This window comes from Neomonachus schauinslandi, chromosome 14, assembly GCF_002201575.2.
Source record: "Neomonachus schauinslandi chromosome 14, ASM220157v2, whole genome shotgun sequence".
Lineage (NCBI taxonomy): Eukaryota > Metazoa > Chordata > Mammalia > Carnivora > Phocidae > Neomonachus > Neomonachus schauinslandi.
In genome coordinates this window covers 3,058,827-3,130,915 of record NC_058416.1, presented here as the reverse complement: position 1 = coordinate 3,130,915, position 72,089 = coordinate 3,058,827, and positions in this window count along the sequence as shown.

The following is a 72,089-nucleotide window of genomic DNA, read 5'->3' as shown; positions in this document are numbered from 1 at the left end:
ATTGCCCTCATGGTCTGCAAGGATTACCAGCGCCCTTACTAAATACACTGCCGGGGTAGAGGGAGAGAAACTTTGGCATGATAAGAAGTAGGTCCAAAATGGAAGCACAGGAAAGAACAGTTACATAGGCAAGGTTTTGCAGGACTCATACAGGTAGTGATCTTGGGAGTAGGTCACCTGTCACCTGGACTAAGTTCCCACTCTGCTTAACAGGTGTATGGTATCATGTAGCTGAGCATTGGAATAATCAAACCTTATTCTGACTGCCCATTCCCCAGGCTCTCTTCTGATCGTTTGACTTCCCAAGTAGCCTGCCTGTAGGGACAGAATGTGTCGGTCAGGACCAAGTGAACATCTGGTCTACCTGACAGTTATATTACTCACTGTAAATTAATGAACTGGCACTCTGGTTTCCTATGTCAGTCTCCTGTGAGATGTGTTAACATGAGTCAGCGTTCTTGAACTCCGGGACCCTGAAAAATCAGCGCATGCACATTGCGCGGCCTGACCCGAGCCACATTGGAGGACCACTCTGTAAAGTTTCTGAAGGTCTCAGTTAAATTAAAATGTCATCCCCAAAGATTAACACCTAAATAATCACTTCTTCAATCAAAAATTGACCCTAAAATTTTGACACAGTGTGATGTAATCCAGAGACACTGGGTCAGGAGTTGGGCTAAGTTAGAGACCTGGCAGCAATTAATGGTTGACACCCTGGACAGGGGGATGGGACAGGTGACCACTCAGACCCCGGGGACCTGCCATGTCAAGGCAGGATGTGGCTGGAGCATTTTTAATAATGAGAGATAATCGGGCGCCTGGGTGGCTCAGTTGGTTAAGCGACTGCCTTCGGCTCGGGTCATGATCCTGGAGTCCCGGGATCGAGTCCCACATCGGGCTCCCTGCTCGGCGGGGAGTCTGCTTCTCCCTCTGACCCTCCCCCCTCTCATGCTCTCTGTCTCTCATTCTCTCTGTCTCAAATAAATAAATAAATCTTTAAAAAAAAAAATAAAAAAAATAATGAGAGATAATCTTGTAAATCTTGAGGGATTAAGAATCAATGTAAGGGAGACCTCTTGAAAGGAGTTCTGAAATAGCTACAGAGCTTGTCCCCAATTGACATTTCCTTATACAATAACACTGACAGTGTGACAATAATGTCCACAGGAGAACAACACAGACCTCAGACTGCGTCTCTCCAATAAAGCCTCTGTTTACAAAAGAAGACTCTAGAGGAAAGAAAGGTGAAAGCAGAGCAGTGTTATGTGGAGTCCTCGGTAGGCCCTTGGCAGGAGTCCCTTGTAGGTCATCACAATTCACAGCCCAAAGCATGCGTGCAAGTGGGTACGCATGTACATACAGCCAAGTCATGTAAAAAGTGCAGACCAAAAATCGAACCAGAGCAGACTTTTCCGGACCTCTAATGATTCTTTGATTCAGAGTGGATTTGCGGCAGGGCTGTTGCCATGCTGCCGTGCGGGGTGACCTCCCCAGGGGGCGCGATTCCAGGGCACCGCGATGCAAAAGGCAACCCTTGGAATTGTGCAAAGTGGTGGCCCCGGACCAAAGACTGGTCCGAACAGCACCTTCCCCATGAACGTCTGCTTGAATTACAGAGTGAAACCCACAGGCAGGGAAATAAAGGAAACCACACAGCCTCGCATTTGCACAGCTATGCTTCCCGTTTGCACATCCATTGCCTTCCCTGGAGGGAGTCATTCCCATTCGGACAAATCTCAGAAAAATTGCAAATGTGCTTCTCCCTGACCACTGGGTGGAGAGTTCGCGGTGCTGGTTAGTCCACCACCATCAGGTTACAGGGTCCGAACTGCATACATCGTCTTCGTCAGGAGGAACGTGGTGAGTGATGACCGCCCTGTGTTTCAGGGAAGTGGGGGGCGTTAGAGTGCTGGCTGCATCCTCACATCCTTCAGACACTTGTCCATTTGGGAGAGCCGAAGTAAATCACATAGCAGATAATAGCAGAGTAGGGACAGTGCCCGGGGGAGGAGGAGAGAATAATACCTGAGCCACTTCATGCACTATTTTCAGGAATAGAATATTTGGAAATTTCAAAGACATTTGATAATTCTAAACAGCTCATTCAATTACCCTGCTCTCTCCAATAGAGAAAGAGCTTCCAAATCTGCATTCATATTGCTAAGGGGGAAAAAGCATTAGGAATAACTCCGGCACAGATTTTTGGCGAGCATCAGGGCACTTTTTTTCTAAAGACATTCCCTCCATCGCCTGCTGCTTGCTGCTTCATAACACTTGACAAATTCACAGTTCTTAAAAGCCCCCATAAATGTTTTGTAAATTGTTCCATTTTATCAGGGAGTTCTCAGAGCCTTGTCCCTGATATTCACCATGTTTTCATTCCCCGTTCCCTGTTTATCTTTATTTTTATGCATTTTCCAACATAAAAGGCTGTCATTATTCGTACCAGCGTTCTCGTTATTATTATCATGACGTTAGCCACGGAAAAGATTTACCATCTGCAAACAGGAAATTCTCACCGTCTTAAGATTCTTGCTACTCCTGACAAACTAATAAAAATAAATAAATAAGGCCATCTTAAGGGGAAAAAAAAAAGAGAGACCTTAAATTGTTATGTGGCGTCAGATAGGAGATGCGTGCCCATCTCCACTTCTTATGGGAATGTTTAAGCTAACTGAGAGCCAGAAGAGACTCCGCTTAGACCCTGAGACATCCTTCACAGGGCTCCGCTCCGACGGGAGGAGGGATTGCAGTGGTGTGGCCCTCAGAGCTGCCCGAAGGAGACAGGAGGGCCGGTGATGGAATGTGGCGGAGAGGAGAGCCGGGAGAAAGGGCAGAGTGAGGAAGTTAGTAAAATTGCACCAGAGACCTAAAATTATAGACCTGTTTGGAATATGAATCCCCATAGCTGCTTTTCCGGAGCCAGGCGATTGAAGCTTGTTTGGAACCCTTCCCTGGACAAGTTCCATTAAAAATGAGATAGTGTACTGTAAATATAGGATCATGTGTTCAAGCATTTTGTCAGCACTGCGGAGCCTGGTTCACTCCCAATAGCACAATCTCCTGGATATTATACCGGGACTGTAAGAAATAGCCAGCACATGTTTCCATCACTCAGAACTGCTACCTTTTTAAACACGAGCATGTAAATGAAATATCGTCCCCGGCCAAGCAGAGGCCGGGCCGGGCACCCAGCGGGCGCTCCTGCGGCTGGGTGGGAGTGCTTGCTAACGGTGCGCGACCGTCCCTCCCGGACGGGCATTCATACGAGAGTCTCATCCTGAGAAGAAGCCGGGTCAGCCACATTAAAAGAAAAAAAAAATCCAACTAGAAACCAATTTTCCTTGAACAGCTGTTGGCGGATGTTTACTTTCTGCCCTAGAAGGCCCGCTTGGCCAAGGCTACCTAATCATGGGGGGGAGGGGGCATCGGTTCAGCTGTAATGCAGAGATGGTGCCCCCCTTCTCTGATGGTGCAGCTCGCAGTCCCGGCGATCACTAAAATATTTCACTATGCTTTTGAGAGCACCTAGACTTTTAGGGGTTCGTGAAGAGTGCCAGAAGATATTCTTCCCCAAATGACACAAAGCGGGGCCCTCGGTTTTCCAGCCAATCCACTCACCTTGGCTCCACCCAGGGAAATCTCGGAGCTGTTCTCCGAATCCCTCATTCATTTCCAGGATGGCCCCATCTGACGTTAGTGGAATTAGCATTAAATCACAGCCTGAGAGGGAGGAAAACCCTCGTGTCTGGGGCGGGAGAGGTTCCTGGGCTCAGAGGTTCCCATCGCTGCCGAAGTGCCCAGCTACGGGCTAGGGGTGGAAACTGACCAAAACGGGTGACCCCAGCCTTGCTAACGGCCGGCCCGAGCCAGCAGGTGCACGAGTGAGAAAAGGAGTATGTTCGCATCCAAGGCTCCTGAAGGATGCTCATGACCAAAGTCACTTCGCCCTGCACCCAATTCTGCCTTCAATGAACGGAAGGACAGAGGCGACCCTGACATAAACTCGGAGGCTGCTTTTCGACCGGCCCACCGTCTCCCCACTTCTGGGAGAAGTGAAGGGGGTCCGAAGGAAGGGACTGGGGGAGGGGCGATTGTAACAAGCCCAAGCCAGGATAAAGGGAAGCATCCAGCATTGCGAGGGGGAGGGGGCACTTGACGGCCCTGACCTGAGGAGACAAGGACTTGGGATGGTTCTAGAGAATCGGATGTAGCAAAAGAAACTACAAGGAGAATCTAGAAGGTGGGATGAATGGAAACTGAAGTCATAGCCTGTGTACTTCACAGATTGCCTCAGTATTGACCTTGGGCTCACGGCACACAGGACAGTCACCTCCCACAAGAGAGCACATGCGTGCATGCATGTGATTTCCCCCGGGGAGGACTTCACCTTGCAGGCCGTCTCCCCTGGGAGTTGCTCCTCTTCCTGAAAACCCCGGGACCCCTGCCCTCTGGCTGTCAGAGGGCTTTCACAGGAGAGGTGACATCAGAGCAGACCCCCAGCGATGGTAACAAGGCGTCTGCTGTCACTGGACTCAGTTCATATCCTGTGTAGGTCCCTTGGACTCCACAGAGTTATTACCAGGTTGTAAATCCAGGAGTTTACATTTAGAGAGCATGGGGAACTGCTACAACCCAAATGTGGTTTCAGAAAAAAAGACACCGATGAACCATTTGGAAACATATTTCCTGATTCGTCCTCTGAGGGTGGGTTTTCCCACAGTTGGGGAGGGGAGAGTCAGCCCCTGGGCAGTTTCCCCCCTGAGGGGGGCTGTCGGGCTCTGAGGTCCAAGGAGGCCCAGGTGGAAGGACAGACATGTTTTGAGGTGTAATTGCCACCTGCAGCAGGCTGAAGAGTGGCCCCTGATGAGACATGCTATGTCCTAATGCCCAGAACCAGAGAATGTGGAAAAGAGTGCTTATCTGGATAAAGGAGTTACTGCCCAATCCCTCCTCCCCTGAGTCCCCAGAAACCACTAATCTATTAATCTACCACTAATCTGTATGGATTTACCCCTTCCATATATTTCATATAAATGGATTTATACAATATGTAACCTTTTGTTTCCGGCTTCTTTCACTTGGAACAATGTTTCAAGGGTCAAGGTTCACCCTTTGTAGCAGGTGTTAGCAGTTCATTCCTTTCTAGGGCTGAGTAATATTCCACTGTATAGATAGAGGACATTTTGTTCAGCCATCATCTGTGGTTGAAGGATATTTGGGTCCTTGTTCCCACTTTTTGGCCTTTGTGCTATATCTGGAATACTGCCCCCATGAACACTCATGTGGGCTTACCTGTTTGAGTCCCCTTTTTCAACTCTCTGGGGCATATGCCTGTGGGTGGAATCGCTGGGTCATGTGGTAACTTGCAGAGGGAGGGGCTGTCAGGTGGATCCCACCACAGCTGCTGAATTTTTCATTCACGCCAGCAATGGCTAAGCCAGGAATATTCTCCACGGAAAAATTGCCCTCCCCCTGATGACAAGCTCCCAGCCTACTTGGCAGGTCTTCCTTCCACATCCCCAGCAAGGACTGACCACCCACCGTGGCCGAGGTGGATTAACCACCAGCTCCGATCAGCGCCGACCAGCAGCCTGTGGCAGAGTCAGGGCCTGCTTCGAGGAGGAGGTGGGACAAGGACTAGCCTTGACAGGTAGGAAAGGCACGTAGAAGAGAGGAAAAGTCATCCAGGTCAGAAAATCTAACATGTGTTAGCTATGCTGAAAGTAAGTGCATAGATTATCTGGCTACAGGGAAGGGAGCCTGGGAGCAGAAATCAGCAAGGTCATTTAACCCGTGCATCCCAGACTCCTGCCCTCTCCAGCATTTATGTCTCCCTTTATCATAAATAACAATAATTAGGCACGGTACCTAACGCTGATGTAAGCTCAGCCTTTCCCGGCTGGCTCTGCCGCACCTCTGGGAACACACAAGCCATGTTTCCGCATTCCGTGAACTGTGCTCGCCAGCCACTCTGGCCACCCCTCTGGACCTTCGGGACGTTTCTGCAAGTCACCTCTGACTTCAGAAGAACTGGTGCGGCCTCTAGGATAACAACCAGCAGAAACAAACTCTGTGTCCAATGAAAACAACATAATACAGCGACTGTATCAAGTAGTGTAGATCCTTAATTTTTTCCAACTCCTTTATTTAAAAAGAAGAAGCTTCAGGTAATCAAAGACTCACTAGATTATTTTTACCAAAACAAAGATGTAGAAATAGGAACACTACGAGCAGCATTAAATTAGCCAGCTCTTCTTACTATTAGACGTCAGGGCTTACAAATTGTCAGAACTCAGTGTTAATTCTGGTATATTAGGCTGAAGTTAATATAAGTCAATATGTGACCCCTGAATTCTAAGCAGAAAGCTTTGAATACTATCTCACAAGTGAGAGAGGGCCTTTGAAAACTTTTAGTAAGGGAATGATATGGTGAAAGCATTAAGTGAAGATTAATTTGGATGCAGTACATAGAACGTACTAGAAGGAAAGTTGTACCTGTGGGCCTGGTTGTGGGTGGTGACAGTGGACTTGATGTTAGTGACGTTGGTAAGAGAATTCATATGGCCTGAAGTCATTTACCTGTTGGGAGAGAGAAGAGAATACTACGGTAAATTCATGGCTCTGAACTCGGGCAGCGCGTAAGAAGGAGTGGGCAGCACACATGAGGAAGAAGCACCAGGACCAGCCGGGAGGAAGAAGGATGCGAGGACTCAGCCTTTTCTCAGGCTGAATTTTTCAGTGACTCCAGAAGATCTCTGTGAAAGTGTCCAATGAGGAGTTATAGGGAGGTTGTCAACACATCCACTTCGATATAATCATGGATGCGGTGACATATTCCAAACCTTGCTCATGATGGACATGCAATACATGTTTTGAGGTGAAAGATTGACAGAATCAATGAATTACCTCTGGTGGAAAGACAGGAAGGTAAAGAAGTACATGGAACATCACAGGTGACAAGTCTCAATGTTCGCTGCTCTTCATATAGCCTCATCTCGGCTCAGGCCGCAGTGAAACCCAGCAACCTCAGGAGTTTGATTGTTAACATTAGTGGTCCACAAACTGGGAAGTATATATAACAAGCCTCCTTCTTTTAGCACAAGTTCGAAAGGTATAGTTAAAAGGCACAAATGAACTAAGAATATAGGGGGGGGGAAATGTCCAAGTAAAAGTGCTTAAAATAGGAAAGCTAAATTCAGACACGTCCCCAAAATATTGATTCTTACCTGAAGCTTACATGATCGTCTGAAGGCTTAAATACCCATGTTCTCAGTTTCTCTTCTGATTCCACCTGCTGAGCTAGGGGCCTTCGGAAATACCACATGAGTGGAAATGTCCTTGAAGGAGAAAGAATTCAGACTTGAATGAACAGGTAGGTAAGACCCAAAATAGTGTTGATTTGTAGGTAGAATTTCAAGGTGTTAAAATGAGTTAAATACCCACTTAGCTGTTTGAAATCGACCTTTGGGTCACACAGCAAGTTTCATGTTCTGCACAGGCTTCTGTCCCAGCCTGCTGTCAGGTTTGGATGCCGTAGGGTGCATGGAGTGGAGGCCAGGGTCTCCATGAAGCTGTGCACCCCACGAAGCTGTGCACCCCCCACGTGGTGAGCCAGGACTCAACTTTCACCCATGTGCTCACCGCCATCGGGCATTCATCCAGGGGCAGGAGAGGAGGTGGAGAGTGGTCAACATCTTTCTAACACCGACTTCACGGGACAGAGATAATGCACCAATAAGAACACAAATACAGTGTAAAGAGGAGAGAAAATAATTAAGTGTCATTGGTAGATCTGAGTAAACACCAGAGAGAAGCTGGAACAAGAGGGATTTGTCAAGTCAGAAACTTGGGTCCCAGGCCCTACTTACTGTCACTGTGACTTGGGATAAGTCACTCAACCTCTCTGGTCCAAAGACGCTTGCATCTTCTAAAGCAGAATTATTAAGCCTACCTACAATGCTTCTGTGGCTGTTGTGAGAAATACATTCATTAACGCAGGTGTCTTCGGATTTGGGCCACGAGGAATTTAAAAAAAAAAGAAAGAAAGGAAGAAAAGCCCCAAGAAAATGGGATTACACAATAAGAAAAATGTGTTTACTAGAAAACAACTAGTCACTAGTCCCGGGACTAGGACATTCGGTGGCTCAACTTCCTAAGGCCAACTTCCTGCCACCCCACTAATGCCATCCAGCCTGTCACTTGCTCCCAGCCACGGGCTCAGCGTGGAGACTGGCCTCCAGGTCACTTCATCACTCATGGACAGAAGAAGGCACTGTGTCATCCTCTGCGCTCCTGTGATTTCCTTGACTGAGGGATAAATTACATACAATACAGACCCACTGTATCCAGTTTGGTGACTTTTGACAAACGTAATACACCTTGTGATCCCCTCCACAACAAGGTGTAGAATGTTTACATCACCCTAAAATTTCCCCACACCCCTTTTGGTGGGTCCCTTCCCCAGCCAGGCCCCAGAGAGCCACTGGTACCCTTTTGTCGCCGCCCATGCTTCCCTGGCAACGGAGGGACAGTGTGGGCTCTCTTGGTCTGGTGCCCTCACTTGGCTTGAGCGCTGAGGTTGCTGGCCCACTCTCAGTCCCCTCCTTTTGTGCGTGCAGTACTCTATTGCTTGGCTACCCTGTGATGTGTGTGTCCCTTCGTCTGCTGAGGGATATCTGGGTTGGTTCCCACGTGGGGCAATTGTGAGAGAAGCTGCCTTGGGTGTTCGTGTGCAAACACACAGGTCCTCATGTGGGCACGTGTTTGCATTACTCCTGCGTAAATTCCTAGGAATGGGGTCTCGCTGGATCGTGGGTAAGTGCATGTGGAACTTCACGTGTAAGGGTCACACACATCATCAGAGAGGCCGCGCCCTGTCACGCCGCCAGCTGTGCCTGCGAGCAGTCGTCCCACGTCCTCACGAGCACTTGGCGTTCTCCATCTTCTTTACATCACGCGTGGTTTTCTTTGTAAATGCTAAAACCCCTGTCCCAGATGCCCCACCTGAAGACACCCCCATGTCTCAGGAGAGGACTGTGTCCTTCCACTGCACAGGACGAGGGAGAGGGGACTTAGCATGATTGCTTCACACTAATTAAAATGTATACCCTAGGGGTAGGAGTGGATTTTAGGTTCTGCGTGGATCAGTAAACCTAAGCCGCTTCTCTCAGGAAGGAGCAGGGCGGTGGCTCTCGGAGGGGGAGCTGACTGTGTCTTCCACGATAAAAGAAAAGGCCCTTTTAAGTGAAAAGTATTATGCACATGAAATCTGTCTATACTTATATACTTAAAATTTACAGTAAAAATGCATATATTTAGAAAGGCTGAATCCAAGGCCATGAGAACTTACTTTCCTCACATGAGCATTTATTCACTCAGCCCTTCATTCATTCGACCTGGCAGCAGTTATCAAACAACTACATTATGAAGGGAAGGCCTGGCATGTGGCCCCCAGGAGACGTGAGCCAGCATCATCTTCATGGCTAAGGTTCACTCACTTTCTTCATGGAAATAGAAGCACATGACAGTCTCTTTAAAATTATTCTATCAAAACGCCAATTCTAACATAGTTGGATTAAGGTACTGGGAAACACTGTACTGAAGTGTAATTGATGCAAAGAATGTTATATCTACAATTATACTCAGATCCTATAAGTTGGAGAGTAAAACAGAGAGGGTATCTTGGAGAAACATATACAGAGAAGCCAACAATATTCTAGAAGTAGTATGTTCGAAGAGCCATTATGTCTGCATTTTTAAACAAGAAGGAAAGAAAAATAAATCCATCCCAGCAACAATCCCAGGAGTTGGAGCATCCGTAGAGGCTGCCTCAACCCCAGCAAGGCTCCGGCTACCCCCCATGTGTGCTCCATCATGGGGGGCCCTGGGTAGAAGATGAGGAGCCATGACTTCCGGCACCGGGGCTGGTGGCTCCTGGGAGCACAAATTCTGTCCATGTCATCTGGTCACTATGGATGTCAATGAGTCGTGATGATCTATACATAATCAGGTGCTGGTCTTAACTACATATCATTCTATACCTATTGATCAAATAAATCTCAATGTCTTAAGGCAAGGAGACACCACAGCAGTAACGTTGACCGAGGACCTGGCTATTAAGCTGTCGCAAGCTCCAGAATCAGTGAAATGTTTGACAGCACAGGGATGAATACGTACTAGCAACACTGCTTAGTCCATGTTTCAAGGGCAGAATTTGAAACCATGCTTTTCACCAGGCAGGCTGGGATCACTAAAAGGATAGTGTCATAAAGAAACGCTCGAGCCCACGCCATGGTGCGCATGCCCTGCCCTTCATTGGTTCACTAAGGTCCTTGCAGCAAAGCATATCTCATGAGACAGAAGGTACACAGCTCTGAAATGAGGAAAATTTAAAAAATAAATAAAACTTTTTTTTCAAAAAAATGATCAGATTAACCCCCATCGTTCTGGGGACCTCTTGTCCTTCATTCCTGGTAGAGCACCATTATTGGAGAAAACTGAATGATCTCAAACTATAGAATGTCTTGTTTATTACTGAAAGTCCAAGCGGTCAGAAAGGAGGGTCCTCACCCCCTGCAGATGTATGATTTGTGCACACGGACTCTCACTTCCGTGCGCACAGAGGCTGCAACGCTCCTGGACCGAAAGTAGAAAGAAAGAAAGACTCCAATGCAGCCATCGTCCCACCTGAACTCAAATGAGTCTTGGTAAAGGTGTAAAGTATCAGGGACGCTACACGTTTCCATGACCAACAGCATATAATGGCTTCCTTTAAATTACTTCTTTTCCCTTCCCAAGCCAACGTTTGACAGCATTGGCTTTCTTCAAGTTTCTGTCTGGCACAGAGGGTAACTGAGTCACCCATGCACGTGTCCGATGGGTCTGGCCGGGGCGCTCCTGTTGGTGACATAGACCACATTTCTCCATCTCCCCAGATGTTTTCTGCTCCCAGATTTGGACAAACCATCCTGAAGACAATTATGCAATTGAGTTTTTAAATGTCTTCATGCAGGATGAGCAGCAGCAGGGACCTCGTGCTGAAGAACCCTGGGCTGATGTGTCGCTCTCTGCGAGACCCGATATGGCCACATGGTGAGGTATTTCTGGGCATCAGTGAGAAGTTTCACTTTCTCATCCCCTACTCTTTTGGCAAACAGGCAACCTGACACATTCGTAATGAACTGTTTTTCAAAGTCAAAGTTCAAACGTGTATTGAGAAGATTCTGTCTGAAAAGCTAGATGGAAATGTGGCAAGCATGTTACTACACTGACGTCACACTGTGTGACAAAGGGCTTCATACAGAGTAAGGATCAGGGGCCGGGGGCGTCCTGGCCTCGAGCGTGTCTGGATGTGTGCACAATGTTTAAATATTCTACCATAGCTGCAATTTCACTTTGCTTTAGTTCAAAACATTCATCAAGCTCCTCCTAAACCCTGGGCTTAGAAGCACCACGGAGAAGCTGGGAAGACCAAGAAGACATGGTCCCTGCCTGGGGACAAAAGGGTAAAAAACGTGGGTTAGGTGTTCTGAGGCAATGAGCTTGCAAAAGAAGACCCCTGTTGAATCCGATGTCTGGACGTACAGCCGGCTTAGGTGCAGTGGACATAGGAGATTCATGAATTCTAAAGGCCCATCCTCCTGCAACCTCCTAGCACGTGGGGAAGAAGGAGCGTGCACCCACCACCTCTTCTTGCTGTCCCCTCTGCTGCAAGAGTGGTGCCTTTGGGGAATGCTTTCTTGGAATTTGTCCCCAAAGCATGCAGTTCTGGGTCTTTAGACATACAAAATTTGCTTGGTCAAAATGACTTAGCAACATAAGAAAAGTGAAAATCCTCCTCCCTCTCTCCCCCTTCTTCCCTCCCTCCTTCTTTCCCTCCCTCTCTCCTCCCTCCTATGCCCTCCTCCTTCCTCCCTCCCTCTTCCTCCCTTTCTCTGTCTCTCCCTCTGGCTCCCTCTCCCTACTTACCTCCCCTCTCTGTCTCTCCCTTTTTCCCTCTCCCCCTCCTCTCCTCCCTCCATCCTTCCCTCCCTCCCACTTTCCCTCCCCCCTCCCTTCCTTTCTGCTGTAACACATACAGGTTGCTGAGTGTCAGTAACATCCTGTCTTGCCTTGGCTGAATCATGTTCAGCAGGGATCCAACCATGTGACCCACCAGATGAACAATGCCACCAAGAGACAGTGGCTTGACAGACCATTTGGTGTGATGCCACATCCCTGCCAAGTCCGAAGACATCCTGTCCTGCCTTGTTGTCACATAGCAGTCAGACCCTGTGGTTCAGGGCTTGTCACGACTTGTTCTACCCCAGCATCCCATGGAAGAAGCACCCTACGGAGATGAGCGCCCCATAGAGATGAGTTCCATTTTCCCAAAACACAAAATCATCCCATTCCGGTGACTTAGCGTCCATTCAAGCACCTCAAGAATCACTTGAGTGTGTGTTCAGCCCTTGCCTTACCCAAGGGCAGCCAGGAATTCTGGCGGTACTTCAGATTTGGTGTGGTGAAGGGTCAGCGTCCTGCTGTAGCCCGTGGCGGGGAGGAGACACAGAAGCCTACTTGACCTCTCCACTTTTCAAATAATGAATATCTTCTGGTTTAAGTAGACATCTTCAGTCTCAAAATAAAGTCAAGTATATCAGTGTTTGTATTTGCTAAAAATATTAACAAGTTTTTCTCTTTCCTGAGATTCCTATCCCATTAAACTAGAAAAATGGTTTTTATAACAAATCCTAAAATATAAACCAAAAAGTGCTTCTTGATATGCTTTAAGGGGCAGAATATTGACCCCTGGCTGTTTCAAGCAGGTTTTTGGAGTGACCTGCATAGCTCCCAAGGGTGCTAAGTGGGAGCCTCCAAATGGGACCCCGTTCCCACTCAACCACCAGGTAGGCTGCTGATCTACAGGTGGGCTGAGGATCTCCCAGGGAAGTCAGGGGCAGCCTCTCTTGGCTGGGGTGCTGCCAGCCATCCAATGCGGCCTCACTGCCAAGCACATGCAGGCCCGGCCAGCCCCAGCCCAGGGACCCAGCAGCTCTGAGAGCCTGCTGCCCAGCCCTGGGCAGCCCGCAGCTGATAATGGTGAATAATGGTGGTGGAGGAGCCCAGGATCACACAGCCTTGCAGGAAACCCACGCTAACCGGACACTGACCACTTCTGATTCTGCAGCTGGATCCAGGCGCCTGGACCCAGGGCGGGCCTGGCACAGCCTCCCACCAGCCCCTCCTCCACTGGGGCCCAGCACGGCTTCCTGGCGGCCAAGCCCAGTTGCAAAAGCAGAGAAAGTCAAAGGAGGAGCTGCCCCTCACTCCGCTGCCCTTGGGAGAGGCCTGAACAAGCAAAGCAATAGGGTACGTTCCATAAAGACTTTTTTCCCTCTCCCTGGCTCACGATCATCCTCGGGAAGAGTCAGTGAAGAAGAAGCTATTGATCTGTGAAACAACTTAATTTCAAAAGAAAACCTCTAGATGCCATCTTCATTCTCGGGGGGACTAGAGCCACCCCTTGGTCAGCAGCTGCCAGCTAGCCCCCAGGATGTCCGCCGTCTTCAGGACACTGAAGCTGGCCTCCCTCCCAGAGGGGCAGAGAGAGGACACAGAGGGACGCAGTGGCCAGGAGCCGTGGGGGTGCTTGTGAACGTCGCCCACCAGCAGACGCGGGCCCTTCCTCGGAGCCTCCTTTTCCTCTGCTGTGTTTAGGGCTTTTTAAGGGGGGTCCACGGAGCAATGACCACGGCGTCAGGGTCAGGTCGTGCATCTCGGGCTGCTGCTGGGGACCCACTTCCCTCCCCATTTGTCCTGGCTGTTTCACTGGTCTCATTGCCCCCCACCCGACCCCCGGCAGTGATGCCTTTACCTCTGGAAGACCCCGCACACCCCTCTCTGTAGCCAGAGTAAGTCACCGCAATAACAGCACAGAGGAGAAGGGGTTAGAGCGCTAGGGGGCATATCAGTGAGGTCATCTGATACTTGTCTTTCTCTGATTGACTTATTTCACTCAGCATAATACCCTCTAGTTCCATCCACTTCGTTGCAAAAAAAAAGAAAAAAAAGAAAAGAAAAGAAGGCTAGGGGGCAGAGAGTGGCCCGTGGGTGCCCAGCTGTGGTTTCTGGCCCACGCGAAGGAGGAAAGTCTGTCAGGTGGCGTGCTCCTGGCCCCAGCCTCCCCCGCACACTGGGCAACTACTCTTCAGAAAACTCTGGCTAGACAGCTGGGTGTGTTTGGAGGGTTAGATCGAGCTTGTTTAGGAGCCAGGGGGTGAAGAAAATAACCCCTACAGGGTCCTTCCAGTGTGTGTTTCTAGAAGAAGTGAATGCAATTTTTCCTTTCGGTGTTTGTTAAAGATTGCAAACAAGTATCTCTTGAGATACAATTTAATTAATACAAACTGAGCTCACTGTACTTCATTCCCAAGGATCCTTGATTCCATGAAGAGCGTTTAAACCCTGGAAATTGAAAGGGTCTATTCAGTAGCCCCTCTCTTGATCTCACAAAGCTAAAACTTAGAGAGACTCTACATCAGTAATCAAAATAGAATCATATCCTTAAAGATGACCAGTGGCTCCTGTGACCGAGGGTTAGCACTGATATTTTTCCTCACGGGCAGTACGTTTTCACGAATCCAAGTAGAAACATCGCTGCCTTAGAGCCGGTAAGCATGACTGTGGAGTATGTCATTTCTTCCAGATCCAAAATGAGGAACTATTCACATAAAATGAAACATCAAAGGGAAGGAAAGGATCAACACGTTTCGTTAGAGATGATTCAAGGCGAACAGCCCCCCGGACCTTTGTGGGCTCATCTGAACACACTCAAGAGGACGGTCGTGAAAGCAACACAGGTTGGCCGCTGTCGACATCACATCTATGGTCTGGGGTCAGCCCGTTAACAAATTTGTTTGTTTGTTTGTTTGTTTGTTTTGGAAGAATGGACAAGATTTCCTCCAGCAAATTCCTCTTCACAGAAAATCATGTTCTGCCCCATTTTTGTCATGCAGGTGATGCACATATACTATTAACAGAAATTACAAACTCATTAAAATCATATTTCCTTCATAACCCTGCTGACTCTCTTATTGATGATCAAGTTAGAAATGTTTTATAATCAACGCAGTAACTCTCGACAAGACCACGAGTATCCTTTCCTTCTGCTCCCAGCTGGTCTGTAGCAAAGTGCTTGGCAAACTGGAAGAATAAAGTGTGCGTCCCTCATTGGACTCACTATCCCCATCAGCATCCTGCTGAGCCTGGCTTGATAATAAACCACCCAAGAAGAGGGAAGGAACAGAGAGGAAACTGGGCTTAAGGGGCATAGAATAAGAAAGGAGTCATGGTACTTTCTCGGACTACACAAGTTTAATTATATTAATGAACTGTAATTTGGCAAATCCACAAAGGGGCTGTTTCCTTCATGGCAAGAGAGCCAGTATTTCCATGGCATCTTAACTCCACAATTTTCACCAATTCCCTGCATCCAACCATCAATACGCTTTTACCTAAGGCTACAAAATCCCCTCCCACGCTGGCTTGTCCAGGCTTGTGTGGGCCTCCTGGCTGCCAGACCAGACCACTGCCCTGCTGTCACCCTCCGTCCTGCACCCAGCAGCTTGGTGATCTCATGCAGTCAGGTGGGCATGAAATATTAGACTTTGATTTTGTTTCTATCCCAGCTCAGATTCTTTTCTTCCCCAGGACCAACACTCTTGGACACGCTGCTCGATTGTGATTCTGTGAATAATACCCATTACGTGTGTGTCTTCCCACACCGGATGAAACTGAAGCCTTTCTTCTAAAAACCTCACAAGTTAGTGAAGGATGAAGATATATAAATAAAAGTTCATCCAAGGTAGATTGTGGTAGTGATATTATAGAGGGAGAAACAGAATCCTACAAAATATATTCAAGAAAGAGAAAAAACTCAGACAGGAATTTATCATCTAATATGTTGTCACCATGTAACTTTTATCTCTGGGTCAGCATGTAATCAATGTGAATTCAAGTCTTGATTCAGATCAATGACAAAACATAAGGGAACAGTGGCAGAGATGCTCCTGTCAAAAATTCATTAATCAGCCTTCTTCAGGTAAAATACCTTAATCAACTAGAGTTTTCAAAAATACTGGCAAGTGCTTATGATAGTTCAGGGTGGATATCAAAGCGTCTTATGTAGGTTGACATGACATGACAATGACAACAATCCTAGAGTGAGATATGATCATACTTTTTTCGCACCCAGGGAGGCAGGCTCAAGCCGGTCAAATAATGCCTAAGTGTCAGTGCTGGGATTTGAACTCAAGAATTCTAACTCCATGATCACATCTTCAACCACGGTGCTTTAAAAGCTTACCTCGAGATTTATCTTGGGAAAGATACAAAAGAACTGAGACCCAAGGTATGTGAGATGAGAGTATAAAAAACACCCACTTATTTAATGAGATGCCTTCCAATCCTTTTTGACCTTTCCCCAACGCCACTTCCAAAGATCTGAAGCCCCAGGGCTTTCCTAATTGTAAGTGGCCCCTATAATTAAAAAGCCATATGTACATAACTAGACCATTCCCAAACTCTAAATTACCCACAGGGAGAAAAAAAACAAAAACCTCAGTGCACTATCCTGCACTCCACTGAAAGTCTCTGTGGTGAACAAGCAAGTCCAAGAAAAACTCTATGAAAGAGAAAGGCGGGGGAGCTGGCCGTGGGCCAAAGATGGGTCCAAAATCACCACAAGACAGAGAAAATCCATTATGCGTCCAAGATAAAAGCAGTTCTGAAAGACCCGACACTACAGAAAGGGACCTATAAATGCAATCCAGTCAAGATGTCAGTCTTTGAAAGGCATCACTTCTGTGGGAAGAAGGCATACAAAGCCTGGCGAGGCGCACTTTGGATCATGGGTATAAAAGGAAAATAAAATGGGTAAATGTATGGCTCCATGAGAATACCTCAGCTGATGAAAATTCTCCTGAAGGAGAAACCACGGTGCAGAAGAAAACCATAGCACAACACTCCAAACCGACTAATATCCTACATACGTATTTGGGGATAAGAAAGACCACCTTGAATCAGAACATCACCATTAGGCAACCATCATAGTAAGGATCCAACCATTAATGATGTGCATCCAATGCATGCTGAAACCTGTGGTTGGAACTTTAATGAGTAACAGGATAATTACATGGTCTCTAAGTATCTCCCCATAAGACACTTACTAATTACAAAGGTAAAAACAGTACCTTTAAAGTAATTTTGCGATAAAAAATACGGTAACTTCACAATGGAGAAAGTGCATCAAACCACATGAACCAGGCAGTCAAAGTCAACACCACCAGAAGTGGGATGATCAGCATTGTCATGCCTCCCGATCGGATGAACTATGAGAAACACATCATTTTTGTGCTATTCCAAAAAACACGTATTTGGAATCTGATCATGAGAAACACTGAACAAATCCAAATTGGGGTTCATTCTATAAATAAATGACTTGTGCTCATTAAAAATATCAAGGTCATGACAGATGAGGACAAACTAATGAACACTCCAGGCCAGAAGAAGCAAAGAACTATGATAACCCAATACAACTTTTGGTCCCAGATATTTTTCTTACAAGGGGCATTATTGGGAAAATTAGTGTTTGAGTAAGATCTGCACGTTAGCATTATAATACCAATGTTAAATTTCTTGATTTTTATATTTGTACCACGGTTTTGTAAAATGTCTTTGCTTTTAGTACATGACCACTGAAGTATTTAAGAGTAAAAGGGAATAATTTCTGCAATTTATTCTCAAGTGGTTCAGAAAAAGAGAGAGAGAGAGAGAATGATAAAACAAATGTGACATTTAAGGAATCTGGGTGGAGGGTATATAGGCATTCTTTGAATCATTTGTACAGCTTCTCTGTAAGTCTAAAATTATGTCAAAATAAAAAGTAAAAAAAAATTTACATTAGAACTTGTCATTTCCATGATAAAACAGTCCAGTCCAGAGATTTCCCATTGACTTTCCTTTAAAATAAATTTCCTGTTAAAATAAAATCTGTGAGATTATTTGAAAAGTATGCACAAAACACACTCTAAAGCGTACCATTTTTACATAAAATCACACGTATTAAAACCTCATTCCATTACCATGGTGTTTTAGACTAATACCAAATTCCTTGCTGTTGGTTTTTCTGTATTTCCACTTCTAAAATGGCTTCAGTCAATTTCCCTAACAAACAATAGTTTGAGTTTTGTCTGGGATTTTTTTTTACTATTTTTTATAATTATTCCCAATGTTTTTAAAGCCAGTTGAATGCTAACCAGTCTTTACTCAGATTGGTAATATCTCTTAATTAAGTACCATCTGTAAACTTCATGAATTTGTTGCTTTATCTCCTTCTATTTGATCACTACTTAAAAGATAAATTAAAGCTAATCAAGACAGAAAATGCAGAGGTAGGCCAGGAGCCTTCCTTCCTACAATGTAAGATCATTTATGGTGGTCCCATGTTTATAGTCTCTCTGGGCTTTTGTTCTAATTACTCATGCAAGACCATTTGGGTCAATATGGAAAGTGCAAGACCATTTGAGTCAATATGGAATGTGTTCATGTCTTCCATAAGAAAGTATTTCGTGCTTCCCCAAAGTACTGCATGTAGAATCACTCCAAATCCCTTAATATCCTTGTTTTATCATCTGACACAAAACAAAATGAAACAAAACATCCTATTGGTACCTCAGAATTAACTTTTAAACCAAACTGCTCATCAGTTCTGTTTTTCTGGAAATGTGATTACAAGTTCTAGCTCCACAACATCTGCTCCAACTATTTAATCTTTCACACATACTTATGAAGTACCTACCATGGTCAAGACATCTTGCTTGGTATGAGTACTGAAAAAAAAAATGTTTAAGACATTATTTCTATTCTCATGGAACATTCATTGGCTCCATGTGCTGTATGTATCTCAGGCAGGCGGCATTTATCACATTCCTTTGTAAGAGTTTATTTCCGTTCCAGACTTTCCCATTGGATAGAGATGTACAGATGGGTGTTTTTTATCTCTAGATAAAAGCAGTCTTTTATCTCCGGTCAGTGCCTAACCCTGGCTATAAATGCTTAGAAAAATTAAGTGAAAACTCAATGAAATAAATGTGCCAGGGTTCTTCTTGGCTAGATGGAAAGTAAGAGATTAATACAGGGCTAGGACAAAGAGTTTGTCGGGATGAGCAGGGAGAATGAGGAGGTCCCAGACCTGGCACTTTCAGGTCTAGCACCAGGAGGGTTCCAGGTGATCATCTGGTGATGAGGAGCACCTACCACTAAGGGGAGTCTGGGAAGGGAGTATAACCATAACTTGGGGGACTTAGGAGAAAGTCTTCAGATGAGGCAAGATATGAGCTACACTGATCCTTAAAGAATTATTTATGGCAAAATCGTATTAGAACACTTTTGAGACATATTGTTTTGGTTTGGTTTTAGAGTTTGGGGTTTTGGGTTTTTCACATTGAGCCTTTCTGCACAACGGGCCCTAAGCATACAGCAAGGCATTTGAACCCCAAATTACATGCAAGCTCCAGATCATAGATGCCCAGCTGTTGGTCCATGCACAGTGGGGTATCTTTAATTACGGGAGGCATGCAGGTGAGGGGGGCCCTATCACACAATTTCCAGCCCAGAGAAGCTGGGATGAGGAGTGAGGGGAGGCTGACAGTCATCATATTCAACTGTCTTCCTATCCTTGGTGGAAAAAATGTGATATTGCCCAGAAGTTATGTGAATTCATAAGCAAGAGTTACTAGAAAATATTTCTCAAGAGCTTACTTCACTCATAGTTTTGGGGAGAAAAGACTGAATCCTAATCATCATCAAGCAACTCTCATCGGGCCACTCTAGTCTCCATTGTGACAAACTCTGAAATCAAGTTTCTACTTACATCTGGGTAAAAATATAATTAAATTTCACAATCAATATACCTCTTTTTCCATTAAGACATTTCAACACAACATTTGATTTTTAAAATAAGCAAACCACACAGAGTGGTTATAGCTTGTGTTTCATGGGAACTCCTCTGGACTTATGGTTATGTATGAGCCAAATCTATAATACATTTTAAATATATTGATTGATTTATGCAAAAAATATCTATTAAGTACTCCTTGTATATAAGATACTCTGTTTACAACTAGGAACACAAAATGAATAAGAGTATAAAATTGAATTTAAATGTCTTGTATATTCTTACATTTGAGTGGGGAGGAAAAGAAGGGCACTAATTAGCACTGAATTTTTTTGAGTTAAAGACTCTCGCTAAACCAACGTATACTCTATTGTACATATAGTATGTGACAACATTAAACTGGTAGAGGAAAAACTAGAAAGAAAAGACAGGAAAATCTAAATCAAAATAACAACAACAAATCCAGGAAAGAAAAAGTAAAAAAGAGCAGGGCAAGTAAAAAATTTGAACTGCAATAGTGGAAATAGACACAATGTATGATAACTCAAATGATGTAAATGGACTAAACTCTCCAGGGCATGACAATGTGAGACTGGATTACATATTTCCCACCCCAATCTGCTTAGGAAAGATATACTTAGCATAGAATACTAAGAAGTTGAAAGGAAAAATATTTAAGATATATACCAGGAAAATAGCAAAGTTGTTGTAGTCATATTAACATTAGACAAAATAGATCATAAAGCTAAAAAAATTTTCCTAGATATTTCAATTCACTGGGTAGATAAAAAATATTTCTAAATTCATATACCTCTAAAAAATTGCTTTAAAATTTATAAGGCAAATTCTGATAGTGCCACCATGAGAGATTTCAAATGTGCCATCCTATGGCAGTTTTAATATATCTCTCTTAATATATCCATCAGGCAGGGGCACCTGGGTGGCTCAGTCGGTTAAGCGACTGCCTTCGGCTCGGGTCATGATCTCAGGGTCCTGGGATCGAGCCCCGCATCGGGCTCCCTGCTCCACGGGAAGCCTGCTTCTCCCCCTCCCATTCCCCCTGCTTGTGTTCCCTCTCTCACTGTGTCTCTCTCTGTCAAATAAATAAATAAAATCTTTAAAAATATATATATATATATCCATCAGGCAAACAATTTCAAGATATAGAATATCTGAGCAGCAACATTAACAGTTTAACCTAATGTGTATGGGTCAAATACTATAGCCAATTAAGAGAATTGATACTATTTTCAACTATGAACCAAACATTTAGAAAAATTAAATATGTATTAGTTTATAAACCTTGGAATATGAAGGAATTTCCTCAACTTTGATGAAGGGTTTATGGAAAAAAATAGGAAGTACCACTTAAAAGAGCGAAAATTAGCAGAATCTAAGATCAGATTGGATTATTAGAAGAAATTTCTTTAAATCCAAACTAAGACACATGTGCCTCTGACACATGTTCCGTTTCACATTATTTGGGAGGCCTTTGCCTGCACAGTAAGTTCAGAAGAAGAAATTAAAAGTACAAGGAAAGAGAACAGGGGAAGAAAACAGTTATTATTCTTAGATGATATTATTGACCACATAGAATACTACCAAAATCTAGAGATTAGTTTTCTGCATTGATGAGTTTATTTGTAAAGCTGTTGGATGGGAAAAAAAAATCTACAAAAGTAAATTGCATGTCTACGCATGAGCAAAGCTCCAAATGTGCAGTGTAGAAAGGGAGGTCATTACAATGTCAACAAAAATATAAGAATTCCAGGAAAAAAAGAAAAATTATTCAAAATTTGATGGAGAAAATTATAAAACTTTATAGAAAGGCTAAAATTATCTAAATAAATAGACATACCATCTTTATAAGTAGGAAAACTGAACACAGGCCATCCTCACTTTTAATGTGTCTCATATGCAAAAATTGAATGACTAGGGTTTAGTTAAAAAACACTCTTCCCTCAACAATACAATTCCAAAAATGTCCATTTGCACAGTATATTTTCTGTAACTGAAGAGAATACAAACTTTGCTGCCAGCTCTTCAGTCCAATCACAACATAAATAACAGATGCACATCATGGTCAGTGACCAATCACACCACTTCTTTCAAAATCTGTTAATATTAGTCACCGCACATCTGTTATTCAGTTCACACACAGAGAGCAAAGCTTGCAGTTGTGTAGTCTCCTTGGCTTCCAGTAATAAACCCACATGTCATTTTATAAAAACGGATAATTCAAAGAGGAAATTGTCCAACAGAGATGAAAGTACAGTATATTCCTTTTCTATTGCTGCTGTAACAAATTACCACAAATTTAGTGGCTTAAAACAACACTAATTTATTCTCTCACAGTTCTGGAGGTCAGAAGTTTGGAATGACTCTTTGGGGGCTAAAATCAAGAGATTAGCAGAGATGGTTCTTTGTGGAAGTTCCCGGGGAGAGTCTATTCCGAGCCTCCTTCAGCCTCTAGAGGCTGCCGTGAGAGGTCTTGGCTCACAGCCACATCACTTCCATCTCTGCTTGTGTCTCTCTGATCTCCTGTCTCCCTCGATTCTGTCGGGTCTACCTGTATAATACAGAATAGTCTGCCCATCTCAGGATCCTTAACTTCGTATCATCAGCAGAGGCCCTTTGCCACATAAGGCAATGGTCGCAAATTCTGGGGATTAGGACCTGGACGTCTGGCCTACCATGAAGCGAAGAAACAAAAAGCGCTAACGCTAGATGTGGGACTGGATGTGACGAGGAGAGACTCTAGATAGGCAGCCGGGGAACTTAAGAAGGCTACTTATCCACATACGTGAGGAAAGTGCTTTTGACAAAAACAATGAAGATGTCTCAGATTAAGTGGAAGTACCTCAGAGATATTTCAAGACAGGTGCAAAGAATGAACTGCTGAGAGCCCACCCACAGTTAGAAAAGAGTGTGACAGTTCCTCATGGCCCAGAAGCCATGCTCACTCCGTGCCATGGGTCCCCTGATGGAAGTGAGCACACAGCGTCCAGACCATCCTTAAATTTTCCACAAAGAAATGAAACGCATTCATTCTCAATGTCTCTCATGTTTTAGATTACAGCATACTAAATACATATTAGCTTTATCATTTTTTAACTTCCTATAGATTTATGACTGACAATAAAAGAAGTTTTGATGCTTTGACAAACAGTTTTAGAGGTCACAGAACCATTATCATTTCCAAGGTGGCCCCCCACCATTTCAGCGTCCAGTCGTCCTGCGGCCCCCACAGCCCTGTGGAGTGGGCACTGCCCCTAGGGTAAGAGCCGCCCTGCCTGGGGCCAGTTTTGTAAAAGGCACAGGAAACAAGATGGTCTGATTGGGGCACAGGGAAAACTGGGGCTCCTGAGCAGAACCGACCACACACATGTGGGAATCTGATCTTGCCTATCTACTCGGGAAGGAGGGATTCTTCCAGATGGAAAAAGTAAGCAGATTGAAAAGCAAATCTTCAACTTTCAGGGGAAAGAAAAGTATAAAAGAAATGATTATAACAGGAACAGGACATGATTTTTCATGCTCTCAGGGAAAAGATTGTTATATTGGACTTAACTAAAATTAAAAATTTCTATTCATCACAAATCACAACAAGGAAAGTGAAAAGACAAGAAGCTATAGGGATGGAAGGAGCTCTATGTAGTAGATAGAACTAAAGAAGTCTCATTCCACGGAATAAATAAAGAACTTTTCTAAAACAGAAAAAGAATAGGCACTCAAAAGAAAATTCAACAAAAAGCATCAGCACACAGTTCACAAAGAAAGCAAAGGGGATACTAAACATATGACGTTTTCAAACTTACCAACAATCGAGAAAATGCATATGGATAGCACAGTATCCAGAGTGGCAGGACTGTCAATTCTAGTAACAGTCGACACGGAGTTAAAAACAACAAAATGCCCATGTGACGCCGATGATAGTCACTTTGGGGGAAACTGGCTTTAGAAAATGTTATCATCTGCCCGCTCGGGGACCCTGCAGTCCCACGTGCGATCATGTACCCTAGAGGAAGTCCCCCGAATGTACACCAGGAGACAAACAGGATAGACCGGGCACGGCTAGGACCGGCGCGCGGAAGGGAGAGACAAGCCAGCGCTCCCGCCCAGACTGAACAAATGCTGATGCGCTCACACAGGTGGGCACAGCAAAGACGGGGGAGTCAGCCCCAGGTGCCGATCCCAATGACTCTCAGAAGCAAAGGTGAGGGCAAAAGGTCGGTCAAAAGAATGCCTACATGGTTCTATTTATGCAAAGGCCCCAAATAGGCAAAACTACACCATATCTGGTTTAGCAAAAAAATGGAAAAACTAACCTAAAATTTCATGCAGCAGTCCCCAGGAAGGTGGGGAAGAGTGCCAGGATGCAGAGGGGCACGCGGTAGGTCCAGAGGTAGTGTTCTCTCTCCAAAATGTAGCGGCGGGCACATGGAGATGGTTCTTCTATGATATCCATATATGTATATAGTAGTTTTTATGCTTAGCATATATGTAGATGGATTATATGTGTACTTCTGTATATGAACTCTTCAAACCAAAAAAGTTTTAAAACTCTGAATACTTAATCCTTTCACCTGGAAAATCTCCCTAAATATAATAATTACAATAATAATAATAATAATAATAATAATAATAATAAAACAACTCAGAGTTTTGTGGGGACTAGGAAGCCACGCCATCGCAAATTTTCCTCTTATTCTTCTCTTTTTCTCACTGTGGAAGTACATGATGGAAGTCACAAACAGACCTTCTAGCAAATCTAGAATGTTCTTAAGTCATTCCTAGATTTTTCTGTCATTAGCTGATTGCCAGTTACAGACCTCTTTCATTAGCAAAAAGCCAATTCTAGAGAGACACTGTCTGCAAAAAATTGTGGATTGTTGTTTTTGTGACATAATCATGTAAAGTCCATTCCAGATACAGCGTGGAAACTGGACTGGGGAGTGGGGCAGACAGGAGGCTAGGGGAGAAATCCCACGCAGTCCACACAGGAAAGGAGGGAGGTGTCAGGGCATGAAGGGGAATAGTGGAGAGGAGGGGTCTTCAGAACAGAGCGATTCAAGACCTGTGACTAAGTGGATGAGGGTGGAAGGTGGACTGGGAGAAGCAGACAGGTCCAAGAAGACATCAAAGTTTCTAACTTGAACTGTTGGGTAAATGCTAAGCAGGAAAATAGCAGAAGGAGCAAAGTTTGCAGAGAAAGACTAAGAACTGAATGTGGGCATGTGGAGTGACACAGAGATAATGCCTTTGTGGGTCTTTCTTGTACTAATGTTTTTTGACTCAGGGATCAGAGTCCTTGGGTTCACCTGTGTAGAAAGAGGGGAAAAAATTCCACACTATGTAAGTAACTCCAGTTCCTTGAGAATGAGGTTGACGACCACTGGGCAGAAAACAGAGTCCAACGGGTCACCAGGAACAATCATCCTTGGGGGCTCAGGAAGGAGGTCCTGCCTGCTCTCTTACCCTGCCAGGTCACATCCACGCTGGGGCAGGTCCGCCTTGCATTCTTTCTCTTTTGGAACAGAGGGCCTTGTCTCCTGAATTTAGAGACCACTATTGTTGAACGTTTGACTGTTTTATAACCCAGCAGATGCAGCTATCTCAAACAACTCCATTCCCTGAAATGTGTCAATCCATGTAGGAGGTGTATAATTGATTTTTCAGTGAAATACGTTAAGAGGCTCGCTAGTTTCAAACCACAGGATTTTTCACTAATGATGACATGTCTGACCTTATGGTTCTTTCAGTCCACAGCTCATTCATAGACCACGTAGAGGTGAGTTTGAAATTCTCTCTTGATTGGTCACGTGGGATTATCACGTCTTTACCACTGGACCAGCAGTTGTACCAGGAGGTCAAGGTGGGGTGGGACTCAAAAATCATGGCTGGCCCTTTGAGCAAAAACTCCTACACATTTCCTGGAGCTACTAAGTGGGTTTGTATGCATAGATTTATTCAAGACTTTGCCAAAAAATATATATTTTTTGCTGAATGCAATGGTTTGACTTACATGTGGAAATTTTACTCATAATACAGATGCTGAGTCTGGGATGCATTTGAGTAAACACTGTGCGTGGAGACCCATTGACAATGACACTGGCCTCCTCCCTTATGGCAAATCACTCCACTGCCACCTTTTAAAACTTAGCAACTGCCGTGGACGCATCCTCCCTGCTCTCAACTCCTACCGCCTCTACTGCCTCTATCTACTGCATAGCACAGTCCTCTATTCTGTCTTTTATGATTCCTTCGAGTCTCCTTGTTTGTTAGCCCTGACTCCCCAGTAGGGCTGGAATTATGGAATGTAGAACTAAATTAAGCTAAAGGGAGTTACTTACAGTAAAAACCTTCAGCTTCCAATGCCGCATGCCCTTCCAAATGCTCTGCAATGTGAGGTATGTAACAGTCATAGAATTCACGCCCTCACACAGTGCTTATGAGCACGATGTCATCCATGGGGTGGGATGGGTCGGGGGTGATGAACTCAGACTCTGACCGAACAGAGTCTCATCTTCAGCAGAGACAATGCATAAGACCATGGTTCTTAGAGTCACAGTGACTTTGGCCACTCAGGCAGGCTCTGACGACTGCAAGTCACATGGCCTTTAATGGGTCATGTGGTTTCCCTACAACTAGGTTCCCTCATCTCTAAAGTGTAGATCGTAATGCCTCTCCCATTATGAAGGTTCTTATAAGCACCGAGGGAAATAAAGTATTTTGAGCATTTAGTACAGTGTCTGACAAGTAGGAAATGTTCCCCAAACACTGGCTCTCACTGTTCAAATTAGATCATCCAACCACACCACTGTCCCTCCCACTCTGTCATAGACTCGCATTATTTTTTTTTAAAAGATTTTATTTATTTATTCATGAGAGAGAGAGAGAGAGGCAGAGGGAGAAGCAGGCTCCCAAGGAGCAGGGAGCCCGATGTGGGACTCGATCCCAGGACCCTGGGATCATGACCTGAGCCGAAGGCAGACGCTTAACCATCTGAGCCACCCAGGCGCCCATAGACTCGCATTATTCAAGTGTGCATTTGTCCCAAGGTGTGGTACCTTGGAGGGCTTCTTACTAGACAGCTCAGGCCGTTGAGAAGATTAGCACTGTAATGTGTTGGTCGAAGAACAAGAACCAGACTTTAGACTCTAAGGGCACGGGAGTGAACCAGTGTAGAAATGTCTATTTCTCTTCTTGCGTAGAGAATTCTCGAGTTAAGGCTGCCTTAGAAAGTGGAGAGGAGGCTCCGAGACTGAAGCAGAAGACAGCTCCTCATGTGTTTTCCCTCGTGCCCCAGAGAGGAAGGAAAGGCCTCGTTCCAACAGCGTTGCCCCCACAGCAGAGAGTGTGCAGGTGGAGGGATGCACTCTTCCAGAAGGCCCCAGGCCCTGGGAAGGAAATGAGGGAAAATCAGCTGGGCTCTGAGTGAAACCCACATCCCCAATAATGTGGAATCCCCAGCAGCATTTCCCAACACCACAGTTACTCCAGAGATGCTGGACTGAACTGACTCCGTTAGTGAAGAGTTCCTTAGGAAACCTGTGGGGGAATCAGATGGGCCGAGAATCCTCAAGCGTGGGACGGAGTGTGTACTGTATCTCTAACGGCATTCACACAGTCCTTCCTCACAGCACACCTCGGCCCTCATGAGGAATGCTGAGGACAACACTCGTGTGTAACAGAGTATTCTGGAAGTGGGGTGTTTTAAATATGGGGAGAAAAACAGATCAAACAAGAGTCTATTATGTGTGCACATGTGTGCACGCGTGTGTCTGTTGGGGCAGGTGTTGTTGCTTTCTGTCCTTACCTACGCTGCTCCTTTGAACTCCATGGAGGTGCTCAAACACCTGAACTGTGTGAAAATCCACTTTGAAAAAAGCATCTGGATATGTGCTTTTATTTACTGTATTCTTGACTGTTCCCCCAGAGCCTTGCATGGTGTCTGACAGACAAGAGTCCCTCTGTGAACGTCTGTGATGGGAAGGGAGTCTTTATATACAAACGGTAGGGAAACACATAGAACACACACACAGGTGCGCATGGGTTCCTTCATTCCAGAGGGTCCATCAATGGAAGATGTTATTCAAGAAACTAGCAGAATGAATTGTAGGGAACGGTTAAGCCCTCCCTCAACCGACCTTGAAACACTGCTGAGAAGACCTTCACACCATTGGCATATGTGGATTTCCATAGCATCTGCTTTTTCAAAACTCATGAGTACCACTCAGAAAAAGTAATGTGTACCTGCCTCTGAGCACCCAAAGTTATTCTGCTGGTGTGAAAGAACACGTTTGTCCCTTACCTTTTCACTTTCTGATCTGTCTATGTATCAAATATTTATTTCGGCAGGCAAACACACAGACCAACCCCTTCCTCTTAGCTTCCCCCTACCCTTACAGTTTTATGCTGCTTTTTAATTAAAAAAAGTTTAAGATGTAATTCAAATGTCAGGGGGAAAAAGGAGAAAGGATCCATGCAATGGAAAAAGAAAGTCACATATGTGCAGATTTTTAACGAAGAGGTTTTCAAAATATTTTCTTACATACACAAAGTTAATGCTTCGATAGGTGAGTTGTAAATGCTTCTTTTCGTTCCATAATTATAAGTGAAATGTTCTTTACTGCACAATAATAATGTTCAAGCTGTGCTATTTTGCAGCTAATAATTATACACAACAGCGTGGGGCATGATAGCTAACAGAAAGTTATCCTTCTTAATGTATTACCCACATCTCTCCTCTCCCTGCTACCTGCCTTATTTGCAGTGACTATCCTTTTTAATCCGCTCTTTATTCTAGGAATAGAAACTCTAGTTAGTTACTTTCTTAAGGAAAGAGTGTGAGGCAAGACTGCTGACTGGTTAAAATTGCTCCCATACAAAGTGAAGTCTATAATAGGCTTGCTTTTTTAAAAAAAGAGAAATACACACTCAAACTACAGCTAAGCTTAAAATGTGCTTGCTTGAATCTTCAGTATTAAAAGGTCAGAAGTTTGCTGTACGGTTCAACACAGTGTTATTGAAACAAGCCTAGAAGTTTGGCAATAGAAGCGGAGGTCATCAAGGCCTGGCACCAGATATCAATTTCTGCACAGATGGAAAAATACATTTATCATTGAACAGCCACATTTGTTATTGGGGACATGCACCATTTCCAAGATATCTTGAGGTCAGCCAGCTGTGCATCCGAGTGAGCTTCTCCATTAGCTACCCAACCACAATGTTTCCTTGAAATTGCTGAATATATTACGTGATTTTCTTTGAAAAAAAGAAAGAAAGAAGATGCCACATTTATTAAGAAAAGCCATACTCCATAAACTAAGATTGGGTTGGAGACATTTGAGGAAACCAACTTACCTCAAACTGAGTGTTCTGAATAGTTGAGATGAATTAACTTCTGCATAAATTTGAAGAACCATAAAGGAATGTAACCTGGATACAGCAATTGATTCAGCAGAAATAAGCATTCCTGACTTTCAGTATACCTGATGCTCATTTGGACAGTTGCCTGGACTTCTTCAACTAACATTTAGCCCCTTTCCAGCTCTTCTAAACATAACTCCCTCTTAATGGTTCACAATAAACTGACCATATGGGTTAATACCAAGGCAATCCTTTATTTTACCTCACTATTATGAACTATGAAAAAGTATTCTTTAGCACAGACTTGTGGTATATGCTCAGCCATACCCTGAGCAGATTGCTTAAAGGAGTATCAGTTTTACTTAATACTCTACAGCCCCTAGGAATTCAGGTCAGAAGGCCAGCTGTGTTGCACGGTTCAGGACATGGAGTCATTACAAAATCAAGTGGTGTTCTGTCCCGTACATGAGAGGCTGTAAACATGTACTGGGCCATACTACAGAATCCAGAAATTACTCCTGTTTCTTATTAGTAGACATATCCAGGATTTTCCAGAAATTGAAATATTTCACAATTTAAAATAATAGAATAATATAAAGTGAGCACTTGGCGGGACCTTAGATAGCATGCACTCCCACCGCTCATTTCACAGGTGGAGAACGCTATGGTTCGGAAACTATCTTGCCCAGGGCTGACATAGGCCAACTTGATTGTGACCTCTCTCAACCCACAAGTCACTGAAATAGACTCTAATAGCTAGACAAATGTTCCATTCTTAATTATTTCTCTATGTGGATGCTTAGGATGGTGTGTGCTTTATTGAAGAGCAAGATCTGGATTCTACTTCAGGTAAGTGGAGGTCTAGATTATTTGGATCAACTCATACAACAGAACACAAAAAGCTAGACCATGTGTACAAGCATCAGAAAGTTAGCAAAACAAGGAAGGCAGGGACCTTGAGACAAGAGGAATATGCATCTGCTTTTTCTCTGGGAGTAGATGCTAAACTGGAAGAAACATGTGAAAGTCTGAGCTGAGATTTTGGTGCCTACTAGTAGAACAAAACTTAAAGTCTGGGGCATGCCACTGGGAGGGACCCAGATATACTACCTTAACCTTGGTCTAGAACTCCAAAAATACTGTTGTGAGAGTCAAAATACATCAAAAGTAAATCATCCCATTCACAGACTGCAGGTCAGATTCAAATTGTCTGGATGACCCAAAGTACTTAAAATGAGGTGATCCCAGGTAGTTAGTGGCCCTCAAAACTTTGCCAGAAGTTAAAAAAAAAAATCTCCAGAGGAAGATTATCTGATGCTTTATATTATTTCTACCAATAATTTCTAAACAGAATGTATACCCTAAAATTGAAGATAACTAGGCACATGAGGAGATAGTCCATCGTGAGAGAGCCAACAGAAACAGCAGGTGACAGAAGCTGCAGATGTTGGAATTATCAAAGGCTCTAATGATGCTTACTTCTGTTCAAGAACATAAGAGCTAAGTTGAAAATTTGGGATACAAAACTGGAAACTACAAAAAGTAATAACAGATCTTAAGATGAACCAACTACAAATTTTAGACACAAACAAATAATAGAAGAACTCAGTGAATGAATTTAACAGCAGATTGGACAGAGCTGAAAGATGATTGGGGAAAAAATTGCCATAACAGTGGGATAGAAAAGAGAAGTTTCCATCAGAAAAACAGAGGTCACTCTTACGTTTTTTTTGTTTTTGTTTTGTTTTTGTTTTTTAAAGATTTTATTTATTTAACAGAGAGAGACATAGCGAGAGCAGGAACACAAGCAGGGGGAGTGGGAGAGGGAGAAGCAGGCTTCCCACTGAGCAGGGAGCCCGATGTGGGACTCGATCCCAGGACTCTGAGATCATGACCTGAGCCGAAGGCAGCCGCTTAACGACTGAGCCACCCAGGCGCCCAACTCTTAACGTATTTTTTAAAAGATTTCAATGTCAGGAAATGGTTACACAGTGAGAAAAAGCTGAGGATCCAAACAGGAGATGGTGAGGCAGCCCAGACTTTAGCAATGGTGAGAAGCTGCTAACATGCCTTACCAGAGGATCAAAGGAGCCCAGGGCCCATGGGAAGGAGCACAGCATGCCTTCCCAGCAGGAGACAGAATCAAGGAGAAAATGCTGTTGTTGCCAGAGACTATTCTAAGGAAAGTAGGGAATGACCTAGCTTTGCCCATGCTTTCCGCCTCATGTACTGAATCCACCCAGAACATAACTGTCCCAGGAATCTGGGATCTGCAGACTGGCATCGTCAAGGATGCCATGAGACAGGGCAGAGCAAAGAAAGACCAACCAACCAGGCCAAGAACTAGCAGACAGAAAATTAGAGGCATAGAAGCTTGGAATAAGGTGAATGGTAATCTATTTCCCTGGCCCACAGAAGAAGAGAAAGAAATTATAGTGGAGGCAATGTTTAGGGGTAAGGATGGACATTTGGGATCTGATACAAGACTCAATCCACAAAACCATCAAACCCAACTATCCCCAAGCAGGGTAAATTTAAAAGAAATCCACAACTAGAAATACCATAAAGTAGTTGCTCTCGTTATAACCTGAGTGGATTTTAAAAAACATTTTGTAGAATCATGGGAAGTTGAGAGGTAGACAAAGAGATCCCATATACCCTTCATCAAAGTGCCTTCAAAGGTTACATCTTACAATACAATATCAACAAAAACAAACTGACCTTGGTATAATGTGTTCTATACTATATATGTATAGTCTATGTCATTTTGTAATGCATGTACATTCCTGCAACCAACACAATGATTGAGATACAGAACTATTCTATCAGAATAAGGCTCTCTGTCATACTACCCATTTATAGTCAATCCCATCCCTATCCCCTAAAGCCACTAATTTGTTACCTATTTCCATAATTTTGCAGTTTCAAGATGTTATATAAATGGTATCATTCCCTATGTGACCTTTTGAGATTGGCTTTTTTTGCTCAGCATAATACCCTTGCATATAGTTGAGTCATTGATTTTTTTTTTTTTAAATCTATTCTGCCAGTATGTCTTTTCATTGGTGTATGTAGACCTTTTACATTTAATGTAATTAATGATATGTTAGGGTTTAAGTCTACTATTTTGTTTTTTGTTTTCTATTTATTTCCTTTGTTTCATATGGGGCTCGTTTGTTTTATTTTTCCTGCCTTCCTGTGGGTTACTTTAATGTTTTTTTAGAATTCCGTTTTTATGTGTTTTGAATGATCTCTTTGTATAGACCTTTTAGTGATTGGTCTAGATACTGCGTTATCCAGACATGACTCATCACAGCCCACTGGTGTCTTTATTTTACCCATTTGAGTGAAGCATGGAAATGTACCTCCCTTTTTGTTCCCTTACACTTTCTCATTTATAATATAATTATCTTAAATATTTCCTCTATATACCTTGAGAACCACATCAGACAGTGTTACAATTTTTGCCTTGCTCAAACAATTGAAATCTCAAGGGAAGAGGAAAGTCTGCTGTATTTACCCATATTTTTGCTTTTTCTATTGTTCTTTTTTCTTCTTGACATTCCAAGATTCCTTTTTTTTATTATTTTCTTTCTATTCTGAGAATTTTATTATCCATTCATTTAGGGAAGGTATGCTGGTAACAGATTCTTTTAGCTTTCCTTCATCTTGAAATATTTTGGTTTCTTCTTCCTTCCAGAAGGATATTTTTGCTGGATATAGAATTATGGGTTGAGAGGTTTTTCTTCCAGCATTCAAACAATGTGTGCTGTTATCTTCTGGCCTCCATGTTTCCTTCCCTTTTTTTCTGTTTTTTTTTACAACTTTATTGAACTATAATTGATGTTTTTAAAAACTGTACAGTTTTCATGTATACAATTTGGTAAGTTTGGACATATGCATACACCTGTGATACTGTCCCCATAAGCAAGTAATAAACATACCCATCACCCCCCAAAATTTCCTTGTGTCTCTTTGCTTTTATATCATACTTAACATGAGATCTACTCTCTTAACAAATGTTGAAGCCTATAATGCAGTATTGTTAACTGTGGGCACCATGTTGTCCAGCAGATCCCTGAAATTTACTCATCTTGTATAACTGAAACTTCATCCTCCCTGAGCAATGACTCCCCACTTTCCCTCCCCAGCCCCTGGTAGCCACCACTCTATTTTCTGCTTCTATACATTTTACTATTTTGCAGGATTGGGAGAAGATGCACTATACAGGCTGTCTTGGTTTCTGATGAGAAATCTACTGTCATTCAAATGGCTCTCGTCACTAGGTAAGGTGTTACTTCATTCTCGCTGCTTCGAGATTTCTTTGTCTAGTTTTCAGAAGTTGATCTATACTTTGTCTTGGTATACATTTCTTCTAGTTCATCCTGTTTAGGGTTCACTCTTTCCATGTTTGTTCTACATATAGTGTCCAGAGTCTTCAGCTGTACTTAGTGGGAGGAATAGGAAAAAGTGTACTACTCCATTTTTCTGGACATGGAAAGCTTTCAGTAAATGCTAAGAGATTTTATTGAGTTGACTAGTTGGGGCTTATACTAAATGTTTCTCATCTGCAGCAAAGGTTGAGAGAATCACCAATATATCTGAGAACTTCAATGAACTTAAGTTAAGAAAATTAACAATTCTAGTAAAATGAATGCATCATTTAACTTAAATTTTATCCTGAAGAGTTTTTTTAACCTATGTTGCTGAAAAATCTTTCCAAAATGTAAATGTACCTTCATACCTTTTTAAATAAGTGAACATATCTAAATCCTGTGATTACTAAGAGTTCTGCACAAGTAACATCATTTACATTTGAACAATTCTTCAATAAAAAATTGAGATATAGGAAGCACCTAAATGTAGTTTCAAAACATCTCTGGATGCTTGGCATTTTTTATATAAATACATCAGACTGGTTTCTTTTCTTTTAAGACATTTTATCCTATAATTTAGATATAAAATCCAGTTAGTTCAGGACTTTTATTTGATTCAAATTAATTGGAGTGTTAATCTTAGAACAATAATATGGTGATTTGTAAAAATAAAACATTAGGTAGTGTAATTTATTTGCTAAAGTTGGTAGAGTTAGAGAGTATCTAGCATATTTTTCATTCTTGAATGAGATGGCAAAAGGCTTTATAAATGACTAGCACTAAGTGTTTTTTAACTGATATATTCTTTCTGTGCCAAGAGGAAAAAACACAGTGGGTGGAGAACAGGATCTGAGGTTTTAAATGTGGGCAGTTACCTGTAAATGAGGTGATCAACGAAAGCCTCACAGCATAGTACAAGAAGCATTTTGAGAGTTATGTAAACCAGACAAGCCTATTATAAAGAAATAGTTCTCGGGGCACCTGGGTGGCTCAGTTGGTTAAACCACTGCTTTCAGCTCAGGTCATGATTCCAGAGTCCTCAGATCGAGCCCCGCATCGGGCTCCCTGCTCATTCAGGAAGCCTGCTTCTCCCTCTGCCTGCTTCTCCCTCTGCCTGCTTCTCCCTCTGCCTGCTTCTCCCTCTGCCTGCTGCTCCCCCTGCTTGTGCTCTTTCTCTCTTTCTCTCTCTCTTGCTATCTCTCTCTCTGTGTCAAATAAATAAATAAAATATTAAAAAAAAAAAGAAAAGAAATAGTTCTCTACTTTCTACGAGTCTATGATCAAAACTTTATATGAAAATTTGTCTGGAGAACATTAAACTTCTGCAATCAAATCACTCAATGATTGAAAAGTAGACAAGGTCAAGGAAAATTAACCTCACTGCTGCAAGGCACACATAAAAGAACTCAGAATTTTGATGGCCCAAGAAGTAATGGTAAATAAAATACTCAGCCATCTGTTTGTATGCCCTGGCAGTTGAAATGACAGGAATTTCTTGTACAGATCACTGTTTCTTCTTGGTTAACAAAACAGATAGTATTTAATTCAATATTTATTAAAACCTAAATACTAGATTCCAGTATGCTTCCTAGAATGTGCCCTATGCCATTATAGAAGCTCTGGTACTTATGTTGAAGAGTCTCAAGAACAATAAATGAAATTCTGTGTGTTCCTGAGCATATATCTGAGACTTACCTTCTACCTGTATGAATGAGGAATGTTGGTATCACCATCTTAGCTCTTAGGATGTTGTGAAGGACAAATCAGAGCATACCAGTTAAAGTACTTGTTAAGTTTATCTGTTGAGGCTTAACAAACCACCCCATAGCCTAAAACACTAAGTTGTTGTTATCTCTCACCTGTTGACTGGGCTCTGCTGGAAGGTTATCATTTGGGGTCCCTCATGTGGGAGTGGTGAGAGCGTGGCTTGGCATAAGTCATTTGAAGGCTTGGCTAGACAAGATGTCCAGGTGGCATCTTCATCCATATGTCTGACATGTCAGCTAGAATGGCTAAAACAGCAGGACTTCATAGGAAATGCAGTTAGTCATCACAGAAACTATCCATAGGTGCATGGTGGAAAATGGAATTTGGAAGGCAACCCTCAAGATAGACCTGAGATGACAAGATGCACTGGGGTCTAAGTCCTAGGTGGTGAGGTGTCAAGGAGTAGCAAGTGAGGAGCTATAGGAAAGCTGGGGATGGAAGCACATTCAAGTCTGGACCATGGTGATAGGTAGCATTGCCCATAGTCCCTCACCCTCCCTAGTCTTGGCATGTTTCTCTCTCACATTAATTTGGGGCTTGGGGATATGACATGCTTTGAACTATAGGTGTGAGCAAATATGTCTTCTGAGACTGAGCAGAAAGATGCATTAAATCTGATTGTATTTTATGACTCACTCACTTGTTTCTACACTCCACCATGAGAAAATAAGATTTGAGAGGTGCAGGATACTCCTTCAACGTGCTTCCTGGAGTAAAACCAGATCCAAAATCTACCAGTAGTCTAGAACATGGCAGCAGAAACACAGAGCCACAGGTTTAGAGTCAGCTGTTACCAGCTGTGTAACAAGGGCAGCAAATACACCTTACTATTACAAGTCACTAAAATGCGGTGGGGGGAAGGGGGGCTCTTATGCAGCATCACCACAGCAAAAACTGACTGATACATCTGTGTCACCATTTGTCTGAGGGCACTCCATGCACAGCTTTACTCTTCAAAACTCGTCCAACTAAACCCATCTTGAAAGTTGCATGTGTTTCCAAATATGTATTAGTAATATTTTTATTATCGTATAACCTTCAAAACTAAGATAGCCTTAAGTTTGAAGAAACAAGAAAGTTCCTCATTTAAGAACAGCTGTGCTAACATATTGGCCAAGTTCTTCTCAAGATAATGATAAATGCAGCATTAATATTTCAAATTGGTCCTGCTGAAAGGTTAGTCTTCTAACACCCTTCCAGCTTCCCAATATCCTGTAGGGAAATTAAAGGAAGTTTAGACTTAGCAGGACTTGGACTGAGTGAAATATCTGTAAAATATTTTTTAAAAGATGTGACAGACAATATGCAGCTGAGCAGTTAAAACAATAATGCCATCGTAATACAATAAAGGGCTGGAAAACGAAACTCTTACAGAAAGGTTTTGTGGCCAGAATTTTATGATTAAAAAAGTCATTTGATCCCATCCTCATGGCTTTGAATAACCCCAGTTTGATTTTTGAAACTAAAAGCTCAAATTCAACCCTATTTGTACTGTCAAGATGAGTAAAAGAAAGAACAGATGTGTCAGGATGCAAAGTAAACGTAAGTGCTCATGGCTGACTTAGGTGGGAAAGACAGTGCTCAAGCAGAACATGATTTTTTTAATGTTAAAATAACTATAAAGGAGTAAGATAGTTACATTTGTTTTTATTATTTTGATATAACTTGAAAGTTACAAAATAGTTTCAGATGTAATACGAGGGACTCCCACATACTATTTAGCCTGATTCATAAATTGTTTACAATTCATCATTTACCATTCTCTCCACAGGTAGATAGATGATAGATGATGATGATAGATAGATAGATGATAGATATTTTACTTTTCTTCTGTACCAACTGAGAGTAAATTAGAGACATGTTGCTTCTTTACTTTTAAATACTTCTGCATATATTTTCTAATAAAAACATGGTTTACATAAACACAGCAAAATTATTAGAATTATGGCATTTAATCTGGACATACAGTCCACATCAGATTTTGATAATCACCCCACCATTCCCTTCCCAGGGCAGGCTCCATCCCAGAGTCATGCACTTTGTTGTCATGTCAGTTCGGTGTCCTTTAAACTGAAGAGTTTCTTTGTATTTCTTGACCTTCACATTTTTGAAGATTACAGGCTGGTTATTTTGTATGAAGTCCTTCAATTTGTGCTTATCTGGTATTTCCTTAAGATGAGATTCAGGTTATGTATTATTAGCAGGAAGATACAGAAAGAACATTGTGTCCCTCTAAGGACAGATGGCCCCCAACTTGCCATGGTTTGACTTGGACAAAGTCTGAAGTTTTGGAGGTCAGTGCCATTGCCAGATTCCTGTGCCTGGTGGGCTTGTCAGTGCTCCAGTGGGAAAGGAAGATGGAGAGCCAGGAGTGGGTAGCATGATCTGAGGATCCCTTGGGTTGCATAGGGAGAAATGTTCTCCTTCTTGGAGTGTGTTTGGGAGTGGCAGAACAGCTGTCCAGGGACAAAAGACCCAGCGGGTTACATTGAGATAACCTGTTCCCTAGCGTAGGAAGAAAGACACTAGCTGAGGGCAGCAAACCTTGGTGCCAGATTTTTGCTACACTTTACCATAAACTCCAAACCACTGCATGGTCACAAAACCAATTTCTGGGACAAACCAGAAGATGGCAAAGGCATGGCAAGACCCCCCCTAAGAGGACCAGCCCAGGTCCACGTTGGGCAGATCTCCAAAATTTGGAGCTCTGAAACCCAGCTATGTGCCTGAGAAAAAACAAAGGAGTTAACTTTGCCACTTGGCAGGCAGACAGCTTTGATGTAGGCAGGGTAAAGGCAGGGATCTGGAGGAAGCTGGGGACACAAGAAGGGTGACTGCTCCTCTGTGAGAGTTTCCTGAAAAGAAGCGGGTGTGAACTCCCTCCTCTGGGAAAGAGAGAGTGAGGTGATGCCATTCCCATCCCCCATCAGCACTGACCAACTTCACTGAGCAAAACAGTGCTACCTAGGGGAAGCTGAATCCACTTACAGCAAACTCCACCCCACAGCACCCTGCAGAGGCATCTTCACTAGGGCAAGTCCACCTAAGAATCAGAGCAGCAGGACCTCCCCAAAAAAGACCAGCACAAAACCCTCCCACACCAAGTCTACTGACCATAGAGTGCTACAAAGTTTCAGATCCTTCTGAAATAGGATCTAGCTTCCTTTTATTTTTTTATTTTTTTAAATTTATTATTTACTTGTTTATTTGTTTGTTTGTTTGTTTACATCTAGCTTCTTTTAACAAGCAGACCAAAACACACCTAGGATCTAGCTTCCTTTCTTTTTTTTCTTTTTTTTTTTTTCTTTTTTGACCCTTCTTAATAGTCATTACTGCCAGGAGCAGGAATGCAACAGGCTTTCCTAACAATCACACCCAAGAATAACAATGACCCAGACAAAATGACAAGTGGAGGAATTCACTCCAAAAGAAAGAACATCAAGAAGTCATGGCCAGGGATTTAATCAGTACAGATACAAATAAGATTTCTGAACCAGAATTTAAAACAATAATCAAAAGGATACTTGCTAGGCTTGAGAAAAGCATAGAAGACCCTAGATAATCCCTTACTGCAGAGATTTAAGAGAACTAAAAACTAGTAAGCTGAAATAAAAAATGCTATAACCAATATGCAAAAGTGACTGGATGCATTGACAATGAGGATGGATGAACAGAGGAATGATTCAGTGATATAGAAGATAAAATTATGGAAAATAATAAAGCTGAAAAAAGAGAAATAAAGGTACTGGATCACATATGTAGACTTAAGGAACTCAGTGACTCCTTAAAGCATAATAACATTCATATCATAGGAGTCCCAGAAGTAGAGAAAGAAAAAGGAGCAGAAGGTTTATTTGACCAAATGATAGCTGAAAATTCCCTAATCTGGGAAGAAAACAGACATCGAAATCCAAGAAGCACAGAGAACTCCCATTAAATTCAACAAAGCCAGCCATCACCAAGACATGTCATAGACAAATTCACAAAATACACAGTCAAGGAAATCCTGTACAAATTCAGAATCCTGAAAGCAGTAAGAGGAAAAAAGTCCTAAACCTACAAGGGAAGACAGATCAGGTTCACAGTAGATCTGTCCACAGAAACTTGGCAGGCCAGAAATAAGTGGCATGATATATTCAATGTGCTGAGAGGGAAAATTATGCAGCCAAGAATACTTTATCCAGCAAGGCTCTCATTCAGAATAGAAGGAAAGATAGAGTTCCCCGAAAAAAAAAAAAAAAAAGCTAAAGGAGTTCATACCACTAAACAAGCCCTGCAAGAAATATTAAAGGGGACTCTTGGGGGCGCCTGGGTGGCTCAGTCGGTTAAGCATCTGCCTTTCGCTCAGGTCATGATCCCAGGGTCCTGGGATCGAGCCCCACATCGGGGTCCCTGCTCAGCGGGGAGCCTGCTTCTCCCTCTTTCTCTGCCTGCTGCTCTGCCTACTTGTGTTCTCTCTCTCTGTCAAATAAATAAATAAAATCTTTTTAAAAAAAGGGGGGGGGTACTTTTTGAGTGAGAAAAAGAAGACCAAGATCCACAAAGACTAGAAAGGAACTGAAAATATCACCAGAAACACCAACTTTACAGTAACACAATGGCCCTGAATTCATATCTTTCAATAATCACTCTGAATGTAAATGTACTAAATACTCCAATCAAAAGACATAGGGTAGCAGAATGGATTAAAAAAAATAAAAGACCCATCTACATGCTGCCTACAAGAGATTCATTTAAGGCCTAAAGATATCTGCAAATTGAAAGTGAAGGGATGGAGGACCATCTATCATGTTAATGGAATGCAAAAGAAAGTGGGAGTAGCCATACTTATATCACACAAACTAGATTTTAAACCAGAAACTAGGGATGCCTGGGTGGCTCAGTTGGTTGAGCGTCTGCCTTTGGCTCAGGTCATGATCCCAGGGTCCTGGGATCGAGTCCTGCATAGGGATCCTTGCTCAGCAGGGAGCCTGCTTCTCCCTCTGTCTGCCCCCCCTTTTATTCACTCTCTCTCTCTCTGAAACGTAAATATATAAAATCTTTAAAAAAATAAAAATAAGCAAAAATAAACCAAAGACTATAACGAGAGATGAAGAAGGGCATTATAGGTTAATTAAGGGGTCTATCCATCAAGAAGATCTAACAATTGTAAATATTTATGGTCCCAACTTGGGAGCACCCTAAAATATAAATCAATTAATGACAAACATAAAGAAACTCACTGATAATAACACAATAATGGTAGGGGACTTTAACACCCCTCTTACAGCAATGGACAGCTCAACTAAGCAGAAAATCAACAAGGAAACAGTGGCTTTTATTGACACACCAGACCAGATGGACTTAACAAATATATTCAGAACATTTCATCCTAAAGCAGAGCAATACACATTCTTTTCGAATGCACATGGAACATTCTCCGGAATAGATCATATACTGGGTCACAAATCTGCCCTCAACAAGTACAAAAAGATTGAGATCATACCATGCATATTTTCAGACCACAATGCTATGAAGCTTGAAGTCAACCACAAGAAAAAATTTGGAAAGACCACAAATATATGGAGATTAAAGAACATCTTACTAAAGAATGATTGGGTTAACCAGGAAATTAAAGAAGAAATAAAAAAATACATGGAAACAAATGAAAATGAAAACACAACAGTTCAAAATCTTTTGGATACGCAAAAGCAGTCCTAAAAGGGAAGTATATTTCAATACAGGCCTAGCCCAAGAAGCATGAAAAGTCTCAAATATACAACCTAAACTTACACCTTAAGGAGCTAGAAAAGGAAGAGCAAATGAAGTCTAAAGCCAGCAGAAGAAGGGAAATAATAAAGATTAGAGCAGAAATAAATGATATAGAAACAAACAGTAGAACAGATCAATGAAACTAAGAGCTGGTTCTTTGAAAAAATTAATAAAATTGATAAACCCCCTAGCCAGACTTATCAAAAAGAGAGGAGAAAGGACCCAAATAAATAAAATCACGAATGAAAGAAGAGAGATCACAATCAATACCACAGAAATAGAAACAATTTTAAGATAATACTATGAAAAATTATATGCCCCCATACTGGGCAATCTGGAAGAAATGGACAAATTCTTAGAAGCATACAAACTACCAAAACTGAAACAGGAAGAAATAGAAAATTTGGATAGACCCAAAACCAGCAAAGAAATTGAATTAGTAATCAAAAATCTCCCAACAAACAAAAGTCGAGTTAATACCTTTCTTCTCAAACTATTCCAAAAAAAATAGAATTGGAAAGAAAGTTTCCAAACTCATCCTACAAGGCCAGCATTACCTTGATCCCAAAAGCAGACAAAGACCCCACCAAAAAGGAGAATTACAGACCAAAACTACTGATGAACATGGATGGGAAAATTTCCAACAAGATATTAGCTACTCAAATCGAACAGCACATTAAAAGGATTATTCACGAGCACCTGGGTGGCTCAGTCGTTAAGCATCTGCCTTCCACTTAGGTCATGATCCCAGGGTCCTGGATTGAGCCCCGCATAGGGCTCCCTGTTCAGCGGGAAGTCTGCTTCTCCCTCTCCCACTCCCCATGCTTGTATTCCCTCTCTCACTGTCTCTCTGTCAAATAAATAAATAAAATCTTTAAAAAAAAAAAAAAGGATTATTCACCATGATCAAGTGAGATTTATTCCTGGGTTATCAAAAAGTTAAAAATAGAACTACTCTATGATCCAGCAATTGCACTACCAGGTACTTAACCAAAAGATAAACAGTACAGATTCAAAGAGGTACATGCACCCTGATGTTAATAGCAGCATTATCAACAAAAGTTAAACTATGGACAGAATCCAAGAGTCCATCAACTGATGAATGGATAAGAAGATGTGGTATATATGTGTGTATATATACAAGGGAATATTACTCAGCCATCAAAAAGAATGAAATCTTGCTAAGACGTGGATAGAGCTAGAGTGTATTTTGCTAAGCTAAATAAGTCAGTCAGAGAAACACAAATACCATATGATTTCACTCATAGGTGGAATTTAAGAAATGAAACAGATGAACATATGCTATGGGAAAAAAGAGAGAGAAAGAATCAAACCGTAAGAGACTCTTAACAACAGAGAACAAACTGAGAGTTGATGGAGGGAGGTGGGTTGGGGATGAGCTAGATGGGTGATGGATATTAAGGAGAGTACTATGTTGAGCACTGGGTATTATATGTAAGTGATGAATCACTAAATTCTACTCCTGAAACCAATGTTACACTATATGTTAACTAACTAGATTTTAAATAAAATTTGGAGAATAAATAAATAAATAAATAAATAATTAAAAAAATAAAATGTATCACAGTTTTACCTCTCAGGCTGAGACTGCCCCTAACCCCCCTAACCCAGATAGGATTACAAACATCCTAACAGAAAACTATCCTTGAACACCAGAAAGCCATATCATGTTTTCAGAATTATTTTATCATGAACAAAAGATGTAAGGGAAATACATAGATGTAATCCAAAACAATGGCTTAATTAAAATGCTCAGAAATTAGTCTATCTCAAAATAATGCATTTTGACTTAGTCAACATTTGTGAACTCTCTCTGGATTCACCATGTGCCCCACATATTTCTTTAGTTTTGTACATCCACCGCAATGTAGTGACAGCCTTAAATCTCTGTGGTTGGCAGCAACCTCTTCGACCTCAGCTGCAGCAACTTCTTCCTAGAGACATCTCCAAAGGCAAGGGAACCCAGGGCAAAAATCAACTATTGGGACTTCATCAAGATAAAAAGCTTTTGCACAGCAAAGGAAACAATCAACAAAACCAAAAGACAACAGACAGAATGGGAGAAGATATTTGCAAATGACAAATCAGATAAAGGGCTAGTATCTATGAAGAAGTTACCAAACTCAACACCCAAAGAACAAATAATCCAATCAAGGAATGGGCAGAAGACATCCAAATGGCCAACAGACACATGAAAAAGTGCTCAACATCACTCGGCATCAGGGAAATAAAAATCAAAACCTCAATGAGATACCACCTCACACCAGTCAGAACGGCTAAAATTAACAAGTCAGGAAATGACAGATGTTTCCTGGCGAGGATGTGGAGAAAGGGGAACCCTCCTATACTGCTGGTGGGAAAGCAAGCTGGTGCAACCACTCTGGAAAACAGTATGGAGGTTCCTCAAAAAGTTGAAAATAGAGCTACCCTATGACCCAGCAATTGCACTACTGGGTATTTACCCCAAATATACAAATGTAGGGATCTGAAGGGGCATGTGCACCCCAGTGTTTATAGCAGCAATGTCCACAATAGCCAAACTATGGAAAGAGCTTAGATGTCCATCAACAGATGAATGGATAAAGAAGATGTGGTATGTGTGTGTTTGTGTGTGTGTGTGTGTGTGTGTGTATATAATGGAATACTATGCAGCCATCAAAAAATGAAATCTTGCCATTTGCAACAACATGAATGGAACTAGAGGGTATTATGCTAAGTGAAATAAGTCAATCAGAGAAAGACAATTATCATATGATCTCACTGATATGAGGAATTTGAGAAACAAGACAGAGGATCATAGGGAAAGGGAGGGAAAAATGAAATAAGATGAAACCAGAGAGGGAGACAAACCACAAGAGACTCTTAATCTCAGGAAACAAACTGAGGGTTGCTGGAGTGGAGGGGGGTGGGAGGGATGGGGTGGCTGGGTGTTGGACATTGGGGAGGGTATGTGCTATGGTGAGCGCTGTGAATTATGTAAGATTGATGAATCACAGACCTGTACCCCTGAAACAAATAATACATTATATGTTAATAAAGATAAAAAAATTAAAAAAAACTTTGTGGTTGGTTGAAGTGTGGAGAAACTTAGCTTCCATCATTCAGTTGGTTTTTATTCTTCAGCATCATAGGTGGGCAACTTGGGGGCCACACCTCTTGGTCAATTGAACTCATGTTGGATTGTTTCTCCTTCAAGTTCAAGGATCAAAATTACATGTCTTTAGAAAAAGATATTTGCTGACTTTAAATGTCAATGCTCTTTGAATATGTTCTTTAAGTATTTTAAGAGGGTTGTGTTTTGTAACATCCATAATTTGTGTTTCTGTGTGATGAGTAATGTCTTCCATTACATTCTTAACTCATCAACTTGGAAGGCATAGGAAAAGAATCAAGCCTCTGTATGATTTGATGTCTTAGAGTTTCATTTCTATAAGTCCAGAAGAAAATTTAAAAGATAATGAAGAAAAGAAAGAAATCACTGTTGACAATCCATTTTACCTAGCAGTCCAACATTGTTCATCAGCATAATAAAATGTGCCAATACTTACCACCGCTCTAAAGTATGCACTAATAGTAAATACAGAATACAGCATAATATGGTCAATGATGAGATAGGAATTTATGGCTCCTGGGGAAAGAAAAATGACAGAATACCTCACAAAGTGCCAAGTTAGCTCCGGATAAAACTGAGAGCTTTTCTCCTTTGATAAGCATCAGATGAAAAGAGAATTGATTTTGTTGTTGTTGTTGTTGTTATAAAATAATCTTGTGCCACCAAGAAACAGTAACAAATTTCCAGGATATACTCTTTAGCTCCCATATTTTCCAGCTTCATTTTTTTTGTACCAGGTCTGGTGATGCTTAAAATAATTAATGGTTTTATATGGAGGATAGAGCCAAGTATGGTACATGCTAAATATTGATCTAAAGCATCAACCACAACACATTCTCTCCTCCATTCCTTAAAGCAAAAAGTAAAGAAAAACATTCAAAGTCAGTTCTCCACTGTGGCTTTCTGTAATACCTGGATTCTCTGCATTTTCCTCAACTAAGCATTCACTCTTATCTAAAGCAACCACAATTTCAAGGTTGCTTCTCAGTGACTGAGGACAAGGTCATAAGCTCCCACTTCCCTTCCTGTTTCCCTTGGCAACTTAGGCTCCTGTGAAAAAATCATGTAGATGACCTAACCACAGCTGCTCTCTATGTAAGCACTGAAGTTTGATAGTAAGGTTCTTTCACAGTCTCTGTTGGAACTTGATATACAAACGTTAGTCTCACAGCTTCCTTTCTTCTTAACAATCTTTAAATGCAATTTTGAACTTCGGGAATACTGTGGTGTGGAGCTCCTTTCATAAATCACATGAGCAGCATGATAATTTCACACGTTCTCTTTTGTTTGTTCTTCGGGTGCAAGTGAGGTAGATTGCATCTGTGCCCACTTAGCTTTAACTTACTAAGTTTTTAGTTGGTTTTTCTTGTACATGTAATTTTGGAATTCCTTATCTGTTATGTCTCCTGATCTTAATATGGTTCAAAATGCTAGACAGACATCATTATTAGTCCAGTTGGAGTCTGTGTATTTGGTATTTCGACATCCAAATTTACAATCATTGATAAAGAGACAGAACTGCTCCAACACCACACCCGGCCATGGTAGAACTCCTTCCTAATGCGAACGTATTCATCACCTCTACCTTACTCGCCCCAGAATGAAGATGATGTCTTGTACCATGGGAAGTAATAGCAAACCAGAATAATCGCTTATTTTTATCGAGCACTGGGTGTGTGTCAGGTACTCTGCTAACCATTACATGCATTTTCCTTGATAATCCTCACAGTAAACATAGGGGATAGACACTCAGTAAGTTCTTGCTCAGTTAGATGGTGCCAGTGATCATCTGTCCGTCTCAAAAATGTTGTATGCTCATAGGGCACTGGGCTTCAGTCTTTTCTAATGAAATGATGCCCCTACCCTCAGAAGGATGCCGCAAAGCATTGTCAAAGACAAAACCTCAAATATTTATAGACAAAGGTGCCCCCAAAGAGTTTAAATGCAGTCCTCTGGAAAGAGAGGAGTAAGAAAACCACCTTGGAATATCCCTCCCAGAAGAGCAAGCATGAATGCCCTTGAATCACATGGAGGGGCTTCTCTTCATATCCTGGAGGTCCCCACTCAGAAGGATGCAGAAGGTTCCCTGGAAGGAAGGAAGGAAGGTGGTCCCCCACCTTAGAATGTGCCTCAATTCTATAGAAAAGGTGAGGATTCAGACACTGTGGTTGGACAGTTTGGCAGCAAAACAAATATCTGACCTCGGTCTGGGGGTTTTCAAGGAAGGTCGGTGAGTGGGTGCCTGGTTCCATGGTGTGGCATACAACCTCTTCTCTCCTGGCTGCTTGGGCCTGCCGGGGGTCCTGGAGTATGTGTGTGACAGCGAAGATGCCAAGCCCAGGGACCTGCCGCATCAGGAGCCGGCACACAGAGCTGAGCTAGCACGGAGAAAGAGGAACTGTTCTCCTTCAGAGACCTGGTCCCCACAGGCGTGGGTCAGGGGAATTCTGCCACTGGGACCAGCCTCAGCTGGAGTGGGAGGGCGCACACCATCAGGGTACCGCATGGCAGGAGAACTCCAAACCCAAGTTCTCTCTCTCTCTTCGAATGCTGAAGACAAAGTCACCCCTTCTGGGTCAGTTCCCTGAGGATTCTGGATATGATGGGGCCTTCTGAAAATACGGTATGTGGGTCCCTGGGCCCCACGTGGCATCAGAGCTGGTGACTGTGTTTGCCAGGGCGAGTGAGTGTCAGGGAATACAAAACCTTCACTTAGTACTACAAAATTCTGCAGAAACACACCCCATGACTCAGAAAGTTGAAGGGAATTGTTGGACAGGAATCAAAGAAATCTTCCTGAAGGGACCTAAAAAGGGAAGATCATGACATGACAGCAGACTAGAAAGGAGTGTGAAATCAGGGCATCCCACTCTTCAGGGTAGACCCTGAGAGAGAGGTGACAAGACTCGGTCATAGAGAAATTAATAAATCAGGACAATAAGTCATGTATTTTGATTTCTCCAGTCCATAAGCAAGGTGACCTCTTGTAAACATGAAGAATACAACAACTAATATCAATATTATATGTCAGTTATACTTTAATAAAAAAATTTTTAAAGGGAAAAAAGATTAAAATATAACCTATTGATATCTAACTCCACAGTAATGAATACTTGTTCCAGAAGAGCTAATCCTCTGCTTCAATATTGAAAAATTCCAATAATCCAATTGTATTTAAACTTCAAGAAAGACATGCACTTCATTCAACAGAGTCAGGGGTTTTAGGAGGGAACCCAAAAGAAATTCTTGAGCAATAGGGCTTCGTTGGGAGAGCTTAGCAGAGGATATCTGCCACTCATTTTACCTCAAAAGAACTGGACGTCACTTCTATTCCTACAGGAGAGAGCCAGGTCTCCAAGAAGGGAACCTGGACTCCAGAAAGGCTCCCAGCGCCACTGAATTCAACCCCAAATTCTAGGTGTCTGTGAATTCGTCCACTACTTAAGTATAGCTCTGCGCCCTCATTAGATTTTCAGAGATATGTAACCAGAAAAAAAAAAAAGTTCGCAGAGACCACCCGAAAGATTTTCCCTTAGAACCCTCTATATTTTTTTTTTGCCTCTATTTATTTACAAAATGGATATAGGCTTTCGCTTTTAAATTACACTGTTTATTTTATCCTATTATTTTTTTTGAAATATCAACAACAACTAAAGGTGTGGAAAAGAATTTTTAATATAAAAATTAAGGCTATTCTCAGGGCTATGAAGAAAGGTGCCAGTTTAAAAAAAAAAAAAAAAAGATTAGGAAATAATAACGAAACCAGTATGCGTTATCACTTCAGGTAAAAATATCTTATGAGTAATATAATCATTGTCTCTGGTTATTGGGTATGAGAAGATAAGTGCACCCAGCGTAGTGTGATAGAGGGATATTAGCACTTTCACACTGGCTGGGTACAGACTCGAAAATGAGTTAAGACTCACTGGGTCATCTAAGTGGAGGATTATTCCATACAGAGGCCCCTAGGTCAATTTAAATTATTAAATTTATCTCAGTGACCGCAGGGACCAAGATATCTTTGTGTTTGCTCTTTATCTTTCAGTCCTGTTAAAATGGGCTTAGCGAAAAGGGGATCAGAATTGACAGCGGAAAAAAAAAAAAAAATTAGGGAAGACCCAAAATTCCTGCTTGGGCTATAGAGATGGTTAATGACTGAGTTACAAGGAATCAGCCTAGATCTTGGCGAGAATATTTTCCTGCTGAACAGCTTTACGAGGTGCTTTTATTTCTGTTTGACGTTGATAGGAGCGTCGGTGGTGAGGAGCGTTGGTGGTGCGCACCCGCAGTCCGCACACAAGGGACGGGGATGACGCGTGGTCGATCCGGGGGTGCCCCCTACGTTCTCCCAGCCTCATCCGTGGAGGTAGGCCTGGCCACTGTTCTGATATCTCGTGTCCTGCATTGGGTGCTTTTCAACATAAATCCCCGTGCACACGCCCTGAGCGCTTCCGTGGGTCCTTGACGGCAACACTGGGCGAAAGGCCCTAGCAGCCCCACTGGACGGCACTCCAGGAGGAGGCACCCCATGCCACTCTGGGCCATGGGAATTTTGAGTAAGATGGGCCCACATCCCAGTGTATTCAAAAAGCTTACAGAGTCTGATCTGTAATCCTTATGCAGCGAAAGAACAATCCTCAGCCCACGCCTCCCTCCGCAGTCGATCCTTCTGGGATGTGGCCTGGCCGCGAGGCAAACACCTGTGTGCTCTGGCCCTCTCTCACCCAGGACAAAGCGCACAGCAACCACTGCTTCTTTAACCTATGGAGGCCGCCACAGGTCCCCGAAATAGGGAGCTTTGCTGCTTTTATTCTAACAGAGAAGTGCTGATTTGCTCAAAGGCAATATTTGCCCTCCTGTTTTTCCAAAAGGCTTATGGAGGCTCCTGCTATGGTCGGGCCCTGAGGTGTCCTTCGTCTGCATAAGCCCGTCATCTTCACATCCACCCCGTGAATTAGGCTCCGTAGTGTCCTTGCATCTTGCAGGTGAGGAGACCAAGGCTGTGAAGGTCAGTGAGTTGCACGCGGTCAGAAAACCTGAGATGACCCTTGTCCAGGTGCCAGAATTTCAGGGCGCTCCCACCCCTTGTGCGCATCCGGTACCGCAGGCTCCCTGGACAATCAGCCCACCACCTTTCCAGGCCCCGTCCCGGACTGGCTCCTGACCCCAGCCCGGCCCCGCCCCCGGCCCTGCCCCAGCCCCCACCCCGGCCCGGCCCCGCCCCTGCCCCCCCCCGCCCCCCCCCCCCCGGCCCAGGCCCCGCCCCCGGCCCCCGCCCCAGCACGCAGCTGCAGCGCGCCAGCCCTGGAAACAGACCACCTTGGGGACCCGCCACGCGCTTTTATTCCTGACACACGGAGCACCTTGTATCAGCATCAGGAGTCATGTGGCTCTCAGAACCCCAGGGAAGCTTAGAAAGAAAAATATATTACCTTGAAAAATTATATTGGCTTCATGACATTCGGGAAACTATGAGAAAAGGCTGGGCCCTGTTCTAATTCTTTTCAAAGAAGCAAACATTCTGAAAGATTTTGGGAAATCCCGAGGCTGTCTTTTCTGCCCCCGAGTAAACTGAGGCACTCCTGCGGCCACGAGCCCCATCCCTCGTACCATTTCTGCGCAAACCTCTTCTTCAGCGGAAACCCCGCAGGTCCGGCGGCCCCCGGGCCCCGGACTCGATGCCCCACAGCGTCCCCGCCGACCCACCGGACGCGTCCCTTCAAGACTCGGCCGCTCCGCTCCGGTGTCTCAGCGCCAGCCAGACTGCTCGGCACCACCGCCCCTCGGGGGCCAGGGCTCTGTCCCGAACCCCCGCAGCCCCGTCCTCCCAGAACCTCCAGAAGTGATCTTACGTGGAGATCGGGTCTTTGCAGATGCGGTTAGTTAGGACCGGGATGACAGTGGCCCTGAAAGCAGTGACCGAGGGAAGGACACGCAGAGACACGGGCTAAGAGGCCCGTGTGGCCGAGGCAGAGACTGCAGTGGCTGGGCGAGCCACGGAGCCCCTGCAGCCAGCCCAAGCCGGGAGAGAAGCCCCGGGAGCTCTCGGCGGGTCGGACCTGCCAAATCTTGATTCTGGGCTTCGGCTTCCCGAATTATGAGGGATTAAATTTCTGTTGTTTTCAGCCACCCAGTTTGTGGTGCTTGCTTCCAGCCACCTGAAGACCTTCAGACGCCCTCATGCTCACACCAGATCGTATGCAAGTCCCGCCCTCTCCATTTTAGACGCGGCCCACCCTCCACCCCGGGGCCCTGTGTCCTGCAAGCCTAGGCAACCCGTCTCCCCAGAACTCCCCCGCTGCCAAGGGACCCTGCACCCGTCCTTGCCTCTCCCCCATCTGACCTTTGCAAAGCAGACACTGGGACCTTGGGGAGCCACGAACGGGATTACATCACTCCCGTTTGAGTCATTGGGCAGTTTTGCATCGCTCTGGCGATAAACTCAAGATCCTTAGCTCGGCCTGTAGCTCCTGCCTCAGCTCCTCCCTTAGAGAAGCCGCAGCCTCACTGGCCCCTCTCATTTTTCTGACCCTGCCTGGATGACTTTGTGTCCACCCTTCTCTCTGCCAGAGACACCTGCCCCTCCCTCATCTGGTTAATCTCCACCTCCTTTGGGTCTCTGGAAATCCTGACTCCTTCACGGAAGCCTACCGCTCCATGTGCCCCAAAGTGGCAATCCCTGTTGCCCTGTCTTAGTCCCCAGTAGTTTTTACAGTGTTTTAGCATTAGGATCATATACTTCTTTCTGCAGTGGTGTGGCTGGTATCTCTACTCTCAGCAGGCTGGAGGCTCCAAGATGGCAGGTTCCTAGCACAGTGCCTGCAAAGCACATAGTGGTTGCCACAGATGTTTGTCGAAGAGAAAGAGCTACCCACAAGACCATCCGCTGTCGTGATTTCAGCGGAGGGGCGCATAAGGCCCTGGGGCAGCAGCAGTTTGTGGCCAGGAAGAGCAGGAGGTACCTAGGAAACAGGAAGGAAGGAGGAGAGTCACACGGGCAAGAACAGAGACGCAGCTGGGAAGGTGTGGGGCTCTGATAAGAAGGCTGGGTTTCCACCATGCGCAGACTGCAAACCAGCCCTGCCTTGTGTGTTCAGAGGAGCCCCCATGGGAGAAGCGGTGGGCAGGGAGCTGGTAGGAAGCCGTCCACAAGAGTCCAGGACAAAGGAGGCTCAAGAGCAGCCTCACTGATGAAAAAGAAGTGATTGGATTTTGTTCTTTCAGTGTCTTTATGGTTACATGATGTAAAGCCGTGGTCCTACAAGTGCAATATCTGGGCCCCCTCAAGGGGCTTTCGGCCACTTGCCTTTTCCCCTGTGTGTCTCATAATATCTGTTGAAAATGAGACATGCTAGATCATAGAACACAGCGACCATGGAAATCTGTGTCCTCCCCAGGGTTTGCGGTTGCAAGTGTCTGTCTAATTCTGTAAGATCTGAGCACCCTGTCATGGGTAACTACTCAAGTCTCTGCCTCATTAGCGCTCCTGGAACATCCAGGCCAGCAAGTCCTCCGGGCCCCTTATCACCCTTCATGGGTGTTGGGGGTACGTTGAGCTCTCGGGCCATTTGCGAGTCTTCCTTAGACTCCTCTGCAGCTTGTGCAGGGTACCCAGGCCAATCTGGGGACACTTTCTGGTCTTTCCTAAGCATGAAGACAGCCCTGTACAGGCAGACAGCCTTCCAAATCCCCAGAAATAAGCCAGAACTTTCAAAAACCCCTATGGACATCTTGTTCCCCAGATATTCTGGATATTTTTTAAAAAGTTATAGCTGGGCTCTTCTTTGCCCCAACTGGTATGGCAACTTTAGGCAGGTGTGATGTTTAAAAAAAACAAAAAACCAAAAACAAAAAAAAACCTGCAGCTAATTATTTTTGGCAAATGCCCAGGAGATAGGATGTTTCTGTGGAGCTCAGAGTCAGGTCAAATAACCACCATGCCCTCTGAGTAGGGGTTTTTCTAGGGAGCTCTGAGGCAGACGGAATAGTGGCCGTGCTTTGGGGGTGGGCCTTCCTCGGGACCTCCAAGCCCGCTGGCTCCCGGCAGCCACCACCTCTCACAGATGCTGTGAATGCAGAGTGCTGGGCCTGGGGGTTCCTGCAGCCTGAAGCGAGGGGGGCAGGGGCCTTAGAGCACCCCAGCCCTGCTGCTCTTACCCAGCGTCAGCAGGTTCTCATGAAGAAATGCTTTCCAGATTGTTGTAAGTTATGGAAAAGGGTGCTGATGATAATTTTGCCAGGATTTTCATTCCTTTCATGGGTGTGTGGATTATGGAAGCTCTAAAGCTAGCATTTTGAAAGCCACACCAAAGAAGCGATTCCATTTTTAGGATGTATTCGAAGCAGAGTCAAAGGGATTGCCCATAGATCTGGGATGAGGGAAATGAGACAATGAAAGGAGTTAGGATAATTTCAAGGTCTGAGTCCAAAAACTAGAAAATCGAAGTTGCCATTTACTGAGATAGATCCAAATGGGAGGGAAGCAGATCGGTAGAGGGAGACAGAGAGTTGATTTGGGGGCATATTGTATGTTAGGTGCAAACCAGGCCTTCAGGGGGAGCGGGGAGCGGGGAGTGGCCAGAGACCCTGAGGGGGAGGGTGTCACCTGTAAAGGATGTTCACGGCAGTGGATGGGAGTAGCAACGGATGGGTTGAGCATGCTCCACGGGGGTCCCAGAACTAAGCCCTGGGGCACTGCGACACCCAGGGGGCATGCAGCAGAGGCAGAAAGATAACCGAGAGGAAGTGAGGCAGAATGTGTACAAAGAGCAGAAAGTCATCACCATGTTAAAACTTGAGTGGGACAAAGCCAAGAACCGGCCAGCAGATTTAGCAATGCAGAGATTTTCAGTCATCTTGAGAAGAGTGATTCCAATGGAGCTGTGGGGAGAAACCTCCCCGTGGATCCCACGGACGCAGCCTTTGCAAAGGTAAGTAACTTCTTTGCAAGAAGTTACTCTGCAGGGGAGCGGAGAGGCGGGCGGCACCCATATGGCCTGGCCCCGTGGATGCTCCAAGTGCACAGTAAACCCCCATCAGAAAACGACTCTTCCTGTGGGTGGACACTGCCCGCATTGCTGATCTCGACGGCAAGCCTCTGCGAAGGAGAAAGCTCTCCAGGCGGTAGGCGTTGTAAATAAAGCCTGAGGACAGGACTTTAGGATACGGAAGGGTGACAGCTCCACAGAAACTAGAGACTAAGCCTGGGGTGATGCCCCAGCAGTTACGTGATTCCAGTCTCGGCAGCACCCACAATGGCAGAGCGGCCGCTGGAGAGTGTCACATAGTGGCCGTCACCCACGGCAGCCGTGCCAGCAGGTGCAGTGCTAGGGAGCGGAAAGGATTCGGCCAACCCAGAAGAGAAGCCGCTCTCCACAGTCCTTTCCCTGGTGAGCAGGGACTGAAATACACATGGCTCACGCTTCCGAGTTGCACGCGTGTGTGATTAAGTTCGGAAGGAGAGACGTGAAGCTAACCCACGCGAGAGGGGCGAGCTGACAGGGCCGACCCGGGGCCGGCGAGTGTGAATGCTGGTGCTGGTTGAGGACACGATCACAGTCAGAGTCTGGCTGCCTTCTGCACGGCGGGAAGGCGTCCCCTCCAGCGCAGCCTCCTCCTCCGGAATGTGCCCCACGATCCAGTCCGTCCTCCGATCCATCCTTCTGAAAGCGGATGGCTAAGCTTTGGCAAACTGGCATTCCCAAAATGCATTTCATGTGATGATCTTTAAGGTCTCTTTTTTATGTCAGATATTCTTAAGGGTTTTTTTTTTTTTTTTTCTCTCGTCTCAGAAATCGCTGCCATAGTCCCACTGCCTTTCCTCCTCGCACACAGACAGAACTGACGCTTGTAAACACAGGAGAACCGGCAGGGGCTGGGCCCCCCGCCCCCCTGTTTCTAATCCCCAAACACACCTCCTGCGCCACCCAGCCTAACCGTGTGGCGGCGGGTCCCGAGGCAGGCCCTACCCTAGAGCTTTCCGTTCCCCTCCTACAATATATATAGTTAGTCTTAATAAATAAATGGCTTGGACCATGCATTATATATCACTCAAATCCACGAGGACACAAATTATGTATAATACATCGGCTGTGTAATTTATTTATTAAGCAAAACGTGGATTTTGCATGCCTGTGTTTGGAGGCATGGTCTGTCACACGCGGCTAAACGATGTGTTCTTATTAGTCCCACTCAATTACCAAGTCATCCCTCTGCGCGCCCTGGGTTTGTTAATGATGGCGCCCCCGCGCTGTGCCTACAATACCTGCGATTTTAGTGATTCATAACCGCTCACTAAAACTGTGAAAATGATAAATTGAGTGCCGTTGATTAAATGCCGCCAACAGTATGTTTCATGTGTGTTTGTCGCGGTTAGGAGTTAAAGAAACAGCATTGCTCAAAATCATTTGAATATCTAATTAAGCCAGAGCCTTGCTAGATATAAAGGACTCATCAGAACACAAGGGTGAAAAATAAAAGAACGCTCGGCGAGACAAGAGGGGGGAAAGACAACGCTCAGCATCACGGCCTCACCGATGATAAGAAAATTGTCATCATGACCATTGGAGAGGGACGATACCCACATTTAGAGGGCAGTGTCCGTCCCCTCTGCTTACCAGCACAGCCATCTGCTGTCCTTGTCTTGTCTTTGGGGTTAGTCGTGGACATCAGTGAGTTTCAATCACATACAAGAAGCCCTGCGTGATGGCCTTTGAAACAGGAGCAAATGCATCCAGGCTTGGCAGGAGGGGGCTGTGGAGGAAGAAAAGGGGAGGGAGTATTTTCAAGCAGCTTCAAATGGCATCCCTTTGGCTTCCACTACAGTGAAAGGGTTTTTTAATGCTTCCGCATTAAATGCTTCCGCATGACAAATGGCAGCAGAAAGGAAAATACCATTTCAAACAAAGATTAATTATCTTTATGGCTTCAGCTAACTTTTTCTCCCCTTAGATGAATCCATATAGAGCTCATATAGCTAATATTCAAAGCAGGCTAGAACAGAACCAAGCACAGAGGATGTTCCCGTGCCAACGCTCCGGCTGCTAATTTAGGCTGCTAAAGTGAGTACACAGGATAATAAAAATAGATACCCAGTGAAGCTTGGTAATCTTATTAAGAGCAACCAGGAGGTGTTTATTTTCCCTTTTTGCAATTTTGAAATCAATTGAGAAATGTAAGCAGAAAATGATTTCTTTTGGAAATCAATCTTCCTAAATTAGACCATGGGTCTGAATGTTTGAAGCAGAGAATAAAATAAAAGGAAAAAAAAAAAGGAGACTATTTTAAATTTCAGAATTTGCGTATCTTTCATCTGTGCTGAAAGCCCTTTTTTAAAAAATATTTTTTCCCTATATAAAGATAAAACTTCGCACAAGGTCCACGTGGTGGCTTTAACCTAAAGTATTGTTCTAAAATTAAGGTGGAACATCGATTATTAGCAGCACAGATCTATAACTGACCATGAAGAAAGCACCATGTTTTATATTGTCTTTGCAAAAGCCAATTTCACTCTTAAAACTTAAAACTCTACAGAGGGCGTTATGCTGAAATCTTAGCCTTGTGAACAGCTCATGATAACAGTCATGGTCTGAATTTTTATATGCATAACAGAGGCTATGTTCCAATTCCAGGACAGAACCCAAACCCTCAACATATGTATCAATTTAAGTATATTTTAGCCTTGAAAGATGGGATGCTTTTCTTTACGTCAAAAGCTCTCGTGTACTTTTAATGACATTTAAAAATTTTATTCCCACATCTGAAAGCAATTCCATGGTGTCCCGACAACAAGGATCTCAAGAATCTATTTGAACCCTTACTGGTTACTTGATCCTTGAATAAAATGCCTCACATAATAGTCACAGACAGCCATTCCCCTGTTTAGAGGGGTAGGGTTGGGTTGGGTTCATCAGTTTCCTTTCCCTTGCACTGCAACCACAGAGTAAGAGTGTGAACTTGTTATCTGAGAGGAGAAACTCATGGATATGCAAGTTCACAGGTTCTTTGAATACCTACTCTTTGTGAGTGTGATTTCTTTAGCCAACACCCCTAATATTAACAGGGATGTGATTATGACCAAAAGAAAACAGACGTGGCAGGCTGAAGTTGTCACAGGGAAGAGACTATAGAAACACCAAGACTCATGGGATTCTCTCTCAGCCCTCGTTAGACAGAGACTTAGCCACATAGTCATTTTCTAGAAACTTCTTCCCCTTCATCAGCGATGTCATAAGCCAAACCTTCTCAGGTCTCCTGCTTTCTTTACCAAACTTGCAGGAAAACTTATAGATATAAAGCAAATTAAGGGGGGGAAACGCTGAATTCTATTAAACAAAAACCCCCAAATCACAAAGTAATGACATAACAAGAGTTCTGTCGCTTTCCACAAATAAAGTTGTGAAGTGGGCCTCCTGTGAGACAGTTTATACGGTGGAATGGAAATGGAAAATTTCTTAAAAGATTTTTCAGCTGTAAAGACTAAACCTGTGAAAAAAAATCCTTTTTTAACACTAGTGAGAGCTTTACAATTAGAAAGTGTCTGTTTTACCTACCAGCTGTGCAGATAAACAAATTAAAAGATAGCAAGCTCCTAGAATTACAAGCTGACTTTATAATAATGATTTTTTTTTTAAAAAAAGTCCTTGGGAACAATCATTTTGTTAGTCCTGCGGTGAAGTCTCAAGGCAAAATTTTTGAGATTAGTTTTCGCTGGAGACCTCGGGTTTCAAATTTAAGGGCAGGGAGCTGGAATATTTCATTATTTCATAATAGCCTAGAGTTGCACCAGACAGGTGGGATTTCCCTCCTAAGGGTCCGGGGCACAGCGGGTGCAGGGCCTTCCACGCGGTCTGTGTCCACGACCCCACACAGGTGCGGCGGAAGTGCACGCTCAGGGTCTGTGAGCGCATCCCGGGCACTGCCTGAGGTCACCTGGGCCCCAGCGCCCTGTGCTCAGCCCCTCCGCCCGCCCAGGGGAGGCCAAGGCCACCTGCAAGGTGGGGGTACCCCAGAAAACCTGAGCTTTTATTTTTTCTTTATTGTGGAATAAAGTGGTATAGGATTATCCACCAACAACGTGAAAAAAGACCCCAAGCATGCGAACCCTTTAGAGAAAGCACCAGCCAATGTAGTGAAAAGGTTTTCTCTTCCCCAAGTTCTTATTAGAAGGTGCAGTGTGTCTAGGGCCCTTGGAGGTCAGCCCCAGTGATGGCCATAATATTTTCCAGATGAGGCAATAGAGACCGTGTGTACGATGGGCTCAATGGGGTTGAACAATTAAATGAGAACGTGTAAGCTCGAAGGGATGTGATCACTGCACATATAATGTGCACATTTCTTCTTCTGGGGATTCCTAATGCCGCAGGTAACCCGCCGAGGGAAGGACACCAAGCATGGGAAAGCTATGGTAAAGCCAAACGGGAGGAATTTTTGGAAGGCAGCTATGCTCACCACTCTACCACCAACGCAAAACAGGAGGAATTTTTGAAATGCAGACGGGAAGGAGAAGGAGAGAAAGGGATGGAGGCAGCGTGTGCTGGAGGTTGCCGCGGGGTCCTCAGTGGCCACAGGGGCGAGCGGTGGTGCCCTTAAGAGGCCGCCGGTGTGGACGTGTCAGGCGGCCGGTGGGAGAAACATGATGCCCCGAAAATCCTAGGCAGAGAGGAATATCAGAACAAGGGCACGTCCATGCTTTGCTTCCAAGGCCCACAGACACCAGGTTCCGGTGGAAACAAAACTGCGGGCTACAGAATAAGCACAAAGCACACATCACTAACCTGGGGGGAGGGTCATCGTTCCAGTGCTTTTAGAACTGGACGCGCCTCCAACTGCGGAGCCGGAAGGCACTTGCAGGCAGAGGGGGAACGCGCACCCCAAGGTGCGGGGCTCTCGGGGTGGTGCGCTTGCCTCCTGCAGAAAGAAGAGCCCCCTCAGGCCACGCCCAGAGCAGGTCCTGGGAGCTAAGTCCTCCTGAGGGTCCCAGGAGAACCTGAGCACCCACCAATTGGAAGGGTCCTGAGTCCAGACCTCCAGGGCAGGTGGGAGCAGAAAGGGGGAGGGCGGGCTGGAAGGAAGAGGGCAGAGAACTGAAGGAGAGGGCATTGTCAGGGAGATGTTTCGTCAGGGAGCAGGAAAATAGAGCTAAGGAAAAGTGGGACAGCAATGAAAGGAGGCCGAGGGCATGGGGAAGGACTGGAATTCTGATGCTCCCTGCATCAGCCTTGGAGGGACATCTTCCCAGGACACTGAAGGGCACACAGATACAAGGTAGGGGGTTTGTGGTGGCGTCGGTAAGACGAAAGGGAGACTAGAGGTAAGAGCGGAGGTAAGAGGAGGCAAAGCAGCTTCCTTTCATGAGTCCCCGAGGCCCGTGGGCTTCCTGGGCCACACAGACAGAGACTGGAGCTTTCATTCCCCACCGCTTTGTGGCCAGGTTGACTCTCATTTCTCCTGGATGGCCATGGGCTGAGTCCCTCCCGCCGCAGAGTGTGCCTAATCCTACAACCCCGTTTCTGCAGGGCCTGGGCCAGAACGGAAAGTCACAGGGCCCTGCTCCCTGAGCACAGTCCTTGATAGCCCCTCATCTGTGGACAGGCGAGGGAAAGCAAACTGCTCCGGTTACAGGAAAAGAGAGACACAAAATGGTGACTGTTCAGGTGCCTCTGGGTGTGGGGGCCCTGGTTCCTGTTTTCTGGAAAGTGTTTAACTGCCAGGAAAAACATGCTTGCCGCCCAAGGCAGCAGCGAAGGACAAGGCTGGGCCGAGACCGTCTGGAAGGTGGCCCACACTAGACTGGAACAATCCTCTCAAGTTCTAAAGATCTTTGGAGCCAATATCTGCACACAGCTTTGCTAGGACCTTTAATAGTAGGGAAGGGAAATGAAGGCACGCCTCATACTCCTCTTAGGTGACGGGGGGAAGATGCAGGAGGGACCAGGTCCCTGTTGGTCCCGGCCAGGACCCGAGTGAACAGAGGCAGCAGGGCTTAGGCCACTGGGGTCTGAAGCACATGAGACTGAGGAGAATTGAAAAGCCCTAATAAGAGTAAGCTACTTCTAAAAACAGTTAGGCCTCCCTCTGAACTTCGGGTCAATACTCAACCAGAAGGCAAGGTAGCTGTCTGTCCTCTAAGGTCAGCACAGGGGTCAGTGGCTCAACACCCGCCAACAGGAGATGGTGGCCACGACCCCCGATCACCCCCACCAGCGGTATGAGGAGAGACCCCTCTGTAGCCCGCACGGCGGTCCGAGGCGCGTACTCCTGCCCTCACCTCCCAGGGGCCACCCTCCAGAAGCCCGCGGAGCAGCTCCGCGGCTGAGGTCAGCCTTTGTCAGCCTGAGGTACTGTTACGAAACAAGTCAACACCGACAGTCCGCGGGCTGAGAAACAGGGTGCACAGGCCAGAAGAAAGTGTGGGAGAGGCGACGGGGTCACAACAGCTGCCAGGCACACGTCGCGCCCGGACGGCCAAGGACCGAAGCCAGCCTGAATGGGGTCCTGGAAGAGCCGCGCCGGGGGGGCTTCCGAAGATGAGCTTGGGGTCTCCCAAGTCTGTCAAATCGCCCTGGGACTCTGACTTGATTGAACCCTCTGCGGTGCCAGGCTGTGCCCGGCAGCAGAAATAACACCTTCCACACCGACACAAGATAGTCCAGAGGCGGGAAGAGCATGACCGTCAAAGACTACCAGTCCAGAGAGCTTCTCTAGGGAGAAGCTGCCCTAGAAGACCTGAGATTTAAAGCCTTTGGGAAATACAACACTGGCGGGTTTTGAATTTTGCCTTCATCGTCGGGGAAAAGGAACCACAGTATGCTCACGTCCGCCGAGCATGTACCCTGTTTGGTCAGCGTGCTAAGTCCTGCCCGTGCACATCTGACCTAATGCTCGGAGTGAGCCTGCAGCCAGGCACCGTAGCTATGACAAATGGAGAAACTGAGGTTCACTAGAGTTTGCATGGATCTGTCAGTAGATTAGTCATACGGCTAATAGGTGACGGAGCTGTGGTATTTATCAAGCTCTGTCTGACTCTAGCACCTGAGCCTTAAATCACCATTTTATACTGCCTGGTATTCAAATAATCTCTGCACTAAAACAGCCTATGCAAAGTCACCTGTGGAAGGCTGGCCTCGTCCAGAATGATACGCCGGCCCACGTCTCCTTCTATCCTCTCTCATGCGGCGGCAGGTAGCAAGTCCTACAGAAGCAGAATCGGGGTGAGGTGTAGACAAGGCAGAAGACAGGAGTTGAGCCAGCCTCCGGGCCAGGCAGGAACAGACCTGTGGGTCAGGCCAACTGCTGGCCGGGGCCTCCTGCTTGGACACCTGTGAAGGCTCATTAGATGTTTTCCCAGCTCAAAATCGACGACCAGACATTGAGGTGTGGCCCTGAGCATTGTGGGGGGCGATGGTGGAAGGCACTGTTCTAACCACAGAGCACACACATGCAATCCTGCGTTATAGTTCGTTAACTCGTTCAAACGTTTTGTAATGTTCTTTTTTCCCTCCCATTTGATAACTGGCCTCTTTGATAGATGACCTTGGGTCTTTGAGCGATAACAGAAACAGAGCAACTGTGGCGATAAATTGCTCATGAGCCTTGTCGGAAGCATGTTCAGACCAAGGGCGAGCCTCATCACTCCGGACTTCGGCCTGTCACCGCAGCTGGGGGCTCTCACCTTTCCCGCACAGTCTCCGGGTGCCATTCCAGGACACCCACCAACCTGTGAGACTGGACCAAGTGCACCGGCCAGGGGGTGGGGGGGAGCCCTAACTGTGACCCTCAGGGGATGCGCAGGGACAAGGGGCAACCCTGTGAGCGGTCCCTGTTCCCAGGCCCCCTGCTCCTAAGATGGAGGGAGGGCGGTCAGGCCGGGGAGCCACCTCGGTCGGTGTCTCTCGCTTTCCTTATTTCCCCCCTCACACAGTTTTGTGCCTTCTCCGAAGGGCCTCAAAAGGAAGAGAAAGGGAGCAGCGGCGGCAGCGAGGAGCACTCCCTGTGAGCGCCCTGGGCGTCCGCGTGGCCTGTCCTCGCAGTGTCCTTCCCCAGGCCCCGAGTCACACATCACTCATGTTGTCACATTGAACTCCAGATGCTCCTACCCTAGAGAATGCTCTGACTCCAGCCATTTTTCTTCATTCTCACTAACAATTTGGTAATGAAATATTGATTTTTAGTTAGATTCATATTGATGCTATTAGGTTTGCATTGATAAATCATGCTGGCCTCCTGTCTGGGCGGCTGGAGAGTGCTACACTGAGCCCAGGAGATTACAATCAACTCATTGATGTGTTAATTTGATGGATTTTTCCCTTCTCTTAGAAGGAGTGGGAGGGTAAAGGAAGATTTTTCAGTGCCGCGTGGTAAAGTTTTCACAGTGAAATCAGGGACAGTAATTGCAGGCTTCACGGTGCACACTCGCATGCAGAGCCCCCGCGGGCTCCCCCGGCTGCCGCCTCCAGCAGCAGGGGTGAGGCTAACCCACGGAGGGCAGCATCGGACGCCAGATGCCCGGATGCCGCCCACCTTGTAAACACCGGCCCAAGTCCTCCACTCCATGGAAGGGACATTTTTTCGGCTAAATCCTAATGAAGCCATTTCGGGGCCATCAGGAGAACCCATTTCCCACCAACTCCAGAGGCTTCTGCGCATAAACACTGCCCCCAGGACAGTGGAGGCGGGCCCTGGGGAGAAGGGGCTAGGCCGCCCCCCTCTGGGGATGCCTGGCTGCCTGGCGTGGGGGCATCGTCCTTCCTCTGTTTCCCTTGGAAAGTGCCACTTAGCAGGCCAGTGTCCTCAGCATCTGCAGCCCATTTAAAACAGCGTCTAGAGTTGATTTATGGTCCTGTGCAGACGTAATGCCTGTCATTAAGGGACAAGACTTGGCTGCACCGAAGGGGTTTGGTGGGGGTGCGGCCAGCCGCTCTGGCAGAAAAGGGTTTTGAGAATGCTTAGGTAGGAATCCATTTTGTTTTGTTTTGTTTTGTTTTGTTTGTTTTGTTTTTAAAGCAAAACTATGTCACGTTCACCTCCGATGGGCCTTACCTCTGCGAGCTCTCCAGCCCCTCGCCCCGACAAGCACAAAAGAGCAACTCCACAGCAACCGTGACCATCCAGCTAAATCCGTGTGCGCACACGTGTGGGTTCGTGCGTGTGAAACAAACGCGGGGGCTGCTTCTGAAACAGATGTATCTGCTCACACGCAGACGAGAGGAGCCGTGCAAGGCCTGGCCCCGGGGGATGGGAAGGACGGAGAGAATTCTGTGTCAGCTCTTCTCACCTCCTCGCATCTCCAAGAGCTCGCATGACTGGCCAGACCAACCACAGGCCGCCAGTAACAGGCAAGCTGCTTGAGATCCAGCCCAGCCCCGGGGCGGGCCAGCGCACCTGCGGGGACTGAGGAGTGGCCGGTTGTCAGAGCAGGCGCTCGCGGCCCAGCACTGGCTGCTCCCACGTCTTGTGCCCGTGGCCTCCGTGCGGGCCCTTCTGACACCAGAACTTTACACACACGTGTCTGTCTACTGCGCAGAGGGGGAGGGTGGGGCAACATGGCTGGACGTAGGGCTTCGTTGTCCCTTCAAGGAGACTCTTGGTGACAGCCAGGAAGGCTTGGGAGAAAAGAACTGGATAAGCCCCAAATCCGTTCAAGATGACCAATAAATAACCATTCTGTCTTCTAGCTGTTGTCATCCACTCCTGACCTCCCAGGCGTCCACGTCTAACCCTTTCCTTCCTTTTGAAGGTTCACGTTGTGTCATTCAGGAAGGAACCAACTCTAGCCATGAGGACAAACCGCTGGACCCCAGTCCCCACAACCCCAGGTTCCAGGCTCTGACTCCAGCCCCAGGTCCCAAGCACGAGGACAGAAAGGAAATCCTATCTGTGCAATCATTTGGTCACGGCTGTCAAGCTTAGAGGCACATCAGAGTCTGGGACCACCCTTGTCCTAGATACGAATCTTGACTTTGCGATTCACTCTGCCATGTGGTCTTGTATAAATCCACTGAGGAAATGGAGATTCAAAGAAAATATTTGCAAAATGTGCATGCCTTGCTGTGTTAGGGAAAGCATTGACACAAGATCCTGCACATAAAATGTTTGCAGAGCTACCCCATGCTAGCAAGCCCCAAAGATGCCTGGCCCCTTCGCTGATCGCAGTCGCCCCTGAAGAAATATTCCTTTTCTCCCACGTTAGACAAACCTCTTGCATCCCATCCCTCCAAGAACCTTGTCCTACGGCTGCCCTCAAGCTCACAGTGGACGCGGGCTTCCCCAGGTTCTCGTTTTACTGAGCAAAGACAGAATAGGGGGGAGCATTATGAGCACAGGCCCAGCCTCCACGTGCACGTGTGAACCAGGGACTGGCAGATGCGCGCTCATATGGACTGACACTGGTAATCTAGTAATGTAGGGCCAAGGCGGCAGCCCAGGGCTCAGGGACTTAACACGGCCCACCATGCTTTGTTTCGCCTCTTAATTTGAATTATTAGACAATTTTCAAAATTGGTTAGATTTCTCATAAATATGCATACATTTTCTCTTAGAAAGAAAATTCTCTTAGACTTCTTTTAGAAAGCTTGGGGGAGGGACGCCTGGGTGGTGCAGTCCATGGAGCGTCTGACTCTTGGTTTCGGCTCAGGTCATAATCTTGGGGTCATGAGATGGAGCTCCCGCGTTGAGCCCCACACAGGGTTCCGCACTCAGCGGGGAGTCTGCTTGAGTTTTCTCTCTCCCTCCCCCTCTGCTCCTCCCCTTCACATGCCCTCGTGCTCTCTCTCTCTCTAAAATAAATAAATAAATCTTTAGGGGCGCCTGGGTGGCTCAGTTGGTTAAGCGACTGCCTTCGGCTCAGGTCATGATCCTGGAGTCCCGGGATCGAGTCCCGCATCGGGCTCCCTGCTCGGCAGGGAGTCTGCTTCTCCCTCTGACCCTCCTCCCTCTCATGCTCTCTGTCTCTCATTCTCTCTGTCTCAAATAAATAAATAAAATCTTTAAAAAAATAAATAAATAAATAAATAAATCTTTAAAAAAAGAAAAAAGCAAGCGTGGGGGAGTGTCAGGCTTAGAATCACATGCTCTGGAGTCAGGGTGCCTGCATTCAAATCCCATGGCTGCCCTGCCCTTGCTGTGTGATTTCAGGCAAGTTCCTTAGCTTCTCTGTGCTTTCTTTGTAGATAGCATTGAAGATCATAAATATATATACCTTATAGTGTTGCCATGAGCCTTAAAGGAATGAATATACATAAAGTACATAGGGTAGTACCTAGAACATAAAAATGTTCTGGGCACTTATCTTTGTGGTTTTTTCTGTCACTTGGACCCCATTCTTACTTGGGGGAAAAGTTTTGGAGCCATAGACTCTGCCTCCTTTAGACTCATCGTGTCCATTCCTGTTAAACCCGGCCACGATCAATTTCCCGTACTAGTTGTCTGGCCATTGTGGGCAGCGGACATCCTACACGAGGCTCCAGATGGTGCTGACAGATGTAACTCTCACTGGGGCTATCACACAGGTTGGGGAAGCAGGGAGCTTGATACCGTCACAGGCAGGAAGGAGGAGAGGGCAGGCAGTAGAAATGTAGGCAGAGATCCAGAATCAGGATGGAAGATGAGGCATCCAGAGAAAGAAGGACCAGCCTGTGGCCAACCCAGGCACCAGGGAACCAAGAACCGAGACCCACAACTCAGCTCCGAAGACACATGTGAGTAAATCCCAGGGAGAAGGTCAGCCTAGTGTTTTGACCACTGATCACAGAGCAGGGGCAACCTGCCATCCCCCTGGGGTTAGGATCCCTGCTCCCAGGATACACCAGCCCAGAGCACAGGCCACCACTGGGAATACTGGCTGTGCGCTGGGGCCTCGGCATCAGGACTCAGGCTTACAAAGATTTATAAAAGCTTGCATCCATGGCAGACATCACGCAGATTAATTCAGGCATCTGTGCAATTTCTTAATCAGCCACAAACAATCCCCTAGGTCTGGAATAACTCTGTGTGTAACATAGAAGCAACTCCCTTCGATGTGTCTTTAAAAATCTAACAATGATCATCAAAGAAAATACAAATTGCTATTCAAGTCTTAGGGCTACAGTATAGTCACCAAAATAACCGAACGGGAACTAGGAGTTCCAGAAAGTTAATAAACTGCAGGTTATTTTGTTTTCAGTGGGGAGGCAATTTTCATATTCTTACTTACTTTGGGTTTTACCCAGAACACATGAAGTTTTTAAGTAGGTGAAGAAGGACAAAGTACATGCAACAAAACTTTTTTAATTGAAAATCATTACCAACAGCTTTCTTCTAAGATAAGCAGGCTTCGGCTCTTGGATCCCCTGCCCTTCTCAATTGTGTCTCTTTGTAACATTGACTGGCAGGGGCAGGTCAAGGCGACCGACAATGGGGTTTGACTTCAAGGACCAGCTTACAATTCCCTATCTGACAAAAATAACTTCTTTCATGGAGAATCGGAGAATCTAAAAATTGGCGGGCGAGCCTTCTCTGTGGGAGACGAGCACAAAGCAGGGGCAGAATCTGTGGGCACCTTCTTAGGAGGCCATAAAACTTAAGAAACCCCTTTGGATGTTTCTGTCCCCACCTTGGTGCCATTCTTTGGCAATCACAACAAAAGGGCTTTGTCACGGAGAACAAGGTATCTCCCCAGTAGCCCCTTCCTGCATTTCACCCAGGCACGCACCTGTCAGCATGTTGACACCATTTCTAGTGAGGCTTTTTCCTAATGCATTCCCTCCCCTGGAGAGGACCCTTTCCTTGACATCTGTGACAGCCCCTTGGGGGAATCATTTTGTGAAACCAGCCCTTCAGAGTGAAGTTTTCTCTCTGATCCTGACCTCCGTTAATTGTCTCTGTCTTCAAATGTCTCAGTTACGTTGGGGCCACAGTGGCACGTGAAGGCCCCCCGTGAGCATCCGAGGGCAACAGGTTACTCCTCAAGCTGTATACTTTCAACACGTTTCTTTGCCTCTTAGGACTCAAATTCAAGATGGCGGTGAGCAATTCCAAATCCCCATGCAATCCAGATCCCAGTAGGCTCAGCAGAGAGCTCTTTACTTCATTAATTAAATAGCAAATGATGTGCTCGGTCCTCTAGAAAAGTTCCAAGAGTTCAAATTTGAAAGTCAATGTGGGAACTCTGTAATGTCACAGGTCCAAGAGGAGAAAAGAAAGGGAAGCACAAAGTCCAAGGTCCTCCGTAAAGGATGCAAAATTTGCCCACACTTCGTGCTCAGCAACAAACACCACCCGCCTCTGGCATGCGCATCAGACACACGCTTCTGTTTGCTGGTCCGCGTGCACGCTTTCACCAGGCCATGTGCTCATATTCATGATTGGTCCTACGCAATGTTCTCTTTCCTTCTTGTCTCCCCGGTATCCTGCTTCCTGTTCCTAAGGACTTGGACCAGGGCCACCTGTCTTCCCAGTCACCAGGGAAGTGACCAAGGCCACCTGTACCCCCGGTCACCAGGGAAGTGGCTTGTTTGTACTCTAAGCTCCCACCCCGCATGGTCCCTCTTTACCACTGCATTTCCTTTGCTCCCAGTCTCTCTCTACATCACTCCAACCACACTTTTGCTTTACCATGCCACCAAAACTGCTTGTGCAGGTCACTAACACCTGGCCATTGATGCAGCCAATGGTCTCTCTCAGTCCACATCCCCCTGTGGACAGCACTGGGCGCACTGACCCCTCATTAACTGACCTTCCCTCAGCCTCTCCCATGCGAGCTCGGTCTCCTCCCTCATGGCCCCTCCCCTTAAGTCTGCTTGGTGGATTCCCTGGAATTTCTGGTGTTGAAATTCACTGGAGCTCTGACCTTCTTTCTCCCACATCTACACCACACCCTTGCCATCTGTCCCCTCGCTGCTTTAAATGCCATCTAAATGCCAGCGTTTCTCACATCTACATCTCCAGCCCTGACATCTCTCCTTAATTCCAGACTATTGGCTCTGTTGCCTACTTACCATCTGAACATCAACCGATTTTGCAAAGTGAACAAGTCCAAACTGAACCTGCTCTTCACACAGACTTCCCTATCTGAGCTGAAAGAAATGTAATTATTTAAGTTGCTCAAGAGAAAAGAATAACCTGTGCATAATCTTTGGCTCCTGTCTTTCTTGCCCCTCTTTCCATCCATAAGCCATCAGGTGGACTCTGCCTTCAACAGACACCCAACCTTTTCTTACAAAGTCCATTATCAACTCCCTGGACATTCTATCACTTCTCACCTGGCTTCTCTGCTTGCACCTTGGCCACCTGCCTAATCTACACGCAGCACAGCAGGTGAAGGGCTTTTGAATACCTAAGTCACACCCTATCTCCATTCTGCTCAAAACCTAGCTTTGGTTCTGATCTTACTAAAAAAAAAAAAAAAAAAAAAAAAGGCCAGAATTCTTCCAATGGCCAACAAAACCCTACTTGATATGAACTCATGTTATCTTTCAGCCCATCTTCCATTTCTCCCTGCCTCACTCACTGAGCGCCATCCACCTCAGGCTCCGTGGGGTCTTTGAACACAGTAGGGCTGTTCCCGCTGCCTGGAATGCCCTCCCCAACCTCGCTCTGTCCCAGCCAGTTGTTCTCATGGTCACCTCCCTTTCTCCCTTCCTTCCTTCATACATCAGAGACTGGTGTGCCCACCCCATTAACAAAAGCATGTCCCCCTTCTGGCAATCTTGAACATCTTATCCTGCTCTATTTCTCTTCTCTGTAGGCTTAATGCCTTCCAACACACTATCACATACCTATTTCTTGCATAGATTATCCACAGACTATCTCCCTCCACTAGAACTGAAGTGACCCCATGGGACAAGGGTCTTTGTTCTTTGCATTTATGGATGCACCCCACACACCGTGAAGAGGCTTGACAGGTAGTAGGTGCTTAACAGGTATTTGTTGAATGAGTTAACACCTTTTATTCTTTATGTGTTAACCTCTTCTGTGTTCCCTGCCTTTGGTACGTGCCTGCTTCAGAACAGGAAGCCCATCAATGTTTGAGAAATGAAGAGATGAATAAACAAACAAAGAAACCAACATGCACACACTCTGCCCCGTGTTAACACTCTTCTCATCTCTTTTCTCTAAGACACAGAACCTGCTCTGCTTCCCATTCTCGTATGGCCAACTAACACCAGAATTCACACATTGTTTCTATTGACTGGAATATATTATTTCTTACATTTTATTTTTAATTGAAGTATAGTTGGCACACAATATTATATTAGTTTCAGGTGTACAACATAGCGATAGGAGAATTATATACGTGACGCAGTGCTCACCACCACAAGTGTAGTTACCATCTGTCTCCATACAAAACTATTACAATATTGTTGACTATATTTCCTATGCCGTACTTTTTGGAATGCAATATTTTAAATGGGTTTTGGACACAAACATCCAGTTCCTTCTTAATACTAGGAGGTGATAACAGGAAATAAAATAGTGCACTGTAGTGGAGTTCTATAGGTCTTACTTTTTGATAGTTGGAATGTGTTAGGGGATAATCCCCCCCAAGTCATATGTTGAAGTCCTAATCCCCAGTACCTCAGAATTGGACCTTATTTGGAAAAAGGATCTTCAAAGAGATGATTAAGTTAAAATGAGGTTACTAGGGGGGGCGCCTGGATGGCTCAGTCGTTAAGCGTCTGCCTTCGGCTCAGGTCATGATCCCAGGGTCCTGGGATCGAGCCCCACATCGGGCTCCCTGCTCAGCGGGAAGCCTGCTTCTCCCTCTCCCACTCCCCCTGCTTGTGTTCCCTCTCTCCTTGTCTCTCTCTCTGTCAAATAAATAAATAAAATCTTAAAAAAAAAAAAATGAGGTTACTAGGATGGGCCCTACTCCAATGACTGGTGTCCTTAGAAAAGGGGGATTAGGATGCAGACACACACAGGGGAAGGACCGTGTGAGGACTTAGGGAGAGGGGGCCATCTGCAAGCCAATGAGAGAGGCCAGAGAAACCAGCCCTGCCAGCACCCCAGTCTTGGACTTCTATCCTCCAGAACTGTGAGAAAATAAATCTCTAGTGTTTGAGTCACCCAGCCAGTGGGACTTTGTGATGGCAGTCCTAGCAGACTAATCCACAGTGATAACCACATTGACCACCAGAGCGTGAGATTTTAAAGTTAAACCAGCAATACCTACCTGATGGCCCAGAAATCAGAGGGGTTCTCTTTCACCTTTCTGATAAAATTGTGGTGAGAGGGAGACAAATTCCTGCTGATAAAAGACATCTGTTCATTCTACACCCAAATCAAAATACCAAACACAGCTGCTATTTTCATCATATAGTAGATCATTTGCTTCAATAATCTGTTCTCCCATAAAATGAATTTATCATAAATGGCAATTTCTCATCATAATTAATTCATCATTAGACAACATTTTACACTGTACTGACTTCTGAAATTTATTTTTCATTTATTTATTTATTCTTTCCTTCATTGCTTATTTATATCCATAGAAAAGCCTGGGACATTTTTTGAGTTTAATCTCTGACCTTTATATGACCCTTGCCAACTCTTCAAACACAAAAAGCCCATAAAAAAATTATTATGGGTCAATTTAACAGAATCCAAAATTCTCTCTCTCTTTTTTTTCCTAGCTACTGAAGAAATATCAGAAATGACATATATAAATTGGAAATCATTTCCCGCTTGCCAGCATATCTTAAATTGATGTGGCCAAGAATATTCCTTGTAATTGTTAAATTAATTTAAATATTCTTGATGTATTGTTCTTCACATGAAAATCACTCATCATTCCTCCTTGGCTATTTGCCTTTTTTGTCTCTAAGAACAGAGAAAGTTCCATGAGACAGACCAAAAAAATGTCCCCTGAACACAGGGTGTGCGGCTGAGGCCCGCCTGCAGCACAGCCTCGGAACCCGGGGGTGCTTTCTTGGCAAAGATGGTGTCACACCCAAAGCGCAGCATTAAGATTGGCTATCTGAGTCTTAAAGTACAGGAGAGAGGTTGAATTTTCCTTAAAGGAAAATAAAGATAAATAATTATGCCTTTTGGGGGTAGGCCTCCTACAAAACCTCCTTAAAGGCTCAATACCTGCAGTCCCCCTGCCTAGCAAGCACGTGATGTGGGAAGCAACATTAACTAAATGTCAAGGCAACATACAAATATTTTAAAAACCTAATAAATCATCTCCTGATTAGTTTTAGCTGAAAGTGTAGAATCATATTGGGCTTGGCTTAAATGTTATAAGAAAACTAGAATAATTCCAAAGGAATCCAACACTGCAGACTTCTCCCCATTGAAGAACTACGTTGTCAAAAACCGTTTGGAATGATACAGTTTTCTCTTTGCTCCATTGCTCAACAGCCCATTGACTTCACGTGATCTGTTATCCTACTCTGTCATAAGGATTCAAATAGGGAAGGTAAATTTTCACGATTCTGTATTGTGTTAAGCTTATCTAAAGTACATCTGTTATTTGTTAAAATAGCGTATGGGTTTACATTTTTAAGCAATTCGATTCTGACAGATTTTTATTTTTTGAACAAAATGGAGTTTCTATTAAATGCTTCATGCGAATTATAAGCAAACCTTTCTTCCTCCTTTGTGTTCCAGTGCACCTGTGCATGAGCCCTTAGTAGCTCAGCGCTGGATCTTCGGGGGCCTGTTGCATCATCAAGCCCAGGATGACCACACCAGCAGCTGGCGGGTTGGCCGGGATGCCCTCCATGCTGTCTACCGCACCGTCAGAAGTTGAGAAGCGGAAGAACATTCAGAATGATGGCTGAGAAGCACTAATGACTGGAGAACGAACAGACAAGCAAATCAGTGGAACAGAGCAGAGAGCCCCGAAGTAGACCCCATGCGTGTGCTCACCTGACCTGTGACCAAGAAGCAAAGGCAGCACAAGGGAGTGAGGACTGCCTGGTCAGTGACTGCTGCCGGAGCAACTGGACGTCCCATGCGGAGTGCGTGAACTAGACACAGACCTTACACGCCTCACAAAACCTGGCTCAGGATGCAGCACAGACCTAAGTGTAAAATGCAAAACTATAAAACTCCTACAGATCTCACAGGAGAAAACCTAGTCTGGGTGTAGTGATGCCTTTTTAGGTACGGCACCAATGATGCAATCCATGAAGGAAAAACCGATACACTGGAGTTCATTAAAATGAAAAACTCTGCTCTGTGAAAGGCAAGGTCAAGGGAATGAGAAGACAAGCCACAGACTGGGAGAAAACATTGGCAATGATAAAGATATGTTAAAGAAGTCGGATAAAGAAACACCATCCAAAATAAACCCTTAAAACTCAACAATAAGAAACAACCTGATTTAAAAGGGCCAGAAACCTTATCAGACCCCACACCATAGAAGACATAAAGACGGCAAGTAAGCCCATGAACAGATGCTCCATGTCCTATGTCAGCAGGGAAGTGCAAATCACCTATATACAATACAAATATTGCACACCTATCAGAAAGGCCAAAATCTAGAACACTGACCACACCAAATGCTGGCGAGGATGTGGTGCTTCTAGTAATTGTGTTTCTTGGTATTTACCCAAAGGAGTTGAAGATGTATGTCCACACAAATACCTGTATGCACACGAAGTTTACAGCAGCTTTTTCATAATGTCAAAACTTGGAAGTCATAAGATGTCCTTCAGGAGGTAACAAAATAAATAAATGGGGGTCCATCCAGATATTGGAATATTATTCAGTGTTAAAAGGAAATGAGCTATCAAACCATGAGAAGACATGGAGGAATCTGAAATTC